The following is a 69,344-nucleotide window of genomic DNA, read 5'->3' on the forward strand; positions in this document are numbered from 1 at the left end:
TTGAGATCTGGGATTGTTTCTGGTTATGTTAAACTAGCAATACGTAGTGAGCTGCCTGTTAAAGGTATAGCGCTCATTCTCGGAAATGACTTGGCGGGGAACACAGTTTTTTGTTTGCCGGAAGTTATTGACGTCCCTGATGCACCGTATCAAGATGAATTACAAGAGCAGTTTCCTGAGGTGTTTAAAACTTGTGTCGTAACTCGTGCTCAGGCTCAAAAATCTGGAGTGACAGTTGATTTGTCAAAAACTTTTCTGAGTAATGATGATTCCGCAGTGGCAGATGATAAAGTAGATTTAGTTGAAATTAAGATTGATGGAATTCCTAGTGATGTCTTGCCTTTTGAAAGATCTGTGTTGATTGAGGCACAAGCTGCTGATCAAACTCTGAATCCCTGTTTTGCGGCTGCGGTCGAACCTAACGTTTTGTCAGAGCATTCAGTCGCATATTTTGTTGACGATGAGAGTGCTTATGCGTAAGTGGTCTCCTCGTTATACCATTGATGATTTGAGAACAATTTTTCAGGTAGTCATTCCTAAAACTTTTCGAGAAGAAGTGTTGAGTTTAGCTCATGACCATGAACTTTCTGGTCATATTGGTGTTCGGAAAACATACGATAACTTATTGAAACATTTCTTCTGGCCAGCGATGAAATCTGACGTTTCAAAGTTCTGTAAGTCATGTCATGCCTGTCAACTAGCGGGCAAACCGAATCAAGTTGTTCCTGTAGCTCCTTTAAAACCTATCCCAGTTCTAGGAGAACCATTCGAACGGTTGTTGATTGATTGTGTGGGTCCGCTACCTAAAACCAAATCTGAAAATTCTTATCTACTTACACTGATGTGTGCTTCAACTAGATATCCTGAAGCTATACCTCTTCGTTCAATTAAGGCTCATGCTATAGTCAAAGCGATTGTCAAGTTCTGTACTATTTTCGGTGTGCCAAGATTTATTCAATCAGATCGCGCGACAAATTTCATGTCAAAGGTATTCGCTAAGGTAATCAGAAAATTGAATGTAAAACATCAAATGTCTAGTGCTTATCACCCTCAGTCTCAAGGTGCCATCGAACGTTTCCACCAAACTCTAAAATCGATGCTCCGAACCTTCTGTGTAGAGCAAGAAAAGGAATGGGATGAGGAAATTCCTTTATTGTTGTTCGCTATTCGAACCACGACTCAAGCTTCACTCGGCTTTAGTCCTTCCGAATTAATCTTCGGACACAATGTGCGTGGTCCGTTAAAGATTTTACAAGAACAGATTCTTTCATCTGACCGCCCCTCTTTGACTAAGAATGTCTTAGATCATGTTAGTGAATTTCGTGAACGTTTGCATCAATTGTTGGTACTGGCCAAATGTTTACTTAGTTCGGCACAAAACCAAATGAAGGATCGATATGATAGAAAGGCTATTCAGCGTTCCTTTCAACCTGGTGACAAAGTTCTCATATTACTTCCTGTGGTTGGTTCAGTCCTACATGCAAAATTTGCAGGTCCGTATGAAGTGAAAGAGAAGGTTAGTGATACTTACTATGTCGTAAACACACCTGATCGTAGGCGTAAGACACGCCTTTGTCATGTCAATATGCTTAAGGCATACGTGACTCGCTCTAGTTCTGAGATTAAGTCTTCTGTTTTGACCGTCACTCCTGTTGTGGTCTCCCCTTCTGATTATTCGCCGGAGTTGGATGAAGTAAAAATGAAAAATGCCGCATTTACCTCTGCTCGCTTGTTGAATTCAGAGACTTTGTCTAATCTTTCATCTAAGCTGTCTCACTTACCCTTATCGGCTCAGGCTGATATCCGAAGTGTGATTGAGAAATATACTAGTTTGTTTAGTGATTTACCGACTACGACTCACGTCTTATCTCATGACATTGATGTCGGTTCATATTCGCCTGTTACACAACGGTCTTATCGTGTAAATCCAGTTAAAAGAGACTTGATGAAACAAGAGACCCAATACTTATTAGAACATGGTTTCGCGGTCCCAAGTTCTAGCCCATGGTGGTCCCCATGTCTCCTTGTTCCCAAACAAGATGGAACTTCTAGATTCTGTACAGATTATAGGAAAGTTAATGCTCTAACTAAGGCTGATTCTTATCCCATGCCACGCATGGAGGATTGTGTAGATCGGGTAGGAAATGCTAAGTTTGTGATCAAACTTGATTTATTAAAGGGTTATTGGCAGGTGCCCCTCACAGAGCGTGCATCTGAGATTTCAGCTTTTGCCACCCCTGATGTATTTTTAGAGTATAAGGTAATGCCATTCGGACTTAGAAATGCTGGGGATACGTTTCAAAGACTGATGTCTCGTGTCTTATCCGACATTTCAAATTGCGAAGCGTATTTGGACGATGTTGTTTGTTATGATGATTCTTTTGAAGATCATCTTAGAAGCATAGATAAAGTGTTCAAATGCTTATCTGATGCTAATCTCACTTTGAATTTGGCTAAGTGTGAATTCGGTTGTGCTACCGTTACATACCTTGGTAAGGAAGTCGGAAATGGTCAAGTTCGTCCTCTGAATTCAAAAATTCAAGCTATCCTTGATTTTCCAGTCCCTAAGACCAGAAGGGAACTGAGGCGATTCCTCGGTATGACTGGTTATTACAAATGTTTCTGTAGAAATTTCTCTATTGTGGCTAGTCCTCTCACAGGATTACTTCGAAAGGCTGTATCGTTTAAGTGGTCTCCAGAATGTCATTCTGCATTTGAAGCGTTGAAAACTCTACTTTGTAGTGCCCCTGTACTGGTTGCCCCTCATTTTGGGAAACCATTCATGTTGGAAGTGGACGCTAGTGGTACAGGCGTTGGCGCTGTTTTGTTACAGAGTGGAGAAGACCAATTGAATCATCCCATCGGTTTCTTCTCCAAGAAATTTCTGAAGCATCAGATGAATTATAGCACGATAGAAAAAGAAGCTTTAGCTTTGATTTTCAGTTTGCAACATTTTGAAGTGTACCTTGATTCTTGTGAACATCCTATTACTGTGTTTACTGACCAAAACCCTTTTTACTTTCATTCAGCAAATGTCAAATGCAAATCATCGTTTGATGCGATGGTCCTTGATTTGTCAAGGTTACAATTTAAAGGTATGTTACAAGAAAGGTGTGGATAATGTTATTGCTGATTCACTGTCAAGGGTAAATTGGTAAAACATTGTATGTTTTATTTTTATGGGTGGGGGTGTTATGACCTGGAGAACTTTCTGCATAATACTATATTGTTGCCTGTGTTTTGCTTTGTCCATGGTTCATGTGTGCAGACACGTCACTACTCCAGATGGGCGTGGTCTCTTCTAATCACTTGGAGATGGTCATTGGTCCGACGCCAGGTGCCATGTGGTTATAAGGACAGCCCCAAACACTCATCGTGGCCTTGGGTTCCTTGTGTGCCATTGAACTCTCGTGCCTTGTGTAGATGGTTCAGCTGAGGGATGTTGTTTGATGTTACTGGATGAAGTATTTTAATTCTTGAGAATGAGTAGTGTTAGACTTTGTGTTATATTTAAGTATACTCTCACACTGTACATATCTTTTTACATTTATTCACCAAGTTCGGGAGGTAGGGGGGGTAAGGCGCCATTTTGATTTACATACCGGTTTTTACTTTGTTTATCCTCAGGGAGTCAGGGAAGATACTCTGTTTTTGTTTTCTATTGTTTATCCTCACAGGTTAGTTAGCACTCTAAAATAAGACGGTTTTGTTTATTATGTTGGCCTTGTCTGCTCCCCTGAAGAGATTCCCATATGTTAATAAACTTGGTTTATTGAGTTACTTGTTTTTACGAGTGTGGTTTTCTTTGCCTGTTTCGGCCGACCCCTAGAGGTCGTAACAGTATACTGTAAAATGGTTTGTTGCTGCACTAAATGAAGTATAATCCAAATGGCTGGTACAGTCATTTCAAATGTTTGTGAAAGTGAAAACTTCTAAACTTTTAGTTCCCATTTGTTTAGTTACCATTAGTTAATGGTAATGGCATTATTTCCCCCCTCTTTTGTGCAGTTTTAGATAATACACCAACACTTTTACCTGTCCAACACTTTGTACCCATTTATTTCCATTGCACGTCCTGTGAAGAAATCCTCTCAGATGACTGTCCTTTGGAGGAAGAACCTGTAAGTGCATACATAACTTTACCCTAATTTGTATATACTTGTGTATCTATTCTTTCTGTCTGCAACATGAGTTGCAGGAGTCCACACCTAGAGAAAGGCCTACAGAAAAGCTCACAGAACAGTCTGCACAAAGAACTGATACAGAGGTGGGCAGTGTTTTACTTTTACTTTACTTTTTTCCACAAAATTACACAGGGTGACATCCATTCCCTATATAAGCGGCATCTTAAACAAAAAAAATTTGAGGTGAAAAAAGAGAAATTAAGAGGAGAAATTTAACTTGAAAAAGAGAAAAATTGCACTGGGGATAGAATTGTTTCAAAAGGACCTTCAGAGTAAGTGCTAATACACTTTCACACATCGTATTGCTGACTTTACATAACTATCTCTTATTGCAGGCAAAAGATGACTTGCTGGCTATTCTTTATAAATAATCTTTTAAATAAAACTCGAGAAACTAAGCATATTTGTCTTGTCCTTTATTCAATTCAAAAATGGTGTTCCACAATTCTGTCCCGTACAGCTCTGCCACTAGGTTGGTCCAAGTGCACTGGCTGGAGGTCATCATCAGGCTGCACCCCACCACAGGGGTCCTCTCCTTTCTGATGGTGGCCATGTTATGCAATATGGCACATGCTAAAATTATGTCACAGATCCTGTCAGGTGAAACCCTCAGACTATTCGGACACTGAAATCTTCCCTTTAGTTGTCCAAAGGTCATTTCAATGCGTGCCCTTGTCCTGGCTAGAGCTGCATTGTAACGGGTTTGTGGTCCAGGGTTTGGCTCAGGGAAGGGCGTCATAAAATACTGCCTGCAGGCATAGCCCCTGTCTCCAGGCAGGATCCCGTCAAAATCCCCTGTATAATGGAAAAATGCAGTTCTGTTAGGCTAAGCATAATACTGTATATAATAATGTGAGCTTGAAATGTATATTCCCTTACCAGGTTCAAATAATGTGCATAAATGTGACTCTGAAAATTCTTGAGTCATGCACTGATCCTGGCCATTTTGCTTCCATCATTGGTTATATGGAGCATAGAGTCACACACCATCTAAGAGATTTTAGTCAGTCAACTGCATACTTTTTGATTTCATTCCATTTTTTTCAAAGTAATATATTACTAATCTGGAATATTATAAATTGTATTCGTAATTTACCTGCACATTTACACTGTGAACTCCCTTTCGGTTCACAAACTCCCCCTCATTGGGGCCTCGGGGGGCCTTGATGGGGACGTGTGTGCAGTCTATGGCACCAATAACGTTAGGGAAGCCTGAAGGACACATACTGTTAGTCATTCTTATCGGCATGGTCATGATTGCATGTCATTATCAATTATAAATGTACCTGCAATAACAAAAAAATCCTGCTTTACAACCTGTGGTCTTTAGTGGCTTGGAAATAACAAAAAAAAACGCTTGAGCGCCAGGTAAAGTTTGCGAATGGCACAACAGACAGCACTTTTCACAAAGTTCTCTGCATCTCCAATAGTTTAAAGAAAAGTGCCACTCGCAAAGAATCTCAGGCCAATGCACACAGTCTTGTGCTGTTGTTAAAGCCCGGCTCCTCCGTGTTAAACACGTAATGTGTGGTTCCAACTAATTAATGATGTAAATAACACCCTCACGAGAAAAACAGTATCTCTCAAAAATGACGCTGCGCTAAAGGATCCTGTCTATCACGCAATACGCGATAAATTCGAAAAGCTCTGCGAACTATTCTTGCACCTTACGCAACATGTTGCTGTCGAAGAACGTCAACGTATGACGAACGGGTCCCAGATGTTCACTACATCTCGTGTTTTTTGTTTGGAAAGAGCCAATCCAAAAGAAGATATTGTTTAACTTATTGATTGTGCAGAGCTGGACTGTGATAGATGTTAATTACAGAGGAGGGGTTCTCGTTATCACTAATCAATCTACAGAGTACAAAAAAGACAAGAAACAGTGTCTTAGACTATCAGTGAGTGTATTCTTCTGTTGAAGAGAAATGGCTGGAAACAGAAATTTACTGAGTCACTTACTTTTTCTTTTCCTGAGCTCTGTTTGCAGAGCGGTTCCACAGAGAGGGATCCCAGTTAATAGTCCACAAGCTCTTGGGTTCCAGCAAAATGAACAGAGATTTGGTCTCGATCAGCAAACTGAACAACAGTTTTCTCAGAGGTTTCCACTTCAGAAGCCGGTGGTGCAGTCAGAACCTCTTGACAAGTGTGCTGTAGCTGATTATGAGCAGATCCAGTGTGGAGAACCTGGTATCAGTGGTGCTGAGTGTGAAGCTATCAACTGCTGCTTCAATGGACAGCAGTGTTATTATGGGATGTCAGGTAAGGCTGTTTGACCATTTAAATATTTCTTGCCAAGCTGATCCTATGATAACTTCCTCTGTTTCTCATTACAGTGACTGTCCAGTGTATAAGAGATGGTCAGTTTGTGTTAGTGGTGGCTAGAGATGTCACGCTGCCTCGTCTGAGTCTGGACACGGTTCGTCTGCTGGGTGGAAATGAAGCACCTTGTGGTCCTGTTGGTTCCACACCTTCCTTTGCCATATACCAGTTTCCAGTCACTGCCTGTGGCACAAGCATGATTGTGAGTTTACTGTTTGTGATTTGGCTGTCTAGAACAGATTTGATGTCAATCGTGTTTCTGCTTGCAGGAGGAAAATGGTTATGTGGTGTATGAGAACAGAATGACATCATCCTATGAAGTGGGGATTGGACCTCTTGGCTCCATCACAAGGGACAGTCATTTTGAGTAGGTTATCTGTGCTTTCTCATGAGAGTGAATCTTGAACCGATGTCAGAAGCTCACTGTTTGTTTGTGTAGACTTCTCTTCCAGTGTAGATATTCTGCGACTGCAGTGGAAGCTCTGGTTGTGGAGGTCAACACTGTTCCACCACCTCCACCTGTAGCTGCTCCTGGACCCCTCCGGGTGGAACTTAGACTGGCGAATGGCCAATGTTTCACTAAAGGCTGTGCAGAAGGTAGTGATATACTAGTCTTCAAAAAATACCTCTCCAAAGGAGTCGTACTTGTAGCGCTGGTATAAAACTCTAGATTGCCGATCGTAACGCAAGTGTTAATCCTCAGGAGATGAGGCGTACACGTCTTACTACGGTGAGGATGAGTATCCAGTCACAAAAGTCCTGCGAGAGCCTGTGTATGTTGAGGTGCGCATTTTGGAGAGAACTGACCCCAATCTTGTCCTGATGTTGGGGCGCTGTTGGGCGACATCAGCCCCTAGTCCTCTCAGTCTACCTCAGTGGGATCTTCTAGTTGATGGGTGAGTAGAATATAAATTTGTCTTGATCGTGCGCTATGAACGAGTCCTGACTGTCACTTCTGTTTTAGATGCCCTTACCAGGATGATCGTTACCTGACTGCACTGGTTCCTACAGTTGGCTCGCCTGGTCTTCAGTTCCCAACCCACTACAAGCGCTTTGTTGTGAAGATGTTCACGTTTGTGGATCCAGCGTCACTGGCCCCTCTGCAGGAGACCGTATGATTTCCTTACACCCTTCTGTATCTATATGTCCTTGTATTTGTTGCTAAAGCTGATTTTTGTTTGTCAGATCTACATTCATTGTAGTACAGCGGTGTGCCACCCCGCTTCTGCCACCTGTGAACCGAGCTGTGCCAGGAAAAGCAGTATGTGTTTCACTTTGGTTTGCTTCGCTGTTTTAGTGTCGTCCTGACACTTTCTTGTGTTGCAGGGAGAGATGTTGCTGACAAGAGGCGTGAAGAAACCATGGTTTCCAGTGAAGGGATTGTCTTTACAATGTAAACTGAATTACCCTTTTTAATAAAGTCATTGGACTAAGCATTTTTATAGGTGTGGTTTTCTCCCCAATGTGTTGCGGTATAAATGGCAACAGTGGTGTAAGGTTAAATCAGAACTTTATAAACAAGCATTTCAAAAGTCATTTGGAAGAGCCTTTCCTAGGCTCAAGGGACACAAATTCACTCAAGTCACTAAAAAGGATGCAATTGCATTTTGCTATCATAGAGACTAAAAATTAGGCAAAACAAATCCATGACTAGGTGAGCCAAAATGAGACTATTACACTATGCAAATGATAGTCAATACGTTTAAGTGATATGCAGGTTAGAAAGACTGCCAAAGAACTGAATGAGTGTTTTGTGCTTAAATTCACTTAAAGTGGTCCTTTGAATGCTAAGGGGAGTGAGTTCCAAAGTTTGGATGCTTTGAACGAAGACCTTCCGCCAATTGAAGCTAAACTGAACCTATGCACACGAAGTTCAGAACTGGAAGATCGGAGCGACTAAGTGACCATACAGATAGTGTAGGTCTGAAAATTAGCAAGGCCATTGGCTAAATCCGAAATGTCATACTTTTTGCTTTGTGTATAAAAGCAGTAGGTGACTAATAGTTAGTCCGAAACCTCAGCCTTTATAAAACAGGAGCTGAGAAATTATTGGATGGTGTAATGGTTACACCCAGATTCTGAAGCACTCATCTTTATGCTTTCTATTTCCTAAGAGCCTAGGGGACAGAATTCCACACACAGCTTGCAAAACGGTCTCAACTGACTCCTGTACAATGAAACATGTTAATGTAACATTGACCTTCCTTTGTTAAATTTACAGCGCTTTATATTGTGCATAAATATAATTTTCAGCAGTTTATTTACGATTGTTTTATATTTATATTTGCCCTTTACAATACATATATATATATTGCTGAAATGTTTTTTAACTCTGACATAACAAAATACTTTATAATTATTCACAAAATTTTAATCAGGTTGTTTAAAAGAGACACTGTTACACTGTACTTGTATATGAAAATAAAGTTGAATTCTAATCTAAAACTTTGGTGCAATTCGACTTTCTGGTCACCTTTCATAAACAAATACTTACAAAACATCAATAAGTGTAATGGGTTGGACTCGGTCCTTGTATATTCGGGTGACGTCACTGCAAAGTGTGCCCTATGTAAGTTCTGCCCAAATGGGATAAATGGTGTAAGCTCCTACTCCGTGGGAGCAGCGCGTCCCGAGTCAGGACTTTTGGACACTCCAAAGCGGCTGGAGAGGCGGAAACATCTATTGGCGATTCGCTTCGTGGCGTGGTTGGTGTTGGAAAAACGAGGGTTGCAGGAAGTGGAATGTCCGCAAGTGATCTAGACATAGAGGATGTGTATGATGGTGGGGGAAATGTAGTAAATAATAATAGTAAATGGACTATTAGAAAAGAAGGAAAGATTGGAGACAAACATCAGGAACAGAAAGCGAGAGAGAAGATAGTCAATCTAGAAGTAAGGAGGAGGAGTAAAAGGTAATGGTAAAGTTTATGTTAAAGGAAGTAAATGTCTGAAATCTGTTCAAACTTACAAAAGCATTGAGGGAGACTGTCGGAGTCATTGAGAATGCAAAAATGCTACGAGAAGGTATACTGATTGTCTTTTGTAAGGATAGTAAGCAACAGAAGGAATTAAAACTTTACTTGGACAAAAAGTGACGTCTAGTATTGTGGAGAGAAGGAAATGGTTGGGTAATGCCTACCTACCAAAAAAATAGTAGCCTAGGCTGCTTGTCTGCAAGCTATCTGTCTTATTATTTAGGCTAAACGTGGCAAACTCAGCCTAGATTTATGAAGATTTTAATTCATTTCATAAAACTTGATGATGATGATCGTTCGTTTGTCATACATCACAAACTCACCTTTTCTGACAACGACAACGTTGAGTCGTATCACCCGACAACCGCGACAATCTCCTTCTAGGGCCGCTGATGCAGGCTCAGCTCAGGTGCCGGTCGCGTGCAGCGCTGCACCCATGTCAACAGAGTTTGTCCTTCCCCTTCTGACTTTCACTTTAGTTGTCCTTATTTTAACATGCAGCTAAAACCGCTACAGTATGTTCTTCTCAATACGGGACAAGGACGCACCACTCAGCATGGATGCACCATCCCAACCATGGCCTTTAGTGCTGCTCTGTGCATTCTCTCCTCTCTGCCTGATAACGCCTACTCTCGCAAGAGTACGAGATTACAACCTCACTCTGATTCTAATAGCACCCAGATGCCAGTGTTTATTCCTCTGCTGTATGCTCAGCTTTCGTCCTCCAGTATGCACGGACCCCCCCAGTCAGGGTGGCTCACTGGGTCTGGCCTGTGCGAGGGTGATCTGACACACATTTGGGCTCCCCCCTACGTGTTATTGCCGCGATTCAGAATGCGAGAGCTTCGTCTACACAGACTCTGTGAAATGATTGTGAAAGGCGTGTATTCAAGCGTGTATTCATCTGTTCTCAGTCTCGTATATCTTATCTCTTTGCACAACCTAATAGAAAATATAAAATTAAAATATAATTTAATTAATCCCCATTAATTCGTCAGATACCACCTTCTGGATGTTACCAGGACTCCGGTAGCTCAATCAGTAGCGGGGTTGGCTCTTCATAGCCTTACTCTATATCCCTCTTTTAGTCAGGGCCGCAAGCCCAGCTTATACACAATGTTATTTATGTTATTTAGCTGTTTAGTCAGCTGTGGCCTGGTGGTTAGAGCGTTGGGCTTGTGATCAGAAGGTTGCCGGTTCAAATCTCAGTGACAGCAGGTCATGACTGAAGTGCCCTTGAGCAAGGCACCTTACCCCTGATTGCTCTGCAGTAATGTGCCACTGTAGAAAACTACATGTAAGTCGCTTTGGATAAAACTGCTGCCAAATGAATAAATGTAAATGTTTATGTATGCATGTTGCCACATGTCATCCATCCATTTACTGGGATATCTCACTGCCCATGTGAGTTGTTATATTTTGACGTGTCATGCATCACCTATTCAGGTGACCGTCTCTGGCTTTCAAATCCAATCAAAATCAAATCCCTTTACTGTCACACAACCATATACAAAGCCAGACTTGGTGCAATTGGATGCTTCTGCAGAGGTCAGGTACAGATGCCCTTCCCATAGGTGGATCTCTCCACTTGATGTTTCAGAGAACCTGGGTTACGATAGTAATCTATTGTTTTGTATTTCACACGAGAAGATACAGGCAACCAGTGGAGATTTAACAAAAAAGGGGAGATATGAGCAGATATTTGTGAAAGTTAGCATTCTGGCAGCAGAACTTTGAATGTACTGCAAACCGGAGATAGAGTGAGCTGGTTAACCAGAAAAAAGCGGGCGAGACGTAATCAGTGCATGAACTAATGATTCTGCATCTTTTCTACTGATAAAAGCGTGAAGTTGCACAATTCGAAATTGCTAATAAAAAACAGCTTTGAAGAGTTTGTGGATGTAGGCATCCAAGGTCAGTGAAGGGGCTAAAGTGATACCAACATTCCAACAGTGGCAGATGGAAAAACAGAGGTAGTGTCAAGAATAAACCTAAGTTATATTTGTTATTAGAGATGGAGGTCCATGGAGGCGAGTACTCTTTTAAAGGTCCAGTCAGTACAATCTAGTAGAAAGGATGCGAATTGAAACCACCCGCTAAGTCCACCCCTCCCTTTCCAATTAATACGACAGCTGACAGAACATGTCGACTAACATGCAAGACGACTCGTGGTGTATGTAGATGGAAATAGCTTATTCTAAGGTAATAAAACATAATGCTTCATTGTATGAGCTCTTTATACACCTCTGAAGACATAGCTATGCATATTGTATTTGCATTTTTATTAATAGATCATTCCAAAAATTTCACACTGGACCTTTAAACAGCAGTGCTATACTGAACAGGTCAAGGGGTGTGTTACCAATAGAGTAAAACCACATCAGATGTGCTTGTTAAAGTGGAAACCACCATGTCTACCATACGGAAGGGCTGTTCACAACTGAAGTGCTCAAATCTGATCATCTCAAAGGCTGTTTAAGATGATGGATTTTGAAGTGTACAACTGATGGACCATTCACTCATGAGTCTGCGTGGTGACATTGCGGACGTTTTACAGGTCTCATACTGTAGGTCTGATGGTTTTTGCTGTCTCATAGACACATTGATAAGTTGTTTTTAATTTGGTGTCTTCTCTATTTTTTATATTATGTCACAACAATAGACTGGCATGTCAAATCACCTATTAGCAAAAAAAATTGTAAAACCTTGTGTCTTGTATTAGAAAGAAGCAAACTTTGCTATCCACCATTGGAAAAAATGTTACAGCTGAACTTGGCTTTACACATTTAACTACATAGCTAAAGAGAAAACAATTTAAAAAGTTTACTTATTTATAGGTTTGTGTTTAGACACAATGATACATTTAGTTATTTCTAACAATACTACTATTTGCGTTTATTTGCAGAAAATGTGAACTGGAGAAACAGGTCAAAATAACAGAAAAGATGCTCTGTATTTTTTCAGACCTAAAATACTGCAGAGGAAACAAGTTCATATTCACTTTTATGTAACAACAGTAATATTTCTACATGTATTTGGGAAAAGTTCAAAAATGATTTTTATGTGATAACCTCAATTTTCATGAGTCTTGTCATGCTGTCAGTCTTTCACATTTCTGTTGGATGACTTTATATCACTCCTGAGGTTTGATTTAGTTGAAATTCAACAGACACAGGACTGAAATGACCACAATACATCTAGAAATAGTGATTAAATTGAGATTTGGAATGGTCTGTTTGTCTTTCTATAGTTTTGTATATAGGTAACTTAAACACTGAAATGGTAACCATCACACATATTTCACATTCTTTCTGTTTGCACTCAACATGCAGGATAACATTCACATTTAAGTGTGTCTGCTATCTAAATTGACTTTTAAATAACTTTTGAAGAATGCTTGTTTAACAATGGCTAAGTAGATTATTATTGTTAATACATCACAGGTGAATTTAGGTCAAATAACAATAAAGACAGAGCAGATTTTGTATATATTCATACCGCACCCACACAAACAACATGGAACATATTAGTTAATAGGTGTGTTCTTCATCTAATTCAGTATGTACTATCACAGTATTATATTTAAGACGCCGCCCTGCATTTTGCTTTTATGTGCAGGAATTAATCTGTGGAGAAGACCCAGTGTAGGAAAATATTTTCAGATGTTCACTATATTTCGTGTTTTTTGTTTGGAAAGAGCCAATCCAAAAGAAGATATTGTTTAACTTATTGATTGTGCAGAGCTGGACTGTGATAGATGTTAACTACAGAGGAGGGGTTCTCGTTATCACTAATGAATCTACAGAGTACAAAAAAGACAAGAAACAGTGTCTCAGACTATCAGTGAGTGTATTCTTCTGTTGTAGAGAAATGGCTGGAAACAGACATTTACTGAGTCACTTACTTTTTCTTATCCTGAGCTCTGTTTGCAGAGCGGTTCCACAGAGAGGGATTCCAGTTAATAGTCCACAAGCTCTTGGGTTCCAGCAAAATGAACAGAGATTTGGACTCGATCAGCAAACTGAACAACAGTTTTCTCAGAAGTTTCCACTTCAGAAGCCGGTGGTGCAGTCAGAACCTCTTGACAAGTGTGCTGTAGCTGATTATGAGCAGATCCAGTGTGGAGAACCTGGTATCAGTGGTGCTGAGTGTGAAGCTATAAACTGCTGCTTCAATGGACAGCAGTGTTATTATGGGATGTCAGGTAAGGCTGTTTGACCATTTAAATATTTCTTGCCAAGCTGATCCTATGATAACTTCTTCTGTTTCTCATTACAGTGACTGTCCAGTGTATAAGAGATGGTCAGTTTGTGTTAGTGGTGGCTAGAGATGTCACGCTACCTCGTCTGAGTATGGACACGGTCCGTCTGCTGGGTGGAAATGAAGCACCTTGTGGTCCTGTTGGTTCCACACCTTCCTTTGCCATATATCAGTTTCCAGTCACTGCCTGTGGCACCAGCATGATGGTGAGTTTACTGTTTGTGATTTGGCTGTCTAGAACAGATTTGATGTCAATCGTGTTTCTGCTTGCAGGAGGAAAATGGTTATGTGGTGTATGAGAACAGAATGACTTCATCCTATGAAGTGGGGATTGGACCTCTTGGCTCCATCACAAGGGACAGTCATTTTGAGTAGGTTATATTTGTTCTCATGAGTGACTCTTGAACCGATGTCAGATGCTCACTGTTTGTGTAGACTGCTCTTCCAGTGTAGATATTCTGCGACTGCAGTGGAAGCTCTGGTTGTGGAGATCAACACTGTTCCACCACCTCCACCTGTTGCTGCCCCTGGACCCCTCCGGGTGGAACTTAGACTGGGGAATGGCCAATGTGTCACTAAAGGCTGTGCAGAAGGTAGTGATTTACTAGTCTTCAAAAAAGTCGTCGTACTCATAGTTCTGGTCTAAAACTCTAGGTTGAGACCGTAATGCAAGTGTTAATCTTCAGGAGATGAGGCGTACACCTCCTACTACGGTGAGGATGAGTATCCAGTCACAAAAGTCCTGCGAGAGCCTGTGTATGTTGAGGTGCGCATTTTGGAGAGAACTGACCCCAATCTTGTCCTGATGTTGGGGCGCTGTTGGGCGACATCAGCCCCTAGTCCTCTCAGTCTACCCCAGTGGGATCTTCTAGTTGATGGGTGAGTAGAATATAAATAATTTGTCTTGATCGTGCGCTATGAACGAGTCCTGACTGTCACTTCTGTTTTAGATGCCCTTACCAGGATGATCGTTACCTGACCACACTGGTTCCTACTGTTGGCTGGTCTGGTCTTCAGTTCCCAACCCACTACAAGCGCTTTGTTGTGAAGATGTTCACGTTTGTGGATCCAGCGTCACTGGCCCCTCTGCAGGAGACTGTATGATTTCCTTACACCCTTCTGTATCATCTATATTGCCTTTTGTCATTGTTGCTAAAGCTGATATTTGTTTCAGATCTACATTCACTGTAGTACAGCAGTGTGCCACCCTGCTTCTGGCACCTGTGAACCGAGCTGTGCCAGGAAAAGCCGTATGTGTTTCACTTTGGTTTGATTTGCTGTTTACAGTGTCGTCCTGACGCACTTTATTGTGTTCCAGGGAGAGATGTTGCTGACAAGAGGCTTGAAGAATCTGTGGTTTCCAGTGAAGGGATTGTCTTTACAACGTAAACTGAATTGCCCTTTTTAATAAAGTCATTGGACTAAGCGTTTGTGTGTTCAGTGGTTTCTCCCCAATGAGCATTGGGGTTATGGCATAAACTGCAACTAAAAGTGATGTAAGGTAACAAGCACTGCTTGTTTTCAAATGATTGTTTAATACATCTCCCAGGCTCAAGGACTCTTTACAAGGGACACATTCAACAATCATTGCAAAATAACAAACAAATTTGCATTTGGACATTCAAGAAGTCCCAAAAAATAATGCAATTTCATATCAATGACATGAAAAGGTAGTGAAGCGACGTGTAGTTTTATTGAAAAAGCTAAATGTGTTTTACAAAAAGAACATACCATTGGCATAATCATGCTGTACAATGAGAAGTGTGACTGCGCCTGTTATTGCCGAAATTAAATTGAGACCGCATGGCTAAACTGATCTATTTTTGTTTACTTTTATCAAAAGCATAGATACAAATGAAAATAAGCTCTGAATGTGCTGTACTTTTGTTTTGAGGGCACGTCCCCTCACCAAATGCAAAAAGGCACCTGCAAACGCTACCTTTTTTCAGTTGAAATTCGCTTCTCGCGACCTGTGGTTTACTTAAAGCTTGTTTGTTGGATTTCTGTTGACATATCTGTGAATAAGCCTCAGTCACGCATTGATTGTCTTTTGTCAGGTTAGCTGTCTGTTTTCAGCGAGTTGGGGTTTTCTATCTCTGATGGGAAAACGGCAATGCTAATGCGTACCGGGGACCTCCCGCGATTCAACCTCCCTCAGTTGGGCCGACTGTAGCGGCTCCGGGGTCGAGAATGGTGCAGGCCTCCTCGGTTCGGATTACCAGGACATCCCATCAACCGTAACATCTAAGGTTACTGCCTCCGCTGCCTTGTCACAGTCGATCCTTTATGAGATTTGTGCGTGAGCTGCTGCTCGCCTTAACATCGAATGGATGGCTTTAAGTTCCTCTGACAAGGAGAGGGACCACCATAATGCCGCCAAGCACTCTCGGTGGTCAGAGAGCAAGCACTGTGGCTTTATTACTCGCACGGATTTGCAAAAGGCTTCGGCTCACGTGTACGCCATAATGCAATTACAGCAATGCAATACATTCGTTTATGAAAGAGAATTTCTCTCCAGTGAGAAAAAGGGTACAAGCTGTGTAACTACACAGCTCCTTACACTAGTCACACACAGATTTAATAAAGGCTTCGGCCTATGAGTCCCCAAAAATACAAGAAACCAAAAAATCAAACGAAGGCAACAAGTCCGTTTACAAGAGACAACGTCTCTCCGCAATCCCTAAGTGTTTCACTAGATGGCGCCATAGTATAGCATATGAACAAAATGGCAGCAGCTTGAGGCGATCCACCAGTTAGGTGGTGACTCACGCCACAAAGGGGTATTCATCAGAACGACTGGTTGACATTAATCGATCTGAAGGGTGCTTTTATCCACATAAGCATCTATAGTTCGCACAGGAAATTCCTTTGTTGCGCCTAACAAGGCATATGTTATGAATTCACAGTTCCTTCTTTCGATCTCCGTGTATCTCCGTGGAGGCTGTGCTATCACCGCTCAGAATAGCGTGGGTGCAATATCGCACCTGTCTCAGATTACGTGGTCTTTTATTCAAGTTTTGCCCCTGGGCTTTCTGAGAATGAGAGGGTTCATGAAGTAGTTCTTATCTCTTCATCTCAGCCCTTTCCGCGATCTCGGTCGCTCTGACATGGGGCGCTCGCGCACAGCAGAGCTGAGCCACTGGAGGAGTTTTACGCTCATGGTTCCCCTCTAGGGGCGAGAATGTTGCATAAAGTGGTGATGACAGACGCATCCTTAACAGGATGGTGAGCCACACAGGAAGGCAAAGAAGTGAATGGTGTTTGGCCAAGCTTACTTTGCTCAGCCCATATAATTATTTTGAGCCTGCAATGGCATCATGTGTTGGTATGCTGCAACAATACCACAGCTGCTGAACATTTTAAATGCTAGGGGGAATGAGCTCCTCCAAGCTCCACACTCACAAGCTCGCAAGATGTTAGTATGGAGCAGGCTGCCTTTTCTGTCTTTACAAGCCTCACGTGACAATCCCCTATGTACTATGTCCTATGTTCTTCTCACTACGGGATGAGGACGTACCACTCAGCATGGGTGCACTAGCCCAACCATGGCCTTTTGTGCTGAAAAACCTCACATTTGCCTTTTCATGAGGGATGCTTGCTCTTTCCTTCCTACTTAAGCTGTGCCAGAGTAAGACCTCTTCATGGTGCTGGAGGATTTGCCACCAGAGCCTATTGAGGAGAAATAGAACTTAGGAAGAAATTTCTCTCAACATCTGTTTTTCAAGATAGCATTGGAAAGGTGTCAGTGTTTTTTATGCAATTTTTCCTCCTGCAATAATTTTATTGAGCTATCCGCTTTTCACCCACCTCCTTTTTCCTCTGTGGAAGATGAGAGGATGAGAAGTTAAATGTGTTCTGTGTTCTGTGCGTACCCTGTGGGTTTACATTGTCAGGTCAAATTCTTTTAAAAGAGCGATCAGCTCTTCATTTCATGGACTTCAACACACATGGGGAACCCCATTTCCAAACAACACCTCTCTCGTTGGCTTGTGGAAGCAATATCCATGGCATATGAACTTTAGCCCCACAGGATCTTAGAGCTTTAGCCCAATTTTTACATGCAACCCAGTATGCCACGCCTAGTTACATGTCAGTTCCACCTCCTTTTATACCTGTGGAATGTACCATCTCTTCACCAATGACTAAAGGGGTCGATGGCATCATCACATTTTACCCCCCCCTTTGTTATTGTAGTCCCGACAATGAACCACTCTACCCCAATGTCTAAACCAAGCCACTGCAGGGTTAGGCCCCACAGTAGACCTGGCAGAAATCTGATTAGCCTCGCTCCCTATAGCCCTGTGTAAATGGTACACATTTGAATGCTGCCCCGCCCGGCACGTTTGGGCCAAACGACTCTTCCAGAAAAATTATGTTGCCGATTACACTCCAGAGCAAAATGACCAGGGTGCTGATAGCGTCGGCAAATCACAGAACCAGAACGTGGTGGAGGGCCGCGAAACTGGGGACTTTGGCTATGGGCTAAAACTTTAGTAAGCTGATCAATCTGCTGTTGCTGTCGATTCAGCATGTGCCATAACTCACCCAATTCTTGTGAAGGATACCCCTGTTCAGAACTTTTCCCAGTATCGCCTTGAACCCCATATTGATGTCCCTGCACCAGAGGAACAGATTGACTTCACCACCTGCCATTCCCAGCGGATGGCTTTCCCTCGCACTTCTAACAGTGTTGCAGCAGGTTGACGCCTGACTAGTTGTTTGAGTTCTCTGCGTAATGCATTATCTAACACACCTTCAATAAATTGATCCCTCACTACGACATCTGCATTTGAAATGGCATGCGGTGAATGCTGTCTAAGTCTATCAAATAGACCCAACAAAGCTAGGAAATTAAAACAAAAAGCTTGTTCACCAGCTGTCATTTTCCATATGCGCATACACGCCTGAGCTTATTCAACCTACTCTTCAATGCCTACTCATGACCTACTATTGAATTTAGGACAGCAGCGTTCAAGAGGAACGAAAACAAAACACTCAATGGTACCAACATTTGATTTACCGGAAGAAGGCGCTACCGGCCGTGGCGCACTACTAGAGGCTGCGCCAGGATCAAGCAGCTCCATCGGCGCCTATTCCTGTCGCAGTCTCTCATTATCAGCCATCAACTGGGCCACAAGATCTCTCATTTCCTGCAATTCAGCATCCATCGCTTACTACTATAAAGGGGTACTCACCAGACGAATCTCCACTGTATTGTCACTAAAACAAAAAAACACAAATACATTAAAAAAAGAGAAAAAATATATATCCCCGTCGGGGGGATAGAGTGGTGCCGGGGACCCACCGGTACCCCAAATACCGAAAGCACACAGATACGTAGTGGCAGGTATCAGACAACGAGAGAAATCTAATATAATTTATTCCAAAAACACATTCAATATAAAATACAACTAGTCTTTAATATATATATATATATATATATATATATATAAATATAAAAGAATAAATCAGACATAGAACAATATGCACAAATGGGAGGCAAAATGTTAAGTATTGAACATTTATTAAACAGCTGGTAAACAGAATATATGTTTATGGTAAATATGGATATTGAGTTTCTTTCGTGGCTCGCATCCACAGGGCCAAGAAGTCCCCCACTTCCCGCCTTAAGATGAAGGCGGGGGCATAGCCAGTGGCAGTTCTACATTGAATTGCACCTTTGAGCGCCCCCCCCCCTCCCCGAAAAAATTATAAATAAAAATAAAAACACACACACAAAATTATGACAAACCTTCATATTTTATTATAACAACATAAGTGAAAGAGAAAATTATATTTCTCAATTGCACACATTTTTTTTGTGCACCTGATGGCTTTGACCTTTTCCTGTCCATCTCTGTTTATTTGACACTCGACAATCAACAGATTTCCCATCCCCCCCAACACTGTTAGTCACATCACGAAACGAGTCACGGCCAAAAGGACTAAACCAATTCACCTTGGAGAGGTGACACATAATTAATTTCTATTACTTATTTTTTATTAGCCATTTCACACAATTCAGAAAAACAAAAATGTGCAGGAACTATCGACCTGTATTCATTACATTATGAATAAAATGTGCGATATTTGGAAGAAAGTCGAGGTGGTTCAGATTTTTCAATTCGCTCGAATCACGCGAACGCTCAATTCGCGTATCGCACCGCAAGTAGGTCATCGCGTCTTTGCAATGACTTAACATTCGTGTTCGGTGTGAACACACTATTACCCAGAGGTGAATAACTATCCCCTTGCCCATTCTCACACACACGGCACCTTCTCAGCTTGAGTAGATTTCTACTCCCCCGCTGGTTAAAGTCTCTAATGGTTCCTGTAGAACAAGATTTAGAATGCAAATGTTAAATGATATGACCGAATGACGGTCACCAAGCCGTAAGCTACGCTGAGACGGGGCCCAGATAGGTCTTAACGCTGACCAGGCCCTGATAGGCCCCAGTGACAGAAGGCCCCGATAGGCAGCAACATTAATGAGGCCCCGATGGGCCAAGACACTGAGACAAGGACCCGACAGGCCACGACACTGAGACAAGGCCCCGATATGCCACGACACTGAGACAGGGCCCCGATGGGCCTCGGTGACTGAGGAAACGAAACACCACCACCATGAATGCATGAATTACCTGAATCTTGGCCGGATAGGGCTCGTTGAGCTGCCGTGAAGGTAGAGGAGTCCAGTCTTATGTAGGACTCGTAAGCAGACGACGACCATCTAACCATCCGTTTAATGGTTTCCGTTGAAATTCCAAGTTCAGCGGCGGTAGTGGCTGCTCCAATCCTGAAGGAGTGTCCGGTGTACAGGAGGGGCGAGAGATTGCAAGCTTTCGAGGCAGCGGCTAGATTGCGGCTAGAGTGACTGGCGCGCCGTTAGGTAGAGTAAAAAGTGGAAAGTGGGGAGGGGTTTTGGGACGGACTTTCAGATAGAGCGTCATAGAAGTGAACGGACAGAAATCTGGTGTTGATCTTCGGAAAATTTATCGTAGCGCCGGTTCGCTTCGTGTCAGTTTTTGTGTGTTTAAGGGTGATTGAGAAGGCTTCTGAGGAAAACTGGATGTCAGAAAACGAAAGGCCTTGCATTGGGTCGAAATGTTTCATTGAGTCTGGGATGAATTCCCCCGGGCGCATGAAGCCATAGAAAGCTGAGAGGAACATGGCCTCCAGCAGTGCATTTACGTAAGGAGTAAAAAGCCTGCTGCGAAGAGAATAAATAAGTCTGTGCAATATAGATAAGGTGATTGGCTTGCGTCTATCTGGGTGACTGCACAACGAATGGGTCATGCCTTTGAGCAACAAACTCACTGAGGGGCGGTGTCGGTAAACAATTTCAGGTCGAGCGGTGATTCTGAAGCGTCGTTATAAAAAGAAGTTTGTCCGTTCCAGTTATTAAGTAGGTAGGACCAAAATCTGAGGGCGGAACGGCTTCCTTCGTCTAGCGAAATCATATCGCTTTGTTCCGCTTTGCTTGTGGCAAAGTTTAAGTGGCCTAGGAGGGAAAGCATATCGCGTTTAGAAGCTGCGCTGCATGACGAAAACTCTTGATTCTAATGAGTTTATTGCGAGGAAGGGAAGCTTGCATCTTGACCGAATCGAGTTTAATGCCTTAAAATGTTAAAGCCGTAGATTGGCCCTATGTTTTCTCAGCGGACAGGGGAACGCCGACATCGTCGAAGATCTGTCTGAGTATGTCGAGGGGGGACAGTAAGTAAAAAATCGTCGAGCAGGTGTACGACGAAGGGCAGTTTATTAACATTCAGCAGGATCCAACACAGGGCTTCGGAGAGACAATTAAAGATGTGAGGGCTGCTTCTGCAACCGAATGTGAGTCTCGCAGCGAAATAAAATTTAGACTCCCATTTTATACCAAACAGGTGGCGGTCCACGGGGTGTAGAGGTATAATTTTGAAGGGGTCTTTGATGTCGGCTTTGGCTAGCGAAGCCCCGGGTCCAGCTAGCTTTATGAGCTTGATAGCGTTATCGACTGATGCGTAATGCAGTGTAAAGGGTTCTAAGGGGATGCATTTGTTAATGCTTGCGGTTTTGCTGCAGTGGGGAGAAGACATGTCGAAGATGAGGTGTTTTTTACCTGAATATTTTCTAGTGGCAATGCCGATCGAGATCGAACAAGGAATAAGGAGGGGAGTTGAACGGGCCGGTTACATAACCTTTATTGACTTCGCTCTCCAACATAGATGAGACTATTGCAGGTTCTGGCTGATTGTAGATTTTCCGCCACAAAGGAAGCTGTGAGTTGTGACGTGATACCGACCCGGAACCCTTGAGAGAGGCCGGTTAACAAATAATCTACGAAACATCTATTGGGATGCGTCGAGAGGTAGTTTGAGAGGATTGGGACATTAATGGGAGTAGATACAAGGTTGATCAGAACTTTCTCTTCCGATCGGCGTCTTTCTCTCGGATAGCCGGCCTGGATTTGCAAAAGCTACATACGTGAGCGAATTTGCATTTGGGAAAAGAACAGACAGATTCATTAAAATTATTGCAAAGAGAAGTGCCGTTAAAAGTTATGATGTCCCAACCCCTAGCATTTGAACACTTCCTTACATTTCCAGCGCCGAGAACAACGGGCGAATCTGGACTAGCGGTTGTTTTAGGGCAAAACTGTGCCAAATGTCCGTGAGAGCTGCAAATAGAGCATGCGAGTGTCATGTGGCCACCAAAGTGGCGAACGAGCAGTTCTGTATCTACAATGGACCAGTGTATCCTAGAATTGAAATGGGAAATGAAGTATGCAGATTTAGTATTCTTAGAACAGTGTACCCCCGTAGCGTTGGCTGAAATCTGCCATCGTTCCTAAATAAATATCCACCTCCTATCCGGATAAATTTGGCAGAGTATGTTGCGGTAAATTCCAAAAGCAATCACGAATTCGCCGAACGACAGGTTACGTTGGAGTCTGGGATCAGACGTCCGGAGAAAGACTGCCACGTCACCGCAATCGACCATTTTCCTGTTGGCCGCAAGCGAGGGGAGTAGGAGTAAAGCCAAGTTAATGTCCTTACCTTGGATGATGTTATTCCGTAATACGGGAGATACCGTGGCCGCAGCCGGAGGGACGAAACGCCTGCTGAAAGCTTTGGCTGGGGTGGCGTTGGCGAGGGTAAAATGTGCTGTCGCCGGCGGAGCAGTTGCGTCGTGGAAGGGTGTCTGGATGATAGTTGGAGTGTGTACGGGGGTAGACGTTGATGGCGTGCTTAGTTGATAGTCGCTTCCTACCGGCTTGTTTGGGCTGGGTTGGTAGCGCAGATGTTGTTGGAGGTAAATCGGCCGTTGCAGGAGGGGCGCCCAGGATGTTGAAGGCCAGCGCGAGCAGATCATCCCTGGAAAGATCGGGGTCGGCTGGAATGCCTGCTGCCTCTAGTTTGCTGGAGATCAGTTCTGACGGCCACTGAGCCCATGGAGAAACACGACATTGGATTCTTGAGCTACGCCTCATGTTGACAGTAGTCGTAGGGATGAATTCCTCATCGGAATCGGTATATTCACAGAAGGCATTCTGTGACATTGCGAAGTCTGCGAGTCGTAGCTGCTGGATTACGGCAAATCGTAATCGGACATAGAAAGGGGTAAGTGGCAATCTTTTAACGTCCATGTTGGGAGAGGATTGGTTTGATTGGTAGTGGATTATGCGAGATTGAGTCTTCCCGGCAGAACTTGCGCTGAAGCTATATCTCATCCCAAACACAAGGGATACTGGCAGACACTGATTCCCCCAATTCTGGAAACAAACAAAAAGAAACAAAAGCACAAGCATATAAACATATGTACATTCACATTAAGGCTGTCGAATACACTTATCAAGTATGAATAAAGAAAACCAATTGGTCATCCCGTAAGGCAGCCTACAATAACTACTGGCCATTAAATATTGGCATCAACGAGTCTCCCTTTCGGGGACCATCCAGGGGTCTATATCGCCAGCCAATTAAACGAAATTACATTTAAATTTAGGCATTTGGCAGACGCTTTTATCCAAAGCGACTTACATAGCATTATCCTAAACATTTTACATAGGTATCTGCAATCCCCTGGGATCCAACCCACAACCTTGCGTTGGTGACGCAATGCTCTTACCACTGAGGCAAAAATAGTGACGTTTGTCACAGTAATTACCCCACTGCAATCCTCCGATCCATGGGCATTAGGTACTTTGAGTTTCACATGCGTCACCAGCGGATGAAGATGGGCTACGGTTCCGATCATAAAACGAGTCAGAGTACATTGAGAAGAGATAGTCAACAGACTCGATTGGTGGTATACTCAAGTCTAGATCAAACGCCCCAGCCAGGATACGACAGAAGAGTGGTCGAACAGGTCAGCGTGAAGAGAATAAAACCATACGATCCATCCGGAAGCACTCAAGTTCAAACGCCCATAGTAGAAGTTGATATTATCCAAAAGAGAAAGCCACAAAACCCAAAGTGTGCATATAAAGCCTGCTAAAACACCTCCAAGGCACCCCTTCGAGTCACTGTAGGCAATGACTCACACCACCCAACACGCTTGATGCGTTTAAAAAAGTAGACAGTCGTTCCATGTGTTTGCAGTACTCCTCAGCCACGCTCCTAAACAAACAACATGACTCACCGGAAATCACTTCATTTCCGCACCGGAAGTTACTTCCCTTCCGTGGTCAAGTATACCATGCCTAGTTACGTGTCAGTTCCACCTTCTTTTATATCCCCGTGAAATGTTACATCTCTTCACCAATGACTAAACGTGTCAATCGCATCACCAAAGTACAATTGGATGTTTCTGCAGAGGTCAGGCACGGATGCCCTTCCCATAGGTGTGTCTCTCCATGTGATGTTTCATAGAACCCTGGGTTATGATAGTAATTTATTGTTTTGTATTTCACACGAGAAGGCAACCTATGGAGATTTAACAAAATAGGAGATATATGAGCAGATGTTTTTTGTGAAAGTTAGCATTCTGGCAGCAGAACTTTGAATGTACTGCAAATGGGAGATGGAGTGAGGTGGTAAACCATGGAGAAATAGAGATAGTGTCAAGGATAAACCTAAGTTATAATTTTTATTAGAGATGGAGGTCCGGTCCCAAACTGAAGTGCTCAAATCTGATCACCTCAAAGGCTGTTTAGGATGATGGATTTTGAAGTGTACAACTGATGGTGTGGTGACAGTGCCTTAAACACACCTGCCTGGAGGTTTGTAGGGGTCTTACCCCAATCTTGTCCTGATGTGTCATTCACACATTGGTTCATTTCTCATTATTTCACATTTGTGCTCTAAGGTGCCACCTGGTGGCGACATCATGAAACTCACCTCCCACTACACAGTTATTATCTGACTGGTCGAAAAAAACTATTATGTGTCACCTGATATTTTACAGGTCTCATAATGTAGGTCTGATGGTTTTTGCTGTCTCGTGGACAAATTGATAAGATGTTTTAATTTAATGTCTTTTTAGAGCTGGTTTATTAAAAAATATCTATTTTGTGACAATAATAGACTGGCATGTAAAATAAAAATCCATTGACTCACCTAATAGCAACAAAAGGTACAAAAAAGGTGGAAAATAGAAGAAATTGTAAAAACTTGTGTCTTGTATTTAAGTATTATAAAAAAGCTAACTTTGCTATCCACCATTGGAAAACCTGTAACAGCTAAACTTGGCTTTACATATTTAACTACAAAGCTGCATAAAAAATTAAGAGACCATTTCAAATTAATTTTCAGGTTTTTGTTTAAATACAATGATAATTACATCGGTCTTGCTGCCACCTCTGGAAGTAAACTAATAATTCAAATACCCTTTAGGATTTCACAATGTGATTGGGTGCATAGCTGTCTTACAAACAGGATTTAGAAAAACCAGTCATGATTTTCTTGGGGGAGCAGTCCGTTCTTCGTACGTCGCTTATTACATCCGAGATCAAATGACATATCCAAGATAATATCATTGTGCTAATCATAATAATTCTTTGAACACACCTGTTGTTTATGATTAGTATTGCTGGATTGAGATCATTGCGCGTTCTTGCGTTTGATTAAAAGGGGATATGAATCGATAGCAGAAACAATGATCCTCAACGCTGTTATTGGCTGTTCAGCATGGCTAAAGAACGCGCCGTTTTTCTCTCAAGCAGAACAAGAGCTTTTAATGGAAGGTTATGCCCAATTTGAACATTTAATTCAAACAAATTAAATGCGTAAGTGGTGTCCATGTTAGATGTTTCTATCACTTTCTACAGTATGTATTTTTTTTATTTCATATTTACTTATGTCAGAGCCACCACGGGACCCACTAGAACATGGGAACAAGTAAAAGTGAAGTACAAGAATATTCTACAAAATGGTAGCCTTTACTTCTTATAAAGTCCTTATTTTAAAAGCCACTGTTAAATGATGTGTCTATTTATGACAGCCACCAAGAAAAAGGCTGAAAAATTACAGGTGGTGGTCCTGCACCCCCACAATATAACCCATCAGAAGAGCTGGCCCTTGGGTTGAATTCAAACCGACTCATTGTGGAGGGCATCCCTGGGGGCAGCTCTTCCTTAGACCCAAAGCCAGGGACCAGTAGCAGCAACACCTTCATTACTGTTAGGCTAAATGAGCTTTCAATTCTCTTAGTATACTGTAAAATGGTTTGTTGCTGCACTAAATGAAGTATAATCCAAATGGCTGGTACAGTCACTTCAAATGTTTGTGAAAGTGAAAACTTCTAAACTTTTAGTTCCCATTTGTTTAGTTACCATTAGTTAATGGTAATGGCATTATTTCCCCCCTCTTTTGTGCAGTTTTAGATAATACACCAACACTTTTACCTGTCCAACACTTTGTACCCATTTATTTCCATTGCACGTCCTGTGAAGAAATCCTCTCAGATGACTGTGGAAGAACCTGTAAGTGCATAAATAACTTTACCCTAATTTGTATATACTTGTGTATCTATTCTTTCTGTCTGCAACATGAGTTGCAGGAGTCCACACCTAGAGAAAGGCCTACAGAAAAGCTCACAGAACAGTCTGCACAAAGAACTGATACAGAGGTGGGCAGTGTTTTACTTTTAATTTTGACTTTTGTTGCATGAGGCATGTTTTGACCCCTTTTTTCCACAAAATTACACAGGGTGACATCCATTCCCTATATAAGCGGCATCTTAAACAAAAAAAATTTTTGGTGAAAAAAGAGAAATTAAGAGAAATTTAACTTGAAAAAGAGAAAAATTGCACTGGGGATAGAATTGCTTCAAAAGGACCTTCAGAGTAAGTGCTAATACACTTTCACACATCGTATTGCTGACTTTACATAACTATCTCTTATTGCAGGCAAAAGATGACTTGCTGGCTATTCTTTATAAATAATCTTTTAAATAAAACTCGAGAAACTAAGCATATTTGTCTTGTCCTTTATTCAATTCAAAAATGGTGTTCCACAATTCTGTCCCGTACAGCTCTGCCACTAGGTTGGTCCAAGTGCACTGGCTGGAGGTCATCATCAGGCTGCACCCCACCACAGGGGTCCTCTCCTTTCTGATGGTGGCAATGTTATGCAATATGGCACATGCAAAAATTATGTCACAGATCCTGTCAGGTGAAACCCTCAGACTATTCAGACACTGAAATCTTCCCTTTAGTTGCCCAAACATTTCAATGCGTGCCCATTTTTTTCAAAGTAATATATTACTAATCTGGAATATTATAAATTGTATTCGTAATTTACCTGCACATTTACACTGTGAACTCCCTTTCGGTTCACAAAATCCCCCTCATTGGGGCCTGGGGGGGCCTTGATGGGGACGTGTGTGCCGTCTATGGCACCAATAACGTTAGGGAAGCCTGAAGGACACATACTGTTAGTCATACTTATTGGCATGGTCATGATTGCATGTCATTATCAATTATAAATGTACCTTCAATAACAAAAAAATCCTGCTTTACAACCTGTGGTCTTTAGTGGCTTGGAAATAACACAAAAAAAACGCTTGAGCGCCAGGTAAAGTTTGCGAATGGCACAACAGACAGCACTTTTCACAAAGTTCTCTGCATCTCCAATAGTTTAAAGAAAAGTGCCACTCGCAAAGAATCTCAGGCCAATGCACACAGTCTTGTGCTGTTGTTAAAGCCCGCCTCCTCCGTGTTAAACACGTAATGTGTGGTTCCAACAAATTAATGATGTAAATAACACCCTCACGAGAAAAACAGTATCTCTCAAAAATGACGCTATCGCGCTGCGCTTAAGGATCCTGTCTATCACGCAATACTCGATAAATTCGAAAAGCTCTGCGAACTATTCTTGCACCTTACGCAACATGTTGCTGTCGAAGAACGTCAACGTATGACGAACGGGTCCCAGATGTTCACTACATTTCGTGTTTTTTGTTTGGAAAGAGCCAATCCAAAAGAAGATATTGTTTAACTTATTGATTGTGCAGAGCTGGACTGTGATAGATGTTAATTACAGAGGAGGGGTTCTCGTTATCACTAATCAATCTACAGAGTACAAAAAAGACAAGAAACAGTGTCTCAGACTATCAGTGAGTGTATTCTTCTGTTGAAGAGAAATGGCTGGAAACAGAAATTTACTGAGTCACTTACTTTTTCTTTTCCTGAGCTCTGTTTGCAGAGCGGTTCCACAGAGAGGGATCCCAGTTAATAGTCCACAAGCTCTTGGGTTCCAGCAAAATGAACAGAGATTTGGACTCGATCAGCAAACTGAACAACAGTTTTCTCAGAAGTTTCCACTTCAGAAGCCGGTGGTGCAGTCAGAACCTCTTGACAAGTGTGCTGTAGCTGATTATGAGCAGGTCCAGTGTGGAGAACCTGCTATCAGTGGTGCTGAGTGTGAAGCTATAAACTGCTGCTTTAATGGACAGCAGTGTTATTATGGGATGTCAGGTAAGGCTGTTTGACCATTTAAATATTTCTTGCCAAGCTGACCCTATGATAACTTCCTCTGTTTCTCATTACAGTGACTGTCCAGTGTATAAGAGATGGTCAGTTTGTGTTAGTGGTGGCTAGAGATGTCACGCTGCCTCATCTGAGTCTGGACACGGTCCGTCTGCTGGGTGGAAATGAAGCACCTTGTGGTCCTGTTGGTTCCACACCTTCCTTTGCCATATACCAGTTTCCAGTCACTGCCTGTGGCACAAGCATGATTGTGAGTTTACTGTTTGTGATTTGGCTGTCTAGAACAGATTTGATGTCAATCGTGTTTCTGCTTGCAGGAGGAAAATGGTTATGTGGTGTATGAGAACAGAATGACATCATCCTATGAAGTGGGGATTGGACCTCTTGGCTCCATCACAAGGGACAGTCATTTTGAGTAGGTTATCTGTGCTTTCTCATGAGAGTGAATCTTGAACCGATGTCAGAAGCTCACTGTTTGTTTTTGTAGACTTCTCTTCCAGTGTAGATATTCTGCGACTGCAGTGGAAGCTCTGGTTGTGGAGGTCAACACTGTTCCACCACCTCCACCTGTAGCTGCTCCTGGACCCCTCCGGGTGGAACTTAGACTGGCGAATGGCCAATGTGTCACTAAAGGCTGTGCAGAAGGTAGTGATATACTAGTCTTCAAAAAATACCTCTCCAAAGCAGTCGTACAGGTAGCGCTGGAATAAAACTCTAGATTGCCAATCGTAACGCAAGTGTTAATCCTCAGGAGATGAGGCGTACACGTCTTACTACGGTGAGGATGAGTATCCAGTCACAAAAGTCCTGCGAGAGCCTGTGTATGTTGAGGTGCGCATTTTGGAGAGAACTGACCCCAATCTTGTCCTGATGTTGGGGCACTGTTGGGCGACATCAGCCCCTAGTCCTCTCAGTCTACCCCAGTGGGATCTTCTAGTTGATGGGTGAGTAGAATATAAATTTGTCTTGATCGTGCGCTATGAACGAGTCCTGACTGTCACTTCTGTTTTAGATGCCCTTACCAGGATGATCGTTACCTGACTGCACTGGTTCCTACAGTTGGCTCGCCTGGTCTTCAGTTCCCAACCCACTACAAGCGCTTTGTTGTGAAGATGTTCACGTTTGTGGATCCAGCGTCACTGGCCCCTCTGCAGGAGACCGTATGATTTCCTTACACCCTTCTGTATCTATATGTCCTTGTATTTGTTGGTAAAGCTGATTTTGTTTGTCAGATCTACATTCACTGTAGTACAGCGGTGTGCCACCCCTCTTCTGGCACCTGTGAACCAAGCTGTGCCAGGAAAAGCAGTATGTGTTTCACTTTGGTTTGCTTTGCTGTTTTAGTGTCGTCCTGACACTTTCTTGTGTTGCAGGGAGAGCTCTTGCTGACAAGAGGCGTGAAGAAACCATGGTTTCCAGTGAAGGGATTGTCTTTACAATGTAAACTGAATTAACCTTTTTAATAAAGTCATTGGACTAAGCATTTTTATAGTGGTTTTCTCCCCGATGTGTTGCGGTATAAATGGCAACAGTGGTGTAAGGTTAAATGAGAACTTTATAAACAAGCATTTCAAAAGTCATTTGGAAGTGCCTTTCCTAGGCTCAAGGGACACAAATTCACTCAAGTCACTAAAAAGGATGCAATTGCATTTTGCTATCATAGAGACTGAAAATTAGGCAAAACAAATCCATGACTAGGTGAGCCAAAATGAGACTTTTACACTATCCAAATGATAGTGGTCAATACGTTTACGTGATATGCAGGTTAGAAAGACTGCCAAAGAACTGAACGAGTGTTTTGTGCTTAAATTCACTTAAAGTGGTCCTTTGAATGCTAAGGGGAGTGAGTTCCAAAGTTTGGATGCTTTGAACGAAGACCTGCCGCCAATTGAAGCTAAACTGCACCTATGTACACGAAGTTCAAAACTGGAAGATCGGAGCGACTAAGTGACAATCCAGAGAGTGTAGGTCTGAAAAGTAGCAAGGCCATTGGCTAAATCCAACAGCTTGCAAAACAGTCTCAACTGACTCCTGTACAATGAAACATAATGTAACATTGACCTTCCTTTGTTAAATTTACAGCGCTTTATATTGTGCATAGATTTAATTCAAAGAATTTAAATATAATTTTCATCAGTTTATTTACGATTGTTTTATATTTGCCCTTTACAATATATATATTGCTGAAATGTTTTTTAACTCTGACATAACAAAATACTTTATAATTATTCACACAATTTTAATCGGGTGGTTTAAAAGATACACTTTGTTACACTGTACTTGTATCTGTGTAATGACAATAAAGTTGAATCTAATCTAAAACTTTGGTGCAATTTGACTTTCTGGTCACCTTTCATAAACAAATACTTACAAAACATCAATAAGTGTAATGGGTTGGACTCGGTCCTTGTATATTCGGGTGACGTCACTGCAAAGTGTGCCCTATGTAAGTTCTGCCCAAATGGGATAAATGGTGTAAGCTCCTACTCTGTGGGAGCAGCGCGTCCCGAGTCAGGACTTTTGGACACTCCAAAGCGGCTGGAGAGGCGGAAACATCTATTGGCGATTCGCTTGGTGGCGTGGTTGGTGTTGGAAAAACGAGAGTTGCAGGAAGTGGAATGTCCGCAAGTGATCTAGACATAGAGGATGTGTATGATGGTGGGGGAAATGTAGTAAATAAGAATTGTAAATGGACTATTAGGAAAGATTGGAGACAAACATCAGGAACAGAAAGCGAGAGAGAAGATAGTCAATCTAGAAGTTAGGAGGAGGAGTAAAAGGTAATGGTAAAGTTATGTTAAAGGAAGTAAATGTCTGAAATCTGTTAAAACTTACAAAAGCATTGAGGGAGACTATCGGAGTCATTGAGAATGCAAAAATGCCACGAGAAGGTATACTGATTGTCTTTTGTAAGGATAGTAAGCAACAGAAGGAATTAAAACTTTACTTGGACAAAAAGTGATTGTGATCTAGTATTGTGGAGAGAAGGAAATGGTTGGGTAATGCCTACCTACCAAAAAAACAGTAGCCTAGGCTGCTTGTCTGCAAGCTATCTGTCTTATTATTTAGGCTAAACGTGGCAAACTCAGCCTAGATTTATGAAGATTTTAATTCATTTCATAAAACTTGATGATGATGATCGTTCGTTTGTCATACATCACAAACTCACCTTTTCTGACAACGACAACGTTGAGTCGTATCACCCGACAACCACGACAATCTCCTTCTAGGGCTGCTGATGCAGGCTCAGCTCAGGTGCCAGTCGCGTGCAGTGCTGCACCCATGTCAACAGAGTTTGTCCTTCCCCTTCTGACTTTCACTTTAGTTGTCCTTATTTTAACATGCAGCTAAAACCGCTACAGTATGTTCTTCTCAATACTGGACAAGGACGCACCACTCAGCATGGATGCACCATCCCAACCATGGCCTTTAGTGCTGCTCTATGCATTCTCTCCTCTCTGCCTGATAACGCCTACTCTCGCAAGAGTACGAGATTACAACCTCACTCTGATTCTAATAGCACCCAGATGCCAGTGTTTATTCCTCTGCTGTATGCTCAGCTTTCGTCCTCCAGTATGCACGGACCCGTCAGGGTGGCTCACTGGGTCTGGCCTGTGTGAGGGTGATCTGACACACATTTGGGCTCCCCCCTACGTGTTATTGCCGCGATTCAGAATTCGAGAGCTTCGTCTACACAGACTCTGTGAAATGATTGTGAAAGGCGTGTATTCAAGCGTGTATTCATACTGTATCTGTGCTCAGTCTCTTATATCTTATCTTTTTGCACAACCTAATAGAAAATATAAAATAAAAATATAATTTAATTAATCCCCATTAATTCGTCAGATACCACCTTCTGGATGTTACCAGGACTCCGGTAGCTCGATCAGTAGCGGGGTTGGCTCTTCATAGCCTTACTCTATATCCCTCTTTTAGTCAGGGCCGCAAGCCCAGCTTATACACCATGTTATTTATGTTATTTAGCTGTCTAGTCAGCTGTGGCCTGGTGGTTAGAGCGTTGGGCTTGTGATCAGAAGGTTGCCGGTTCAAATCTCAGTGACAGCAGGTCATGACTGAAGTGCCCTTGAGCAAGGCACCTTACCCCTGATTGCTCTGCAGTAATGTGCCACTGTAGAAAACTACTTGTAAGTCGCTTTGGATAAAACTGCTGCCAAATGAATAAATGTAAATGTTTATGTATGCATGTTGCCACATGTCATCCATCCATTTACTGGGATATCTCACTGCCCATGTGGGTTGTTATATTTTTACGTGTCATGCATCACCTATTCAGGTGACCGTCTCTGGCTTTCAAATCCAATCAAAATCAAATCCCTTTACTGTCACACAACCATATACAAAGCCAGACTTGGTGCAATTGGATGCTTCTGCAGAGGTCAGGTACAGATGCCCTTCCCATAGGTGGATCTCTCCACTTGATGTTTCAGAGAACCTGGGTTACGATAGTAAGCTATTGTTTTGTATTTCACACGAGAAGATACAGGCAACCTGTGGAGATTTAGCAAAAAAGGGGAGATATGAGCAGATATTTGTGAAAGTTAGCATTCTGGCAGCAGAACTTTGAATGTACTGCAAACGGGAGATAGAGTGAGCTGGTTAACCAGAAAAAAGCGGGCGAGACGTAATCAGTGCATGAACTAATGATTTTGTATCTTTTCTACTGATAAAAGCGTGAAGTTGCAAAATAAAAAATAGCTAATAAAAAACAGCTTTGAAGAGTTTGTGGATGTAGGCATCCAAGGTCAGTGAAGGGGCTAAAGTGATACCAAAATTCCAACAGTGGCAGATGGAAAAACAGAGGTAGTGTCAAGAATAAACCTAAGTTATATTTGTTATTAGAAGTGCTATACTGAACAGGTCAAGGGGTGTGTTACCAATAGAGTAAAACCACATCAGATGTGCTTGTTAAAGTGGAAACCACCATGTCTACCATACGGAAGGGCTGTTCACAACTGAAGTGCTCAAATCTGATCATCTCAAAGGCTGTTTAAGATGATGGATTTTGAAGTGTACAACTGATGGACCATTCACTCATGAGTCTGCGTGGTGACATTGCGGACGTTTTACAGGTCTCATACTGTAGGTCTGATGGTTTTTGCTGTCTCATAGACACATTGATAAGTTGTTTTAATTTGGTGTCTTCTCTATTTTTTTATATTATGTCACAATAATAGACTGGCATGTCAAATCACCTATTAGCAAAAAAAATGTAAAACCTTGTGTCTTGTATTAGAAAGAAGCAAACTTTGCTATCCACCATTGGAAAAACTGTTACAGCTCAACTTGGCTTTACACATTTAACTACATAGCTAAAGAGAAAACAATTTAAAAAGTTTACTTATTTATAGGTTTGTGTTTAGACACAATGATACATTTAGTTATTTCTAACAATACTACTATTTGCGTTTATTTGCAGAAAATGTGAACTGGAGAAATAGGTCAAAATGACAGAAAAGATGCTCTGTATTTTTTCAGACCTTAAATACTGCAGAGGAAACAAGTTCATATTCACTTTTATGTAACAACAGTAATATTTCTACATGTATTTGGGAAAAGTTCAAAAATGATTTTTATGTGATAACCTCAATTTTCATGAGTCTTATCATGCTGTCAGTCTTTCACATTTCTGTTGGATGACTTTATATCACTCCTGAGGTTTGATTTAGTTGAAATTCAACAGACACGGGACTGAAATTACCACAATACATCTAGAAATAGTGATTACATGAACATTTGGAATGTTCTGTTTGTCTTTCTATAGTTTTGTATATAGGTAACTTAAACACTGAAATGTTAACCATCACACATATTTCACATTCTTTCTGTTTGCACTTATCTTCCACATATCATGCACATGCAGGATAACATTCACATTTAAGTGTGTCTGCTATCTAAATTGACTTTTAAATAACTTTTGAAGAATGCTTGTTTAACAATGGCTAAGTAGATTATTATTGTTAATACATCACAGGTGAATTTAGGTCAAATAACAATAAAGACAGAGCAGATTTTGTATATATTCATACCGCACCCACACAAACAACATGGAACATATTAGTTAATAGGTGTGTTCTTCATCTAATTCAGTATGTACTATCACAGTATTATATTTCAGACGCCGCCCTGCATTTTGCTTTTATGTGCAGGAATTAGTCTGTGGAGAAGCCCCAGTGTAGGAAAATATTTACAGATGTTCACTACATTTCGTGTTTTTTGTTTGGAAAGAGCCAATCCAAAAGAAGATATTGTTTAACTTATTGATTGTGCAGAGCTGAACTGTGATAGATGTTAATTACAGAGGAGGGGTTCTCGTTATCACTAATGAATCTACAGAGTACAAAAAAGACAAGAAACAGTGTCTCAGACTATCAGTGAGTGTATTCTTCTGTTGTAGAGAAATGGCTGGAAACAGACATTTACTGAGTCACTTACTTTTTCTTTTCCTGAGCTCTGTTTGCGGAGCGGTTCCACAGAGAGGGATTCCAGTTAATAGTCCGCAAGCTCTTGGGTTCCAGCAAAATGAACAGAGATTTGGACTCGATCAGCAAACTGAACAACAGTTTTCTCAGAAGTTTTCACTTCAGAAGCCGGTTGTGCAGTCAGAACCTCTTGACAAGTGTGCTGTAGCTGATTGAGCAGATCCAGTGTGGAGAACCTGGTATCAGTGGTGCTGAGTGTGAAGCTATAAACTGCTGCTTCAATGGACAGCAGTGTTATTATGGGATGTCAGGTAAGGCTGTTTGACCAGTTAAATGTTTCTTGCCAAGCTGATCCTATGATAACTTCCTCTGTTTCTAATTACAGTGACTGTCCAGTGTATAAGAGATGGTCAGTTTGTGTTAGTGGTGGCTAGAGATGTCACGCTGCCTCATCTGAGTCTGGATACTGTCCGTCTGCTGGGTGGAAATGAAGCACCTTGTGGTCCTGTTGGTTCCACACCTTCCTTTGCCATATATCAGTTTCCAGTCACTGCCTGTGGCACCAGCATGATGGTGAGTGTGCTGTTTGTGATTTGGCTGTCTAGAACAGACTTTGTCAATCGTGTTTCTGCTTGCAGGAGGAAAATGGTTATGTGGTGTATGAGAACAGAATGACTTCATCCTATGAAGTGGGGATTGGACCTCTTGGCTCCATCACAAGGGACAGTCATTTTGAGTAGGTTATCTGTGTTCTCATGAGTGACTCTTGAACCGATGTCAGATGCTCACTGTTTGTGTAGACTGCTCTTCCAGTGTAGATATTCTGCGACTGCAGTGGAAGCTCTGGTTGTGGAGATCAACACTGTACCACCACCTCCACCTGTTGCTGCCCCTGGACCCCTCCGGGTGGAACTTAGACTGGGGAATGGCCAATGTGTCACTAAAGGCTGTGCAGAAGGTAGTGATTTACTAGTCTTCAAAAAAGTCGTTGTACTCATAGTTCTGGTCTAAAACTCTAGATTGAGACCGTAATGCAAGTGTTAATCCTCAGGAGATGAGGCGTACTCCTCCTACTACGGTGAGGATGAGTATCCAGTCACAAAAGTCCTGCGAGAGCCTGTGTATATTGAGGTGCGCATTTTGGAGAGAACTGACCCCAATCTTGTCCTGATGTTGGGCGACATCAGCCCCTAGTCCTCTCAGTCTACCCCAGTGGGATCTTCTAGTTGATGGGTGAGTAGAATATAAATTTGTCTTGATCGTGCGCTATGAACAAGTCCTGACTGTCACTTCTGTTTTAGATGCCCTTACCAGGATGATCGTTACCTGACCACACTGGTTCCTACTGTTGGCTGGGCTGGTCTTCAGTTCCCAACCCACTACAAGCGCTTTGTTGTGAAGATGTTCACGTTTGTGGATCCAGCGTCACTGGCCCCTGTGCAGGAGACCGTATGATTTCCTTACACCCTTCTGTATCATCTATATTGTCTTTGTTGCTAAAGCTGATCTTTGTTTCAGATCTACATTCACTGTAGTACAGCGGTGTGCCACCCTGCTTCTGGCACCTGTGAACCGAGCTGTGCCAGGAAAAGCCGTATGTGTTTCACTTTGGTTTGATTTGCTGTTTAGTGTCGTCCTGACGCACTGTGTTCCAGGGAGAGATGTTCCTGACAAGAGGCGAGAAGAATCTGTGGTTTCCAGTGAAGGGATTGTCTTTACAATGTAAACTGAATTGCCCTTTTTAATAAAGTCATTGGACTAAGCGTTTCTGTGTTCAGTGGTTTCTCCCCAATGAGCATTGGGGTTATGGCATAAACTGCAACTAAAAGTGATGTAAGGTAACAAGCACTGCTTGTTTTCGAATGATTGTTTAATACATCTCCCAGGCTCAAGGACTCTTTAAAAGGGACACATTCAACAATCATTGCAAAATAACAAACAAATTTGCATTTGGACATTCAAGAAGTCCCAAAAAATAATGCAATTTCATATCAATGACATGAAAAGGTAGTGAAGCGACGTGTAGTTCTATTGAAAAAACTAAATGTGTTTTACAAAAAGAACATACCATTGGCATAATCATGCTGTACAATGAGAACTGTGACTGCGCCTGTTATTGCTGGAATTAAATTGAGACCGCATGGCTAAACTGATCTATTTTTGTTTACTTTTATCAAAAGCATAGATACAAATGAAAATAAGCTCTGAATGTGCTGTACTTCTGTTTTGAGGGCATGTCCCCTCACCAAATGCAAAAAGGCACCTGCAAACGCCACCTTTTTTCAATTGACATTCGCTTCTCGCGACCTCTGGTTTACTTAAAGCTTGTTTGTTGGATTTCTGTTGACATATCTGTGAATAAGCATCAGTCACACGTTGATTGTCTTTTGTCAGGTTAGCTGTCTGTTTTCAGCGAGTTGGGATTTTCCATCTCTGATGGGAAAATGGCAATGCTAATGCGTACCCGGGGACCTCCCGCGATTCGACCTCCCTCAGTTGGGCCGACTGTAGCGGCTCCGGGGGTCGAGAATGGTGCAGGCCGCCTCGGTTCGGATTACCAGGACATCCCATCAACCGTAACATCTAAGGTTACTGCTTCGGCTGGCTTGTCACAGTCGATCCTTTATGAGATTTGTGCGTGATCTGCTGCTCGCCTTAACATCTAATGGATGGCTTTACAAAGCTCCTCTGACAAGGAGAGGCACCACCATAATGCCGCCAAGCAGTCCAAGTTAGTGGGCTATCTAACGCTCTCTCGGTGGTCAGAGAGCAAGCACTGTGGCTTTATTACTCGCACAGATTTGCAAAAGGCTTCGGCTCACGTGTACGCCATAATGCAATTACAGCAATGCAATACATTCGTTTATGAAAGAGAATTTCTCTCCAGTGAGAAAAAGTGTACAAGCTGTGTCACTACACAGCTCCTTACACTAGTCACACACAGATTTAATAAAGGCTTCGGCCTATGAGTCCCCAAAAACACAAGAAACCAAAAAATCAAACGAAGGCAACAAGTCCGTTTACAAGAGACAACTTCTCTCTGCAATCCCTAAGTGTTTCACTAGATGGCGCCATAGTATAGCATATGAACAAAATGGCAGCAGCTTGAGGCGATCCACCAGTTAGGTGGTGACTCACGCCACAAAGGGGTATTCATCAGAACGACTGGTTGACATTAATCGATCTGAAGGGTGCTTTTATCCACATAAGCATCTATCGTTCGCACAGGAAATTCCTTTGTTGCGCCTAACAAGGCATATGTTATGAATTCACAGTTCCTTCTTTCGATCTCCGTGTATCTCCGTGGAGGCTGTGCTATCACCGCTCAGAATAGCGTGGGTGCAATATCGCACCTGTCTCAGATTACATGGTCTTTTATTCAAGTTTTGCCCCTGGGCTTTCTGAGAATGAGAGGGTTCATGAAGTAGTTCTTATCTCTTCATCTCAGCCCTTTCCGCGATCTCGGTCGCTCTGACATGGGGCGCTCGCGCACAGCAGAGCTGAGCCACTGGATGAGTTTTACGCTCATGGTTCCCCTCTAGGGGCGAGAATGTTGCATAAAGTGGTGATGACAGACGCATCCTTAACAGGATGGTGAGCCACACAGGAAGGCAAAGAAGTGAATGGTGTTTGGCCAAGCTTACTTTGCTCAGCCCATATAATTATTTTGAGCCTGCAATGGCATCATGTGTTGGTATGCTGCAACAATACCACAGCTGTTGAACATTTTAAATGCCAGGGGGAATGAGCTCCTCCAAGATCCACACTCACAAGCTCGCAAGCTGTTAGTATGGAGCAGGCTGCCTTTTCTGTCTTTACAAGCCTCACGTGACAATCCCCTATGTACTATGTCCTATGTTCTTCTCACTACGGGATGAGGACGTACCACTCAGCATGGGTGCACTAGCCCAACCATGGCCTTTTGTGCTGATCTATGCGTTCACTCCTCTCTGCCTGATAAACCTACTCTGGCCAGAATAAGAGAAAAGAACCTGACTCTGATTCTAATAGCACCCAGATAACGCCATGGTTGCCGGAGTGTATTCCTCTACTATATGCTCAGCCGGGCTGCCCCATTACGCATGGAACCCCTGTCCCAGGCAAATGGGAAATTTACCACACCCACCCAGTCAGGGTGGATCTCTGGGCCTAGCCTGTGAGAGGGTAATCTGACACACATTGTGGCTCCCCCGATATGTTATTGCCACTATTCGGAACACAAGAGCTTCTTCTACACAGTCTCTGTGAGATGATTGTGAGAGGCATGTGTTAAAGGAGAGGTGTGTATCATATCAGTGCTCGGTCTCTGATATTTTATCTTTTTGCAGGACCTAATAGAAAAATATATATATAATAATATTAAGGTCTATTAAGCAGCTATCCCTGTGTGTCATTTCAAGTTCAATGGCACATTGGTGGGACAAAAACCTCACATTTGCCTTTTCATGAGGGATGCTTGCTCTTTCCTTCCTATTTAAGCTGTGCCAGAGTAAGACCTCTTCATGGTGCTGGATGATTTCCCACCAGAGCCTATTGAGCCTTTGGGAGAAATTTCTCTCAACATCTGTTTTTCAAGATAGCATTGGAAAGGTGTCAGTGTTTTTTATGCAATTTTTCCTCCTGCAATAATTTTATTGAGCTATCCGCTTTTCACCCACCTCCTTTTTCCTCTGTGGAAGATGAGAGGATGAGAAGTTAAATTCTCTGTGTTCTGTGCGTACCCTGTGGGTTTACATTGTCAGGTCAAATTCTTTTAAAAGAGCGATCAGCTCTTCATTTCATGGACTTCACCACACATGGGGAACCCCATTGCCAAACAACACCTCTCTTGTTGGCTTGTGGAAGCAATATCCATGGCATATAAACTTTAGCCCCACAGGATCTTAGAGCTTTAGCCCAATTTTTACATGCAACCCAGTATGCCACGCCTAGTTACATGTCAGTTCCACCTCCATTTATACCTGTGGAATGTACCATCTCTTCACCAATGAGTAAAGGGGTCGATGTCATCATCACATTTTACCCCCCCCTTTGTTATTGTAGTCCCGACAATGAACCACTCTACCCCAATGTCTAAACCAAGCCACTGCAGGGTTAGGCCCCACAGTAGACCTGGCAGAAATCTGATTAGCCTCGCTCCCTATAGCCCTGTGTAAATGGTACACATTTGAATGCTGCCCCGCCCGGCACGTTTGGGCCAAACGACTCTTCCAGAAAAACTATGTTGCCGATTACACTCCAGAGCAAAATGACCAGGGTGCTGATAGCGTCGGCAAATCACAGAACCAGAACGTGGTGGAGGGCCGCGAAACTGGGGACTTTGGCTATCTGCTGTTGCTGTTGATTCAACATGTGCCGTAACTCACCCAATTCTCGTGAACGATACCCCTGTTCAGAACTTTTCCCAGTATCGCCTTGAACCCCATATTGATGTCCCTGCACCAGAGGAACAGATTGACTTCACCACCTGGCATTCCCAGCGGATGGCTTTCCCTCGCACTTCTAACAGTGTTGCAGCAGGTTGACGCCTGACCAGTTGTTTGAGTTCTCTGCGTAATGCATTATCTAACACACCTTCAATAAATTGATCCCTCACTACGACATCTGCATTTGAAATGGCATGCGGTGAATGCTGTCTAAGTCTATCAAATAGACCCGACAAAGCTAGGAAAAATGAAACAAAAAGCTTGTTCACCAGCTGTCATTTTCCACATGCGCATACACGCCTGAGCTTATTCAACCTACTCTTCAATGCCTACTCATGACCTACTATTGAATTTAGGACAGCAGCGTTCAAGAGGAACGAAAACAAAACACTCAATGGTACCAACATTTGATTTACCGGAAGAAGGCGCTACCGGCCGTGGCGCACTACTAGAGGCTGCGCCAGGATCAAGCAGCTCCACCGGCGCCTATTCCTGTCGCAGTCTCTCATTATCAGCCATCAACTGGGCCACAAGATCTCTCATTTCCTGCAATTCAGCATCCATCGCTTAATACTATAAAGGGGTACTCAGCAGACGAATCTCCACTGTATTGTCACTAAAACAAAAAAACACAAATACATAAAAAAAAGAGAAAAAAGATATATCCCTGTCGGGGGGATAGAGTGGTGCCGGGGATTCACCGGTACCCCAAATACCGAAAGCACACAGATACGTAGTGGCAGGTATCAGACAACGAGAGAAATCTAATATAATTTATTCCAAAAACACATTCAATATAAAATACAACTAGTCTTTAATATATATATATATATATATTTATATATATATATATAAAAGAATAAACCAGACGTAGAACACTATGCACAAATGGGAGGCAAAATGTTGAGTATTGAACATTTATTAAACAGCTGGTAAACAGAATATATGGTTATGGTAAATATGGATATTGAGTTTCTTTCGTGGCTCGCATCCACAGGGCCAAGAAGTCCCCCACTTCCCGCCTTAAGATGAAGGCGGGGGCATAGCCAGTGGCAGTTCTACATTGAATTGCACCTTTGAGCGCCCCCCCCTTCCCGAAAAATTTATAAATAAAAATAAAACACACACACAAAATTATGACAAACCTTCATATTTTATTATAACAACATAAGTGAAAGAGAAAATTATATTACTCAATTGCACACATTTTTTTTGTGCACCTGATGGCTTTGACCTTTTCCTGTCCATCTCTGTTTATTTGACACTCGACAATCAACAGATTTCCCATCCCCCCAACACTGTTAGTCAGGTCACGAAACGAGTCACGGCCAAAAGGACTAAACCAATTCACCTTGGAGAGGTGACACATAATTCATTTCTATTACTTATTTTTTATTAGCCATTTCACACAATTCAGAAAAACAAAAATGTGCAGGAACTATAGACCTGTATTCATTACATTATGAATAAAATGTGCGATATTTGGAAGAAAGTCGAGGTGGTTCAGATTTTTCAATTCGCTCGAATCACGCGAACGCTCAATTCACACCATTTGCACGAATCGCACCGCAAGTAGGTAATCGCGTCTTTGCAATGACTTAACATTCACGTTCGGTGTGAACACACTAATACCCAGAGGTGAATAACTATCCCCTTGCCCATTCTCACACACACTGCACCTTCTCAGCTTGAGTAGATTTCTACTCCCCCGCTGGTTAAAGTCTCTAACGGTTCCTGTAGAACAAGATTTAGAATGCAAATGTTAAATAATATGACCGAATGACGGTCACCAAGCCGTAAGCTACGCTGAGACGGGGCCCAGATAGGTCTTAACGCTGACCAGGCCCTGATAGGCCCCAGTGACAGAAGGCCCCGATAGGCCGCAACATTAATGAGGCCCCCATGGGCCACGACACTGAGACAAGGCCCCGACAGGCCACGACACTGAGACAAGGCCCCGATATGCCACGACACTGAGACAGGGCCCTGATAGGCAAACGACACTGAAACAGGGACCCCATGGGCCTCGGTGACTGAGGAAACGAAACACCACCACCATGAATGCATGAATTACCTGAACCTGAATTTTCGAGGCAGCGGCTAGATTGCGGCTAGAGTGACTGGCGCGCCGTTAGGTAGAGTAAAAAGTGGAAAGTGGGGAGGGGTTTTGGGACGGACTTTCAGATAGAGCGTTATAGAAGTGAACGGACAGAAGCTGGTGTTGATCTTCGGAAAATTTATCGTAGTGCCGGTTCGCTTCGTGTCAGTTTTTGTGTGTTTAAGGGTGATTGAGAAGGCTTCTGAGGAAAACTGGATGTCAGAAAACGAAAGGCCTTGCATTGGGTCGAAATGTTTCATTGAGTCTGGCATGAATTCCCCCGGGCGCATGAAGCCATAGAAAGCTGAGAGGAACATGGCCTCCAGCAGTGCATTTACGTAAGGAGTAAAAAGCCTGCTGCGAAGAGAATCAATAAGTCTGTGCAATATAGATAAGGTGATTGGCTTGCGTCTATCTGGGTGACTGCACAACGAATGGGTCAAGCCTTTGAGCAACAAACGCACTGAGGGGCGGTGTCGGTAAACAATTTCAGGTCAAGCTGTGATTCTGAAGCGTCGTTATAAAAAGAAGTTTGTCCGTTCCAGTTATTAAGTAAGTAGGACCAAAATCTGAGGTCAGAACGGCTTCCTCCGTCTAGCGAAATCATATCGCTTTGTTCCGCTTTGCTTGTGGCAAAGTTTAAGTGGCCTAGGAGGGAAAGCATATCGCGTTTAGAAGCTGCGCTGCATGACGAAAACTCTTGATTCTAATGAGTTTATTGCGAGGAAGGGAAGCTTGCATCTTGACCGAATCGAGTTTAATGCCTTAAAATGTAAAAGCCGTAGATAGGCCCTATGTTTTCTCAGCGGACAGGGGAACGCCGACATCGTCGAAGATCTGTCTGAGTATGTCGAGGGGGGACAGTAAGTAAAAAATCGTCGAGCAGGTGTACGACGAAGGGCAGTTTATTAACATTCAGCAGGATCCAACACAGGGCTTCGGAGAGACAATTAAAGATGTGAGGGCTGCTTCTGCAACCGAATGTGAGTCTTGCTGCGAAATAAAATAAAATTAAGACTCCCATTTTATACCAAACAGGTGGCGGTCCACGGGGTGTAGAGGTTTAATTTTGAAAGGGTCTTTGATGTCGGCTTTGGCTAGCGAAGCCCCGGGTCCAGCTAGCTTTATGAACTTGATAGCGTTATCGACTGATGCGTAATGCAGTGTAAAGGGTTCTAAGGGGATGCATTTGTTAATGCTTGCGGTCTTGCTGGAGTGGGGAGAAGACATGTCGAAGATGAGGTGTTTTTTACCAGAATATTTTCTAGTGGCAATGCCGATCGAGATCGAACAAGGAATAAGGAGGGGAGTCGAACGGGCCGGTTACATAACCTTTATTGACTTCGCTCTCCAACATAGATGAGACGATTGCAGGTTCTGGCTGATTGTAGATTTTTCGCCACAAAGGAAGCTGTGAGTTGTGACGTGATACCGACCCGGAACCCTTGAGATAGGCCGGTTAACAAATAATCTACGAAACATCTATTGGGGTGCGTCGAGAGGTAGTTTGAGAGGATTGGGACATTAATGGGAGTAGATACAAGGTTGATCAGAACTTTCTCTTCCGATCGGCGTTTTGGGAAAAGAACAGACAGATTCATTAAAATTATAGCAAAGAGAAGTGCCGTTAAAAGTTATGATGTCCCAACCCCTAGCATTTGAACACTTCCTTACATTTCCAGCGCCGAGAACAACGGGCGAATCTGGACTAGCGGTTGTTTTAGGGCAAAACTGTGCCGAATGTCCGTGAGAGCTGCAAATAGAGCATGCGAGTGTCATGTGGCCACCAAAGTGGCGAACGAGCAGTTCTGTATCTACAATGGACCAGTCGATCCTAGAATTGAAATGGGAAATGAAGTATGCGGATTTAGTATTCTTAGAACAGTGTACCCCCGTAGCGTTGGCTGAAATCTGCCATCGTTCCTAAATAAATATACAGCTCCTCCTTCCTATCCGGATAAATTTGGCAGAGTATGTTCCAAAAGCAATCACGAATTCGCCGAACGACAGGTTACGTTGGAGTCTGGGATCAGACGTCCGGAAAAAAATTGCCACGTCGCCGCAATCGACCATTTTCCTGTCGGCCGCAAGCGAGGGGAGTAGGAGTAAAGCCAAGTTAATGTCGTTACCTTGGATGATGTTATTCCGTAATACGGGAGATACCGTGGCCGCAGCCGGAGGGACGAATCGCCTGCTGAAAGCTTTGGCTGGGGTGGCGTTGGCGAGGGTAAAATGTGCTGTCGCCGGCGGAGCAGTTGCGTCCTGGAAGGGTGTCTGGATGATAGTTGGAGTGTGTACGGGGTAGACGTTGATGGCGTGCTTAGTTGATAGTCGCTTCCTACCGGCTTGTTTGGGCTGGGTTGGTAGCGCAGATGTTGTCGGAGGTAAATTGGCCGTTGCGGGAGGGGCGCCCAGGATGTTGAAGGCCAGCGCGAGCAGATCATCCCTGGAAAGATCGGGGTCGGCTGGAATGCCTGCTGCCTCTAGTTTGCTGGAGATCAGTTCTGACGGCCACTGAGCCCATGGAGAAACACGACATTGGATTCTTGAGCTACGCCTCATGTTGACAGGAGTCTTAGGGATGAATTCCTCATCGGAATCTGTATATTCACAGAAGGCATTCTGTGACATTACGAAGTCTGCGAGTCGTAGCTGCTGGATTACGGCAAATCGTAATCGGACGTAGAAAGGGGTAAGTGGCAATCTTTTATGTTCCATGTTGGGAGAGGATTGGTTTGATTGGTAGTGGATTATGCGAGATTGAGTCTTCCCGGCAGAACTTGCGCTGAAGCTATATTTCATCCCAAACACAAGGGATACTGGCAGACACTGATTCCCCCAATTCTGCAAACAAACAAAAAGAAACAAAAGCACAAGCATATAAACATATGTACATTCACATTAAGGCTGTCGAATACACTTATCAAGTATGAATAAAGAAAACCAATTGGTCCGGTAAGGCAGCCTATAATAACTACTGCCCATTAAATATTGACATCAACGAGTCTCCCTTTCGGGGACCATCCAGGGGTCTATATCGCCAGCCAAAAACGAAATTACATTTACATTTAGGCATTTGGCAGACGCTTTTATCCAAAGCGACTTACATAGCATTATCCTATACATTTTACATAGGTATCTGCAATCCCCTGGGATCCAACCCACAACCTTGCATTGGTGACGCAATGCTCTTACCACTGAGGCAAAAATAGTGACGTTTGTCACAATAATTACCCCACTGCAATCCTCCGATCCATGGGCATTAGGTACTTTGAGTTTCACATGCGTCACCAGCGGGTGAAGATGGGCTACGGTTCCGATCATAAAACGAGTCAGAGTACATTGAGAAGAGATAGTCAACAGACTCGATTGGTGGTATACTCAAGTCTGGATCAAACGCCCCAGCCAGGATACGACAGAAGAGTGGTCGAACAGGTCAGCGTGAAGAGAATAAAACCATGCGATCTATCCGGAAGCACTCAAGTTCAAACGGCCTTTATCAAATGCAGATAGTAGAAGTTGATATTATCCAAAAGAGAAAGCCACAAAACCCAAAGTGCGCATATAAAGCCTGCTGCAACACCTCCAAGGCACCCCTTCGAGTCACTGTAGGCAATGACTCACACCACCCAACACGCTTGATGCGTTTAAAAAAGTAGACAGTCGTTCCACGTGTCTGCAGTACTCCTCAGCCACGCTCCTAAACAAACAACATGACTCACCGGAAATCACTTCATTTCCGCACCGGAAGTTACTTCCCTTACGTGGTCAAGTATTCCACGCCTAGTTACGTGTCAGTTCCACCTTCTTTTATATCCCCGTGAAATGTTACATCTCTTCACCAATGACTAAATGTGTCAATCGCATCACCACAGTACAATTGGATGTTTCTGCAGAGGTCAGGTAAGTGCATAAATAACTTTACCCTAATTTGTATATACTTGTGTATCTATTCTTTCTGTCTGCAACATGAGTTGCAGGAGTCCACACCTAGAGAAAGGCCTACAGAAAAGCTCACAGAACAGTCTGCACAAAGAACTGCTTGAGAGGTGGGCAGTGTTTACTTTTACTTTTGACTTTTGTTGCATGAGGCATGTTTTGGCCCCTTTTTTCCACAAAATTACACAGGGTGACATCCATTCCCTATATAAGCGGCATCTTAAACAAAAAAAATTTGAGGTGAAAAAATAGAAATTAAGAGGAGAAATTGAACTTGAAAAAGAGAAAAATTGCACTGGGGATAGAGTTGCTTCAAAAGGACCTTCAGAGTAAGTGCTAATACACTTTCACACATCGTATTGCTGACTTTACATAACTATCTCTTATTGCAGGCAAAAGATGACTTGCTGGCTATTCTTTATAAATAATCTTTTAAATAAAACTCGAGAAACTAAGCATATTTGTCTTGTCCTTTATTCAATTCAAAAATGGTGTTCCACAATTCTGTCCAGTACAGCTCTGCCACTAGGTTGGTCCAAGTGCACTGGCTGGAGGTCATCATCAGGCTGCACCCCCACCACAGGGGTCCTCTCCTTTCTGATGGTGGCAATGTTATGCAATATGGCACATGCAAAAATTATGTCACAGATCCTGTCAGGTGAAACCCTCAGACTATTCAGACACTGAAATCTTCCCTTTAGTTGCCCAAAGGTCATTTCAATGCGTGCCCTTGTCCTGGCTAGAGCTGCATTGTAACGGGTTTGTGGTCCAGGGTTTGGCTCAGGGAAGGGCGTCATAAAATACTGCCTGCAGGCATAGCCCCTGTCTCCAAGCAGGATCCCGTCAAAATCCCCTGTATAATGGAAAAATTCAGTTCTGTTAGGCTCAGCATAATACTGTATATAATAATGTGATCTTTAAATGTATATTCCCTTACCAGGTTCAAATAATGTGCATAAATGTGACTCTGAAAATTCTTGAGTCATGCACTGATCCTGGCCATTTTGCTTCCACATTGGTTATATGGAGCATAGAGTCACACACCATCTAAGATATTTTAGTCATTTAACTGCATACTTTTTGATTTCATTCCATTTTTTTCAAAGTAATATATTACTAATCTGGAATATTATAAATTGTATTCGTAATTTACTTGCACATTTACACTGTGAACTCCCTTTCGGTTCACAAAATCCCCCTCATTGGGGCCTGGGGGGCCTTGATGGGGACGTGTGTGCAGTCTATGGCACCAATAACGTTAGGGAAGCCTGAAGGACACATACTGTTAGTCATACTTATTGGCATGGTCATGATTGCATGTCATTATCAATTATAAATGTACCTGCAATAACAAAAAAATCCTGCTTTACAACCTGTGGTCTTTAGTGGCTTGGAAATAACAAAAAAAAACGCTTGAGCGCCAGGTAAAGTTTGCGAATGGCACAACAGACAGCACTTTTCACAAAGTTCTCTGCATCTCCAATAGTTTAAAGAAAAGTGCCACTCGCAAAGAATCTCAGGCCAATGCACACAGTCTTGTGCTGTTGTTAAAGCCCGCCTCCTCCGTGTTAAACACGTAATGTGTGGTTCCAACAAATTAATGATGTAAATAACACCCTCACGAGAAAAACAGTATCTCTCAAAAATGACGCTATCGCGCTGCGCTAAAGGATCCTGTCTATCACGCAATACGCAAAAAAATTCGAAAAGCTCTGCGAACTATTCTTGCACCTTACGCAACATGTTGCTGTCGAAGACCGTCAACGTATGACGAACGGGTCCCAGATGTTCACTACATTTCGTGTTTTTTGTTTTGAAAGAGCCAATCCAAAAGAAGATATTGTTTAACTTATTGATTGTGCAGAGCTGGACTGTGATAGAAGTTAATTACAGAGGAGGGGTTCTCGTTATCACTAATGAATCTACAGAGTACAAAAAAGACAAGAAACAGTGTCTCAGACTATCAGTGAGTGTATTCTTCTGTTGAAGAGAAATGGCTGGAAACAGAAATTTACTGAGTCACTTACTGTTTCTTTTCCTGAGCTCTTTTTGCGGAGCGGTTCCACAGAGAGGGATCCCAGTTAATAGTCCACAAGCTCTTGGGTTCCAGCAAAATGAACAGATATTTGGACTCGATCAGCAAACTGAACAACAGTTTTCTCAGAAGTTTCCACTTCAGAAGCCGGTGGTGCAGTCAGAACCTCTTGACAAGTGTGCTGTAACTGATTATGAGCAGATCCAGTGTGGAGAACCTGGTATCAGTGGTGCTGAGTGTGAAGCTATAAACTGCTGCTTTAATGGACAGCAGTGTTATTATGGGATGTCAGGTAAGGCTGTTTGACCATTTAAATATTTCTTGCCAAGCTGATCCTATGATAACTTCCTCTGTTTCTCATTACAGTGACTGTCCAGTGTATAAGAGATGGTCAGTTTGTGTTAGTGGTGGCTAGAGATGTCACGCTGCCTCGTCTGAGTCTGGACACTGTCCGTCTTTTGGGTGGAAATGAAGCACCTTGTGGTCCTGTTGGTTCCACACCTTCCTTTGCCATATACCAGTTTCCAGTCACTGCCTGTGGCACAAGCATGATTGTGAGTTTACTGTTTGTGATTTGGGTGTCTAGAACAGATTTGATGTCAATTGTGTTTCTGCTTGCAGGAGGAAAATGGTTATGTGGTGTATGAGAACAGAATGACATCATCCTATGAAGTGGGGATTGGACCTCTTGGCTCCATCACAAGGGACAGTCATTTTGAGTAGGTTATCTGTGCTTTCTCATGAGAGTGAATCTTGAACCGCTGTCAGAAGCTCACTGTTTGTTTGTGTAGACTTCTCTTCCAGTGTAGATATTCTGCGACTGCAGTGGAAGCTCTGGTTGTGGAGGTCAACACTGTTCCACCACCTCCACCTGTAGCTGCTCCTGGACCCCTCCGGGTGGAACTTAGACTGGCGAATGGCCAATGTGTCACTAAAGGCTGTGCAGAAGGTAGTGATATACTAGTCTTCAAAAAATACCTCTCCAAATGAGTCGTACTTGTAGCGCTGGTATAAAACTCTAGATTGCCGATCGTAACGCAAGTGTTAATCCTCAGGAGATGAGGCGTACACCTCTTACTACGCTGAGGATGAGTATCCAGTCACAAAAGTCCTGCGAGAGCCTGTGTATGTTGAGGTGCGCATTTTGGAGAGAACTGACCCCAATCTTGTCCTGATGTTGGGGCGCTGTTGGGCGACATCAGCCCCTAGTCCTCTCAGTCTACCTCAGTGGGATCTTCTAGTTGATGGGTGAGTAGAATATAAATAATTTGTCTTGATTGTGCCCTATGAACGAGTCCTGACTGTCACTTCTGTTTTAGATGCCCTTACCAGGATGATCGTTACCTGACTGCACTGGTTCCTACAGTTGGCTCGCCTGGTCTTCAGTTCCCAACCCACTACAAGCGCTTTGTTGTGAAGATGTTCACTTTTGTGGATCCAGCGTCACTGGCCCCTCTGCAGGAGACCGTATGATTTCCTTACACCCTTCTGTATCTATATGTCCTTGTATTTGATGCTAAAGCTGATTTTTGTTTGTCAGATCTACATTCACTGTAGTACAGCGGTGTGCCACCCTGCTTCTGGCACCTGTGAACCGAGCTGTGCCAGGAAAAGCCGTATGTGTTTAACTTTGGTTTGATTTGCTGTTTTAGTGTCGTCCTGACACTTTCTTGTGTTCCAGGGAGAGCTCTTGCTGACAAGAGGCGTGAAGAAACCATGGTTTCCAGTGAAGGGATTGTCTTTACAATGTAAACTGAATTGCCCTTTTTAATAAAGTCATTGGACTAAGCATTTTGATAGCTGTGGTTTTCTCCCCGATGTGTTGCGGTATAAATGGCAACAGTGGTGTAAGGTTAAATGAGAACTTTGTAAACAAGCATTTCAAAAGTCATTTTGAAGCGCCTTTCCTAGGCTCAAGGGACACAAATTCACTCAAGTCACTAAAAAGGATGCAATTGCATTTTGATATCAAAGACTGAAAATTAGGCAAAACAAATCTATGACTAGGTGAGCCAAAATGAGACTATTACACTATGCAAATGATAGTAGTCAATACGTTTAAGTGATATGCAGGTTAGAAAGACTGCCAAAGAACTGAACGAGTGTTTTGTGCTTAAATTCACTTAAAGTGGTCCTTTGAATGCTAAGGGGAGTGAGTTCCAAAGTTTGGATGCTTTGAACGAAGACCTTCCGCCAATTGAAGCTAAACTGAACCTATGCACACGAAGTTCAGAACTGGAAGATCGGAGCGACTAAGTGACCATACAGAGAGTGTAGGTCTGAAAAGTAGCATGGCCATTGGCTAAATCCGAAATCTCATACTTTTTGATTTGTGTGTATAAAAGCAGTAGGTGACTAATAGTATGTCTGAAACCTCAGCCTTTATAAAACAGAAGGTGAGAAATTATTGGATGGTGTACTGGTTACACCCAGATTCTGAAGCACTCACCTTTATGCTTTCTATTTCCCAAGAGCCTAGGGGACAGAATTCCACGCACAGCTTGCAAAACGGTCTCAACTGACTCATGTACAATGAAACATGTTAATGCAACATTGACCTTCCTTTGTTAAATTTACAGCGCTTTATATTGTGCATAGATTTAATTCAAAGAATTTAAATATAATTTTCAGCAGTTTATTTACGATTGATTTATATTTGCCCTTTACAATATATATATATTGCTGAAATGTTTTTTAACTCTAACATAAAATACTTGATAATTATTCACAAAATTTTTATCCGGTGGTTTAAAAGATACACTTTGTTACACTGTACTTGTATATGTGTAATGACAATGAAGTTGAATCTAATCTAAAACTTTGGTGCAATTCGACTTTCTGGTCACATTTCATAAACAAATACTTACAAAACATCAATAAGTGTAATGGGTTGGACTCGGTCCTTGTATATTCGGGTGACGTCACTGCAAAGTGTGCCCTATGTAAGTTCTGCCCAAATGGGATAAATGGTGTAAGCTCCTACTCCGTGGGAGCAGCGCGTCCCGAGTCAGGACTTTTGGACACTCCAAAGCGGCTGGAGAGGCGGAAACATCTGTTGGCGATTCGCTTGGTGGCGTGGTTGGTGTTGGAAAAACGAGGGTTGCAGGAAGTGGAATGTCCGCAAGTGATCTAGACATAGAGGATGTGTATGATGGTGGGGGAAATGTAGTAAATAATAATAGTAAATGGACTATTAGAAAAGAAGGAAAGATTGGAGACAAACATCAGGAACAGAAAGCGAGAGAGAAGATAGTCAATCTAGAAGTAAGGAGGAGGAGTAAAAGGTAATGGTAAAGTTTATGTTAAAGGAAGTAAATGTCTGAAATCTGTTAAAACTTACAAAAGCATTGAGGGAGACTGTCGGAGTCATTGAGGATGCAAAAATGCTACGAGAAGGTATACTGATTGTCTTTTGTAAGGATAGTAAGCAACAGAAGGAATTAAAACTTAACTTGGACAAAAAGTGACGTCTAGTATTGTGGAGAGAAGGAAATGGTTGGGTAATGCCTACCTACCAAAAAAACAGTAGCCTAGGCTGCTTGTCTGCAAGCTATCTGTCTTATTATTTAGGCTAAACGTGGCAAACTCAGCCTAGATTTATGAAGATTTTAATTCATTTCATAAAACTTGATGATGATGATCGTTCGTTTGTCATACATCACAAACTCACCTTTTCTGACAACGACAACGTTGAGTCGAATCACCCGACAACCACGACAATCTCCTTCTAGGGCTGCTGATGCAGGCTCAGCTCAGGTGCCGGTCGCGTGCAGTGCTGCACCCATGTCAACAGAGTTTGTCCTTCCCCTTCTGACTTTCACTTTAGTTGTCCTTATTTTAACATGCAGCTAAAACCGCTACAGTATGTTCTTCTCAATACGGGACAAGGACGCACCACTCAGCATGGATGCACCATCCCAACCATGGCCTTTAGTGCTGCTCTATGCATTCTCTCCTCTCTGCCTGATAACGCCTACTCTCGCAAGAGTACGAGATTACAACCTCACTCTGATTCTAATAGCACCCAGATGCCAGTGTTTATTCCTCTGCTGTATGCTCAGCTTTCGTCCTCCAGTATGCACGGACCCGTCAGGGTGGCTCACTGGGTCTGGCCTGTGCGAGGGTGATTTGACACACATTTGGGCTCCCCCCTACGTGTTATTGCCGCGATTCAGAATGCGAGAGCTTCGTCTACACAGACTCTGTGAAATGATTGTGAAAGGCGTGTATTCAAGCGTGTATTCATCTGTTCTCAGTCTCGTATATCTTATCTCTTTGCACAACCTAATAGAAAATATAAAATTAAAATATAATTTAATTAATCCCCATTAATTCGTCAGATACCACCTTCTGGATGTTACCAGGACTCCGGTAGCTCAATCAGTAGCGGGGTTGGCTCTTCATAGCCTTACTCTATATCCCTCTTTTAGTCAGGGCCGCAAGCCCAGCTTATACACAATGTTATTTATGTTATTTAGCTGTTTAGTCAGCTGTGGCCTGGTGGTTAGAGCGTTGGGCTTGTGATCAGAAGGTTGCCGGTTCAAATCTCAGTGACAGCAGGTCATGACTGAAGTGCCCTTGAGCAAGGCACCTTACCCCTGATTGCTCTGCAGTAATGTGCCACTGTAGAAAACTACATGTAAGTCGCTTTGGATAAAACTGCTGCCAAATGAATAAATGTAAATGTTTATGTATGCATGTTGCCACATGTCATCCATCCATTTACTGGGATATCTCACTGCCCATGTGAGTTGTTATATTTTGACGTGTCATGCATCACCTATTCAGGTGACCGTCTCTGGCTTTCAAATCCAATCAAAATCAAATCCCTTTACTGTCACACAACCATATACAAAGCCAGACTTGGTGCAATTGGATGCTTCTGCAGAGGTCAGGTACAGATGCCCTTCCCATAGGTGGATCTCTCCACTTGATGTTTCAGAGAACCTGGGTTACGATAGTAATCTATTGTTTTGTATTTCACACGAGAAGATACAGGCAACCAGTGGAGATTTAACAAATAAGGGGAGATATGAGCAGATATTTGTGAAAGTTAGCATTCTGGCAGCAGAACTTTGAATGTACTGCAAACGGGAGATAGAGTGAGCTGGTTAACCAGAAAAAAGCGGGCGAGACGTAATCAGTGCATGAACTAATGATTCTGCATCTTTTCTACTGATAAAAGCGTGAAGTTGCAAAATAAAAAATAGCTAATAAAAAACAGCTTTGAAGAGTTTGTGGATGTAGGCATCCAAGGTCAGTGAAGGGGCTAAAGTGATACCAAAATTCCAACAGTCGCAGATGGAAAAACAGAGGTAGTGTCAAGAATAAACCTAAGTTATATTTGTTATTAGAAGTGCTATACTGAACAGGTCAAGGGGTGTGTTACCAATAGAGTAAAACCACATCAGATGTGCTTGTTAAAGTGGAAACCACCATGTCTACCATACGGAAGGCCTGTTCACAACTGAAGTGCTCAAATCTGATTATCTCAAAGGCTGTTTAAGATGATGGATTTTGAAGTGTACAACTGATGGACCATTCACTCATGAGTCTGCGTGGTGACATTGCGGAAGTTTTACAGGTCTCATACTGTAGGTCTGATGGTTTTTGCTGTCTCATAGACACATTGATAAGTTGTTTTAATTTGGTGTCTTCTCTATTTTTTATATTATGTCACAATAATAGACTGGCATGTCAAATCACCTATTAGCAAAAAAAATGTAAAACCTTGTGTCTTGTATTAGAAAGAAGCAAACTTTGCTATCCACCATTGGAAAAACTGTTACAGCTCAACTTGGCTTTACACATTTAACTACATAGCTAAAGAGAAAACAATTTCAAAAGTTTACTTATTTATAGGTTTGTGTTTAGACACAATGATACATTTAGTTATTTCTAACAATACTACTATTTGCGTTTTTCACAGGTCAAAATGACAGAAAAGATGCTCTGTATTTTTTCAGACCTTAAATACTGCAGAGGAAACAAGTTCATATTCACTTTTATGTAACAACAGTAATATTTCTACATGTATTTGGGAAAAGTTCAAAAATGATTTTTATGTGATAACCTCAATTTTCATGAGTCTTATCATGCTGTCAGTCTTTCACATTTCTGTTGGATGACTTTATATCACTCCTGAGGTTTGATTTAGTTGAAATTCAACAGACACGGGACTGAAATTACCACAATACATCTAGAAATAGTGATTACATGAACATTTGGAATGGTCTGTTTGTCTTTCTATAGTTTTGTATATAGGTAACTTAAACACTGAAATGTTAACCATCACACATATTTCACATTCTTTCTGTTTGCACTTATCTTCCACATATCATGCACATGCAGGATAACATTCACATTTAAGTGTGTCTGCTATCTAAATTGACTTTTAAATAACTTTTGAAGAATGCTTGTTTAACAATGGCTAAGTAGATTATTATTGTTAATACATCACAGGTGAATTTAGGTCAAATAACAATAAAGACAGAGCAGATTTTGTATATATTCATACCGTACCCACACAAACAACATGGAACATATTAGTTTATAGGTGTGTTCTTCATCTAATTCAGTATGTACTATCACAGTATTATATTTCAGACGCCGCCCTGCATTTTGCTTTTATGTGCTGGAATTAGTCTGTGGAGAAGCCCCAGTGTTGGAAAATATTTACAGATGTTCACTATATTTCCTGTTTTTAGTTTGGAAAGAGCCAATCCAAAAGAAGATATTGTTTAACTTATTGATTGTGCAGAGCTGGACTGTGATAGATTTTAATTACAGAAGAGGGGTTCTCGTTATCACTAATGAATCTACAGAGTACAAAAAAGACAAGAAACAGTGTCTCAGACTATCAGTGAGTGTATTCTTCTGTTGAAGAGAAATGGCTGGGAACAGAAATTTACTGAGTCACTTACTTTTTCTTTTCCTGAGCTCTGTTTGCAGAGCGGTTCCACAGAGAGGGATTCCAGTTAATAGTCCACAAGCTCTTGGGTTCCAGCAAAATGAACAGAGATTTGGACTTGATCAGCAAACTGAAAAACAGTTTTCTCAGCAGTTTCCACTTCAGAAGCCGGTGGTGCAGTCAGAACCTCTTGACAAGTGTGCTGTAGCTGATTATGAGCAGATCCAGTGTGGAGAACCTGGTATCAGTGGTGCTGAGTGTGAAGCTATAAACTGCTGCTTCAATGGACAGCAGTGTTATTATGGGTTGTCAGGTAAGGCTGTTTGACCAGTTAAATGTTTCTTGCCAAGCTGATCCTCTGATAACTTACTTTTTTTCATTACAGTGACTGTCCAGTGTATAAGAGATGGTCAGTTTGTGTTAGTGGTGGCTAGAGATGTCACGCTACCTCGTCTGAGTCTGGACACGGTCCGTCTGCTGGGTGGAAATGAAGCACCTTGTGGTCCTGTTGGTTCCACACCTTCCTTTGCCATATACCAGTTTCCAGTCACTGCATGTGGCACAAGCATGATGGTGAGTTTGCTGTTTGTTATTTGGCTATCTAGAACAGACTTTGTCAATCGTGTTTCTGCTTGCAGGAGGAAAATGGTTATGTGGTGTATGAGAACAGAATGACTTCATCCTATGAAGTGGGGATTGGACCTCTTGGTTCCATCACAAGGGACAGTCATTTTGAGTAGGTTATCTTTGTTCTCATGAGTGACTCTTGAACCGATGTCAGATGCTCACTGTTTGTGTAGACTTCTCTTCCAGTGTAGATATTCTGCCACTGCAGTGGAAGCTCTGGTTGTGGAGATCAACACTGTTCCACCACCTCCACCTGTTGCTGCCTCTGGACCCCTCCGGGTAGAACTTAGACTGGGGAATGGCCAATGTGTCACTAAAGGCTGTGCAGAAGGTAGTGATTTACTAGTCTTCAAAAAAGTCGTCGTACTCATAGTTCTGGTCTAAAACTCTAGATTGAGACCGTAATGCAAGTGTTAATCTTCAGGAGATGAGGCGTACATGTCCTACTACGGTGAGGATGAGTATCCAGTCACAAAAGTCCTGCGAGAGCCTGTGTATGTTGAGGTGCGCATTTTGGAGAGAACTGACCCCAATCTTGTCCTGATGTTGGGGCGCTGTTGGGCGACATCAGCCCCTAGTCCTCTCAGTCTACCTCAGTGGGATCTTCTAGTTGATGGGTGAGTAGAATATAAATAATTTGTCTTGATTGTGCCCTATGAACGAGTCCTGACTGTCACTTCTGTTTTAGATGCCCTTACCAGGATGATCGTTACCTGACTGCACTGGTTCCTACAGTTGGCTCGCCTGGTCTTCAGTTCCCAACCCACTACAAGCGCTTTGTTGTGAAGATGTTCACTTTTGTGGATCCAGCGTCACTGGCCCCTCTGCAGGAGACCGTATGATTTCCTTACACCCTTCTGTATCTATATGTCCTTGTATTTGTTGCTAAAGCTGATTTTTGTTTGTCAGATCTACATTCACTGTAGTACAGCGGTGTGCCACCCTGCTTCTGGCACCTGTGAACCGAGCTGTGCCAGGAAAAGCCGTATGTGTTTAACTTTGGTTTGATTTGCTGTTTTAGTGTCGTCCTGACACTTTCTTGTGTTCCAGGGAGAGCTCTTGCTGACAAGAGGCGTGAAGAAACCATGGTTTCCAGTGAAGGGATTGTCTTTACAATGTAAACTGAATTGCCCTTTTTAATAAAGTCATTGGACTAAGCATTTTGATAGCTGTGGTTTTCTCCCCGATGTGTTGCGGTATAAATGGCAACAGTGGTGTAAGGTTAAATGAGAACTTTATAAACAAGCATTTTGAAGCGCCTTTCCTAGGCTCAAGGGACACAAATTCACTCAAGTCACTAAAAAGGATGCAATTGCATTTTGATATCAAAGACTGAAAATTAGGCAAAACAAATCTATGACTAGGTGAGCCAAAATGAGACTATTACACTATGCAAATGATAGTAGTCAATACGTTTAAGTGATATGCAGGTTAGAGAGACTGCCAAAGAACTGAACGAGTGTTTTGTGCTTAAATTCACTTAAAGTGGTCAGCTGTGGCCTAATGGTTAGAGCGTTGGGCTTGTGATCAGAAGGTCGGCGGTTCTAATCTCAGTGCCAGCAGGTCATGACTGAAGGGCCCTTGAGCAAGGCACCTCACCCCTGATTGCTCTGCAGTAATGTGCCACTGTATAAAACTACTTGTAAGTCGCTTTGGATAAAAGCGTCTGCCAAATGAATAAATGTAAAATGTAAAGTGGTCCTTTGAATGCTAAGGGGAGTGAGTTCCAAAGTTTGGATGCTTTGAACGAAGACCTTCCGCCAATTGAAGCTAAACTGAACCTATGCACACGAAGTTCAGAACGGTGGGGGAAATGTAGTAAATAAGAATAGTAAATGGACTTCTAGAAAAGGAAAGATTGGAGACAAACATCAGGAACAAAGCGAGAGAGAAGATGGTCAATCTAGAAGGAGTAAAAGGTAATGGTAAAGTTTATGTAAAAGGAGGTAAATGTCTGAAATCTGTTAAAACGTACAAAAGCATTGAGGGAGACTGTCGGAATCATTGAGAATGCAAAAATGCCACGAGAAGGTATACTGATTGTCTTTTGTAAGGATAGTAAGCAACAGAAGGAATTAAAACTTTACTTGGACAAAAAGTGACGTCTAGTATTGTGGAGAGAAGGAAATGGTTGGGTAATGCCTACCTACCAAAAACAGTAGCCTAGGCTGCTTGTCTGCAAGCTTTGTCTTATTTAGGCTAATCGTGGCAAACTTAGCCTAGATTTATGAAGATTTTAATTCATATCATAAAACTTGATGGTGATCGTTCGTTTGTTATACATCACAAACTCACCTTTTCTGACAACGACAACGTTGAGTCGTATCACCCGACAACCGCGACAATCTCCTTCTAGGGCCGCTGATGCAGGCTCAGCTCAGGTGCCGGTCGCGTGCAGCGCTGCACCCATGTCAACAGAGTTTGTCCTTCCCCTTCTGACTTTCACTTTAGTTGCCTGAATATGGAAGTGAATGAGGCTTTGCGTTTTTTTATCTACACCTATGTGAAATTCTGCATCCATTGTATGATTTATTTATTTTCGACCCAGGAAGGGCCACGTGAGTCGACGAGGGCATATGGGCAGTTGCCCGGGCAACCTGAGCAAACCCCCTGTGCACGTCCCTGATCCCCAGGGAAAGACGATATCTGTTATGAAATGATAAAAAACCTTTCAGAGGTTTCCCTGAATGTTATTTCAATAAGGTATGGGAACTAGGTGAACTTCCCCCTACATGGAAACATGGAGTGATCATTCCTATCGCTAAGTCTGGTAAAAATCGTTCTTTAGCCACTAGTTATTGGCCAATTGCATTGACATCAAACTTATGTAAGTTAATGGAAAGAATGGTGGTAGCCAGGCTAAATTATACAATAGAAAAGGAGAGCATTCTATGCCCTCATCAAAGCGTTTTCAGAAAAGGATGAAATACTATGGACTCAGTTATATGTTTACAATCAGATATCCGAAAGGCAATGGTGAATAAAGAGGTACTAGTTGGAGTGTTCTTTGATATGGAGAAGGCTTATGACATGCTATGGAGAGAGGGGCTTCTGATTAAGTTAGATAATTGGATAATGGATTTTTTACTCAATAGGACTTTTCAAGTGAGGGTTGGGACAAGTTATTCCAGGACTTATACTATTGATAATGGAACACCACAAGGTAGTGTGTTGTAGAGTCTGGTATTCCTTAGAGTTAATATACGATCTCCTGATCACCCGCTGGACGAGTGTATTTAGTTGTCGCTATCATTGATTCTGCCGCATCAGATAAAGTGTAGAAGATAGGTATGGTAAATCACCGTTAATTATGCATATCTTACTGTGGTAAACTTCATAGTTTCCCGAGATGCACTACAGTGTGTAGCCCACTATGGCTACACATGTGGTAAGCTTTCCTGTGACTCAGTGGTTAAAGTATGGCGCTAGCAACGGCAAGATCAAGATCGGGTTCGATCCCAGGCTATTGCACATAGTCAGAAACAAAATGTATAGTACAATGCAATGTCAGTCGCTTTGGATCAAATTGTCTGCCAAATGCGTAAATGTTAGCTGTATGCAGAAATAAATCAGAGAAGTGGGCTAACAAATGGAGCTTTAGGTTGTCTATAGAGAAACCAAAGATATTGTGTTTTTGGTTATGCAAAGATAAAGATGAAAAGAAGAAGAATTATTTGAACCAGAAGTATAATGATAGTGACTAGATATACACAGACGGTCCAAAAATCCAGAATCAGGAAATACAGCAGCAGCTATATATATATATATATATATATATATATATATATATATATACCTCATATGGGTCATAGCATTGTTAAAAGGCTTTCGAATGATGTTTCAGTATTTACAACATAACTAGTGGCAATATTAATGGCAATGGTGTGGGTGGAAGAATCAAATATAAAAAAATGTCATATGTTCTGATTCTTTTTCAGCATTGTGCAGTTTAAAAAGTGGTAAATCAGAAGCTAGACAAGACATCCTATATGACATATTACAGATCCTACACAGAATTAATCCGCTAGATACATATATTACATTTATATGGGTACCAGTTCATGTAGAGTGGAAGGAAACGAGACGGTGGAAAAAATGGCAAGGGAGGGATTGAAGAAGAATGAAGTTGATATCAAGATACTGTTTAGCAAAGCTGAAGCGATGTGTATAAGAAAGCTGTTTTAAGAATATGGCAAGAGTTAAAAGGAAGACACCTTTTTAGTTTCCAAGACAAGGTAGGGAGTGAAAGGAGTAAATATGGAACCAGAAAAGACGACACTATTATATCTAGGCTATGAATTGGGCACACTAGACTAAACCAACATTTTCACCTGATAGGGAAAAGTATGACAAGTGGGTGTGACAGAAACAGTGGAGCATGAGTTACTACATTGTAAGGCATATAGTAATGAGAGAGCTCAACTTGTTGAAGATCTTAAAGAATTGAAAGTCCAACTAAAATTTAAAGAATTATTTCAGAGTGCACAGAAAGAATCTAAAATATACCCTATTGTATTAAGGTTTCTGAGAGAGTCACGTTTGCCACACATAATTTAAGGTTGTTAAATATACATATGTATAAAGGTTTATAAGGAAATTAAATGTTTTTTTTTAATTAAGTCTGGTAGTACTTTCCACTTTCACCTCCTTAGTCTTCACACTCCATCCCAGAAGATGGTGGATATGCACCACAAGCTGGTTTGCCAACCGACATTAAACAAAAGAAAAGAAAGAAAGACTCATGCGAGTGAATGGTCCATCAGTTGTACACTTCAAAATAGCATTTGAGGTGATCAGATTTGAGCACTTCAGTTTGGAACAGCCAAGGAACAGTTGACTTGGCAGTTTCCACTTTAACAAGCAACTCTGATGTGGTTGTACTCCATTGGGAATACACCCCTTGACCTGTTCAGTACAGCACTGCTGTTTAAAGGTCCAAGGTCCGCTTGTCTGCTGAATGCAAGGTTCTTGATGGGGTGTACGAGTGTAGGAGGGTGTGAAAGTATGCCAGTGCAGATCCAGTGATAGTCCTGTAGGCAAGCATCAGTGACTTGAATCTGATACGGGCTTCAACCAGTAGCCAGTGGAGAGAGATGAAAAGGGGTGTCATACGAGTCTTTTTGGGATGTTGGAAGATGAGCCCTGCTGCTGTGTTTTGATAGCCTTTGCAGGAAGACCAGCAAGGAGAGCATTGCAGTAGTCCAACCTTGAGATTACCAGGGCCTGGACAAGGAGTTGTGCCGCATGCTCAGTGAGATAGGGTCTAACTTTTCAAATGTTGTATAAGGCATATCAGCAGGATTGCGTTGTCTCTGCTGTGTGATAATTGAAGGACAGCTGTTGATCAAATATGACTCCGAGGTTCCTGGCTGATTCAGAGGGAGTGATTGTGGAATTGCCAAGTTGGATGGTGAGTTTGTGTTGCACTGGAGGGTGTGCCGGAAACTCGAGAAGTTCCGTCTTGCCCGGAATCAGCAGGAGCATCCAAGCCAATGAATAATCATGTATTTTGTTATGTCTGCGAGTTAAAAACCATTTAAGCAATATAGAATATTGTAAATGGCAATTTTAAATATAAAAGTTAAAAACTGCTGAATACAAGCTCAATATTAATGCTTCGTATTTAAATTCTATGAATTAAATCTATGCACCATGTGAAGCACGGTCAATTTACGAACAATGCAAGGTCAATGTTAATGGTACACATGTCAATTGTTCTAAAACTAGTTTAATTTGTACATGACAGTCGGCTGAGGTGGTTTGCATGTTGTTCTGTCCCCTTGACTCATGGGACAGTATGTCAAGAGCCATCGCTGAGTGATTCAGAATCTGGGCGTAACCAGTATGCCATCCGGGAATTTCTCACCTACTTTAATACTGATGATTCAGACATACTACAGTGTTTTCTCTTACTACATAGTAAGTAGGCATATTTGGTCACATCAGTATACGCATGTCCAAATCTCACGAGAAATCCTATTTCTCACTTACTGTTTTGAAGACTGAGGTTTCGGACATACTAATTGTTCACATACATGCAATTTTGGAGATCTACCCTCCCTGTATAGTCTCTCGGTCGCTCCGGTCTTCCAGTTCTGAACTGGGTTGCATAGGTTCGGATTAGCTTCAATTGGCACCATCTTTAGTCACAGCAACCAAACTTTGGAACTCACTACCTTAGCACTCAGAACAAATTACCACAAAATGAATTTAAAACAAAGCACACTTGTTCATATATAATATACAGTCATGCTTTCTAACCTGGATATCACTTGAACATTATAATTTGCAGTGTAATTCTCATTTTAGCTCACCTAGTTATGTGTTGTTTGTTTAGCTACCTTTTATGTTGTAACAGTAATCTGCAATTGCATTGAGACTTCTTGATTAGGCAAATGCCAATTTATGTTATCTTGCAGTGATTGTTGAGTTGGTGTCCCTTGTAAAGCGTTCTTGAGCCTGGGAAAGGCACTATACATAACTTCAATACAAGCAGTTCTTAGTTAACCTTTCACCACTTTTAGTTGCCATTTATACCAGATCACCAATCCTCATTGGGAGAAAACATAGCTAAACAAATGCTTCGCTTCCAATTACTTTATTCAGTTTACATTGTAAAGACGATCCCTTCACTGGAAACCACTGTTTCTTCACGCTTCTTGTCAGCAACATCTCTCCCTGGAAAACAAGAACGTGTCAGGACGACATAACTAAAACAGCAATTCAAGCCAAAGTGAAACACATACGGCTTTTCCTGGCACAGCTCGGTTCACAAGAGCCAGAAGCAGGGTGGCACACTGCTGTACTACAGTGAATGTAGATCTGACAAACAAAGATCAGCTTTAGCAAAAAATACAAAAGGCAAGATGATACGGAAGGCTGTAAGGAAATCATACGGTCTCCTGCAGAGGGGCCAGTGACGCTGGATCCACAAAAGTGAACATCTTCATAACAAAGCGCTTGTAGTGGGTTGGGAACTGAAGACCAGACAAGCCATCTGCAGGAACCAGTACAGTGAGGTAACGATCATCCTGGTAAGGGCATCTAAAACAAGTGACAGTCAGGACTTGACAGTACACCAGCTGGACAAATGCGTTAGAGTCTACTCACCCATCAACTAGAAGATCCCACTGGGGTAGACTGAGAGGACTAGGGGCTGATGTCGCCCAACAGCGCCCCAACATCAGGACAAGATTGGGGTCAGTTCTCTCCAAAATGCGCACCTCAACATACACAGGCTCGCGCAGGACTTTTGTGACTGGATACTCATCCTCACCGTAGTAGGAGGTGTACGCCTCATCTCCTGAGGAATAACCCTTGCTGTCTCAATCTAGAGTTTTAGACCAGTGCTACGAGTGACTTCTTTGGAGAGGCATTTTTTTAAAGACTAGCAAATCACTACCTTCTGCACAGCCTTTAGTGACACATTGGCCATTCGCCAGTCTAAGTTCCACCCGGAGGGGTCCAGAGGCAGCAACAGGTGGAGGTGGTAGAACAGTGTTGACCTCCACAACAAGAGCTTCCACAGCAGTGGCAGAATATCTACACTGGAAGAGCAGTCTACACAAACAAACAGTGAGCTTCTGACATCGGTTCAAGATTCACTCTCGAGAAAGCACAGATAACCTACTCAAAATGACTGTCCCTTGTGATGGAACCAAGAGGTCCAATCCCCACTTCAAAGGATGAAGTCATTCTGTTCTCATACACCACATAACCATTTTCCTCCTGCAAGCAGAAACACGATTGACATCAAGTCTGCTCTAGATAGCCAAATCACCAACAGCAAACTCACCATCATGCTGGTGCCACAGGCAGTTACTGGAAACTGGTATATGGCAAAGGAAGGTGTGGAACCAACAGGACCACAAGGTGCTTCATTTCCACCCAGCAGACGGACCGTGTCCAGACTCAGACGAGGCAACGTGACATCCCTAGCCACCACTAAGACAAACTGACCATCTCGTATACACTGGACAGTCACTGTAATGAGAAACAGGACGTAATCCGAGGATCAACTTGGGAAGAAATATTTAACTGGTCAGACAGCCTTACCTGACATCCCATAATAACACTGCTGTCCATTAAAGCAGCAGTTTATAGCTTCACACTCAGCACCACTGATACCAGGTTCTCCACACTGGATCTGCTCATAATCAGCTACAGCACACTTGTCAAGAGGTTCTGACTGCACCACCGGCTTCTGAAGTGGAAACCTCTGAGAAAACTGTTGTTCAGTTTGCTGATCGAGTCCAAATCTCTGTTCATTTTGCTGGAACCCAAGAGCTTGTGGACTATTAACTGGAATCCCTCTCTGTGGAACCGCTCTGCAAACAGAGCTCAGGAAAAGAAAAAGTAAGTGACTCAGTAAATTTCTGTTTCCAGCCATTTCTCTACAACAGAAGAATACACTCACTGATAGTCTGAGACACTGTTTCTTGTCTATTTGTACTCTGTAGATTGATTAGTGATAACGAGAACCCCTCCTCTGTAATTAACATCTATCACAGTCCAGCTCTGCACAATCAATAAGTTAAACAATATCTTCTTTTGGATTGGCCCTTTCCAAACAAAAAACACGAAATGTTGTGATCATCTGTAAATATTTTCCAACACCGGAGGCCTATTGCACAAAACTAGGATAAGGGATTAAGCCGGGATATCTTGGTGATCCTGGCTCAATTTATCCGCGATCCGGTTGCACTAAAGCTAGATAGGGGGCAGCAGGATATGTTATTGTATAAATTACCATGGAGATTTATTATGTGGAGCTAACCTGGGGCCTGTACCATGAAGCTGGTTTAGGTGGCTAGCCAGCTATGTTTCAGTTTAGTTTGTGCCAACCTTGGGTTTTAGGTACCATGAGAGTAGCTCGGCTTTATTCAGTGTTCGTTGCCATGGTGTCTTACGCTGCACGGCTAACCTGCTCCGGGGCAGGCTATGTTCTGGATTCGAGATCTCAGACTGAAGTTTGACCAATCAGCTGTGAGCAAAGAAACATATAGGTGACGTAACTGACTCACAGTGCGTGTTAGAATGGCTAGTTATTTTTTATACGGTTTAATCAAATAAAAATACTAATATAAAAATATATATTACAAATATAAAATCAAATATTGTTTACTATCTAGGTCAAATCTGATTTTACAGATTTGCTGGCTTTCCCTTATACTCGCATGAAATTCAATTTACTTACTTATATTCCACTTTTATTGTATCACATGTATTTGCATTGCATTTTTTACATTCTGTCTGTGGTGCAGAACATCTAGGAACACTTTCAGTTTCACTGTATTAGGACATTTTTCTTTGTCCTGAACCGTAGTTTTTATTAAGGCTTCAATGAAATGACTGACCCTGGTTAATGGCGCAAAGACTAGTCTATTAAAGGTAGAGGCTTATGCATTCTGTTGTAAAAGCAGGCCATTTTATTAAGTGTAATTCTTATATTTTCTTCCGCTTCTCTGTGTTGCAGAACACAACGCTATTTTATAATTCTGAGCTCCGTCTTTTTTCTGCAAAAAAAACTAGTTTTTATCATATCAGACTAAAAGGAGACCAACATGCAACCAGTCCGCGTTATTTTTTGGGCAACTTGTTTGACATGAACCATGAGTACACGGTGCATTTATTGATTTTAAACACGTAAGATGTCAGAGTTTACAATGCAGAAGCGGTGTGGTGTCATTTGCCTGTGAAATTAGCCGTTTACAGCTTTAAACAATTTTGTACAGAAGTTCAGAAATATATGAGAAGAACTTTATTTGCACGCAACTCCTCTCATGTGTACTCGGAAGGGAAATGATGAAGCAGATGTAAGGTTAACTTTCTTGCTTCTGCTGCCTGAATGGATGTTTTTTGTCCGCGTGCAGGTTAAAGTTGCAATAGAACATTCAATGAACATTTGTTGTAATATTTCTGTACCCATGCCTTACATAAAAAAGTTGCCCGCAAGGGTACGGACCCCTTGTAGTTCCACCGAGGACCCCGCGGATCCTGTTTGCCCTACAGCACTACAGTAAATGTGTGTACTATCTAGTCGTTTAACTTGCGCATTAACGCAATCAGCAGTGTTTCTGAAACACTTCTCTCTTGCGTAGACAGCAGAAACATATCAGTCCATGGCTGAAATTCAACTTTGTGTTCATATTGTGGAAATCGCTTTATCCATTTATAATGCGATTGGTTTAGCCATGCTGATGTCACTCGTTCGTGTGCACGCGTGCGCAAACTAATCTTAGCTTCAGGATCAAAGCTTGAGTTGACAAAGAAACTCCACGAGCTGCTTCATGTTACCAACAAAGCTTGATCAAGTTGGTTTGGTTTTGTCAACCCAAAACTAATCCAACTACCCTGAGTTTGTTCAGCTACATTCATGGTCCAGACCAGGGGCCTGTTGCACAAAAGTAGAATTAAGAAAGCTAGGATAATAGAACAGTCGCGGCTTGACCTAGTTTAATCAGTGCATCCTGGCTTAATCCGTTGCATGTTCGCTGAGCCAGGGTGAGAACGCGCGGATATGTCAAGCCAGGTGTATATAGTTTGGATAAATGCACGTTCACGACATTCTTAAAAAGATCACAAAATCGATCAAAGAATCACTGATGCAGAAATGGACAAAACCCGTGCAGCATACTTTTCGCCTAATGAGCAACAGCTTCTTATGGAAACGTATGAAGAAGTAAAACATAATATGTAAAAAAGGCAATACAGCTGTTGTGATAAAACAAAGAGAGAATGCATGGCAAACAATAGCGGACCAATTGAATGCGTAAGTAGTCCAAATAACCAGTGCTCCACTGAAACCCTCATACTTACAATACAAGGAGTTACTTGTCATTTTCAAAAATAATTGTATACTTTGCCTTAAATGTGACCAGTGGACATGCATTTAACATAAAGAATAATTGCAAACACTTACCCACTATGTGCATCTATTTGATCTATGTAGTTTCTTTTATGTCTATAATCTTTTTACTCTTATCTATTTGTAATCTTTTTTTGCTCTTTTTATCCATCTAATCTATTTATTAATTTGTATCTATCTATTCCTCTTAAAGAACAAACATGTCTGGCCAAATAGACACATTTTTTCATAAGTTCATAATAGATAAAAAGTCAGGGAAGTGGTACTAATAGAAAATATAATTTGTTACAGGATCCTGACATTGGTCAGCCTGATAAGCAGCCTGGTAACATAGTGAGTATTGCCTAAAGTAAATTCACATTATACAAAATTCTGCTATGCTAACTAAAAGGTGTTCACAGAATTCACAATGTCAGATATCTCTACACAACACATCTTAAGAAACAGATCGAGCTGACAGAATCAAGATTGATGTGAACAAAAGAAAGCTGCAGGACATGGGACCCGTTTCAGAAAGCAGGGTAAGTGCAAACTCAGTGTAAGTTAACCCCAGAAAACGGGATACTCTGGGTTTTCAGTTTCAGAACGCGAGGTATATCAAACCCGTGACCGCGGGGTAAGTCAAGCCAGTTTCAGAAATCGAGGTATCTTATACTTAGAGTGAGTAACCATAGTAACCTACTCTGTGAACCTAACCTGGTCGGGAGCAGGTTTTATTCCACTAACCCGAGGTTTGTTACAATCTCCGCCCCTTTAGAAGTACGGGCGGTGTTGAAATTGCCATCGCCGTTTGTTTTTTTCAATCGTTTTCCTTAATCGCGCACAAGTTCATAACACAGACATGAGATGTCCGTTTATTCAGGAACCCGTAGATGAGGAAGCTGCATTCATTCATTCAGAGAGAGTTACATTTACGTTGGGAGAGAATATTTGGTGAAGCCCGTTTGGATGTTTTATCATATCCGGAGGATGTTTTATTTGAGCTTCATCCTTACATCACAAACCTCACCTGTGAACGCGCTCTTACATCTGAGCAGATTCTCTGTATGACTTTACGTTTCTTTGCTAACGGAAGCTTTCTTTATATCACCGGGGATGCAGAACACGTTAGCAAGGCAACTGTATGTAGAGCAGTAAGATTAGTGTGAACTTTACATACATTTTTGTTAAGTTTCCTGTGAGAGCCATCAAAGAGGAGTTTCATAGGATTGCAGGTGAATGGTGAACGTCTTTCTGAATAAGCTGATCAAATAAATGTGGTCTTGCTGCCACCTCTGGAAGAAGATAAAATTCAAATACCCTTTAGGATTTCACAATGTGATTGTGTAGCTGTCTTACAAACAGGATTTAGAAAAACCAGCCATGATTTTCTCGGGGGAGCAGGTGCAAGCATGGCCAGTTTTCTGTCTTCTATAGCCAGGTTCTCGGTTCTCATAACTTTCAAGGCCAGTTTATTAAATATATCAAACATTTCCCAGTCAGGCATCCTACTAGCAAGAGCATTTAAACTCACCGGACTGAAGGATGTTTTTACATTTCATTTTCAGCTGCTGCCATGTTCTTTTTATTGCAGAAGGATTACACCTACATGACAAAAGTAGTATATATATATTCTCTCTCTTTTGCTGCTCTTCTTTCTCTAAATGTGCTCATATTCGCTGTGTTTGTAACAGTGCCTTCAATTCGACTGGCGAGAAATAAACGGAGCGCGTTTTTGTCACGTGGCGTTGCCATGGTGAATCGTGTTATCTTCGCTCAATTGATGTCTTTTTAAAGCCACTGATAGAAACCAGCTGTTCTGAAACAGAAAACTCAGAGTAGCGATTATCTGAGTAAATCAACTCAGTTCATATTTTAACTCCGTGTTGCTTGAACCTCCTTATTGAAACGGGTCAATGGACCTTGAGATGCAAATTAAACGCAAGACACTGAGGAAACTAGAACTGGAAATCCAGAAACTAGAAAGAGAAGTAAGTGACTTCAGTTCATACTGTAACCCTGACTGTAACACAATGTATTAATAATCATACTTTTTTCTCTCCAAAGCTCCAAGCTGACACCAAAATAATAAAAGAAAAATATTCCAAAACCATTGTGGTCTTGTAACTTTTTTATGAATGTAGAGTACACTTTAGTTATTGATCCAGTGAAGTGGAACTAGAATTTGGGAAGATGACCACAGTGTGTGCTACCGATGCCAAATAAAATGCATGTACACATGAAAAAGTTATATAGCCTACATTACCCTTTATTAATGGATGGGCTAAATCAAAACTAAATTAACTGAAATAATTTGCAATGTATTGTTCTCTAACAAGTCTACAATTTCTGTTATCTGGGAATATGGCACC

The 69,344-nt window shown here is 42.1% G+C and overlaps 6 protein-coding genes and 1 pseudogene across 8 annotated transcripts; 6 read left to right on the forward strand and 1 right to left on the reverse strand.

Moving 5' to 3' along the window:
- Positions 1-6,028: 6,028 nt before the first annotated feature.
- LOC306894164 (zona pellucida sperm-binding protein 4-like) lies at positions 6,029-7,940 on the forward strand. 2 transcript variants are annotated; one of them, XM_079456463.1, is made up of 9 exons: positions 6,078-6,446; positions 6,521-6,708; positions 6,776-6,873; positions 6,946-7,103; positions 7,210-7,236; positions 7,357-7,402; positions 7,471-7,618; positions 7,692-7,767; positions 7,833-7,940. In XM_079456463.1, exons 1-9 carry the CDS (start codon positions 6,113-6,115, stop codon positions 7,901-7,903), a joined length of 1,146 nt encoding a protein of 381 aa, XP_079312589.1. In that variant the 5' UTR covers positions 6,078-6,112; the 3' UTR covers positions 7,904-7,940. The 2 variants fall into 2 exon arrangements, with proteins under 2 accessions (XP_079312588.1, XP_079312589.1); XM_079456462.1 differs by having other exon boundaries at positions 6,029-6,446; positions 7,210-7,402.
- A 5,056-nt stretch (positions 7,941-12,996) lies between these two features.
- LOC306894165 (zona pellucida sperm-binding protein 4-like) lies at positions 12,997-15,167 on the forward strand. Its single transcript, XM_079456464.1, has 9 exons — positions 12,997-13,323; positions 13,413-13,684; positions 13,759-13,946; positions 14,014-14,111; positions 14,176-14,333; positions 14,427-14,619; positions 14,691-14,838; positions 14,915-14,990; positions 15,059-15,167. The coding sequence occupies exons 1-9, from the start codon at positions 13,238-13,240 to the stop codon at positions 15,127-15,129; spliced, it is 1,290 nt and encodes a 429-aa protein (XP_079312590.1). The 5' UTR covers positions 12,997-13,237; the 3' UTR covers positions 15,130-15,167.
- A 13,020-nt stretch (positions 15,168-28,187) lies between these two features.
- On the forward strand, positions 28,188-30,252 carry LOC306894166 (zona pellucida sperm-binding protein 4-like). The gene is made up of 8 exons (XM_079456465.1): positions 28,188-28,639; positions 28,714-28,901; positions 28,969-29,066; positions 29,139-29,296; positions 29,403-29,595; positions 29,664-29,811; positions 29,884-29,959; positions 30,025-30,252. The coding sequence occupies exons 1-8, from the start codon at positions 28,306-28,308 to the stop codon at positions 30,093-30,095; spliced, it is 1,266 nt and encodes a 421-aa protein (XP_079312591.1). The 5' UTR covers positions 28,188-28,305; the 3' UTR covers positions 30,096-30,252.
- A 4,818-nt stretch (positions 30,253-35,070) lies between these two features.
- LOC306894015 (zona pellucida sperm-binding protein 4-like) lies at positions 35,071-36,817 on the forward strand (annotated as a pseudogene). Its single transcript has 8 exons — positions 35,071-35,402; positions 35,477-35,664; positions 35,730-35,827; positions 35,892-36,049; positions 36,143-36,324; positions 36,393-36,540; positions 36,610-36,685; positions 36,747-36,817. The product of its transcript is annotated as a zona pellucida sperm-binding protein 4-like (transcript).
- Positions 36,818-48,429: 11,612 nt separating this feature from the next.
- Positions 48,430-50,555, forward strand: LOC306894167 (zona pellucida sperm-binding protein 4-like). Its single transcript, XM_079456466.1, has 8 exons — positions 48,430-48,881; positions 48,956-49,143; positions 49,211-49,308; positions 49,381-49,538; positions 49,645-49,837; positions 49,909-50,056; positions 50,130-50,205; positions 50,271-50,555. The coding sequence occupies exons 1-8, from the start codon at positions 48,548-48,550 to the stop codon at positions 50,339-50,341; spliced, it is 1,266 nt and encodes a 421-aa protein (XP_079312592.1). The 5' UTR covers positions 48,430-48,547; the 3' UTR covers positions 50,342-50,555.
- Positions 50,556-55,403: 4,848 nt separating this feature from the next.
- LOC306894168 (zona pellucida sperm-binding protein 4-like) lies at positions 55,404-57,415 on the forward strand. Its single transcript, XM_079456467.1, has 8 exons — positions 55,404-55,812; positions 55,885-56,072; positions 56,138-56,235; positions 56,300-56,457; positions 56,551-56,743; positions 56,815-56,962; positions 57,036-57,111; positions 57,177-57,415. Exons 1-8 carry the CDS (start codon positions 55,479-55,481, stop codon positions 57,245-57,247), a joined length of 1,266 nt encoding a protein of 421 aa, XP_079312593.1. The 5' UTR covers positions 55,404-55,478; the 3' UTR covers positions 57,248-57,415.
- A 4,891-nt stretch (positions 57,416-62,306) lies between these two features.
- On the reverse strand, positions 62,307-64,544 carry LOC306894367 (zona pellucida sperm-binding protein 4-like). Its single transcript, XM_079456857.1, has 8 exons — positions 64,182-64,544; positions 63,922-64,109; positions 63,757-63,854; positions 63,529-63,686; positions 63,237-63,429; positions 63,023-63,170; positions 62,873-62,948; positions 62,307-62,804 (listed from the first exon to the last, which is right to left on the reverse strand). Exons 1-8 carry the CDS (start codon positions 64,513-64,515, stop codon positions 62,734-62,736), a joined length of 1,266 nt encoding a protein of 421 aa, XP_079312983.1. The 5' UTR covers positions 64,516-64,544; the 3' UTR covers positions 62,307-62,733.
- Between the last annotated feature and the right edge of the window lie 4,800 nt (positions 64,545-69,344).

Source organism: Barbatula barbatula (genome assembly GCF_947034865.1).
Source record: "Barbatula barbatula genome assembly, chromosome: 5".
Classification (NCBI taxonomy): Eukaryota; Metazoa; Chordata; class Actinopteri; order Cypriniformes; family Nemacheilidae; genus Barbatula; species Barbatula barbatula.

What these genes read in the sequence shown, in the direction of transcription:
- LOC306894164 (XM_079456462.1), top strand. Translation starts at nt 6,113, where the DNA reads ATGGCTGGAAACAGAAATTTACTGAGTCACTTACTTTTTCTTTTCCTG. An exon ending in TGGGATCTTCTAGTTGATGG is followed by an intron (nt 7,403 to 7,470) that starts GTGAGTAGAATA and finishes CTTCTGTTTTAG; the next exon opens with ATGCCCTTACCAGGATGATC. An exon ending in TGGCCCCTCTGCAGGAGACC is followed by an intron (nt 7,619 to 7,691) that starts GTATGATTTCCT and finishes TTTGTTTGTCAG; the next exon opens with ATCTACATTCATTGTAGTAC.
- LOC306894165 (XM_079456464.1), top strand. Translation starts at nt 13,238, where the DNA reads ATGTTAACTACAGAGGAGGGGTTCTCGTTATCACTAATGAATCTACAG. An exon ending in AACAGTGTCTCAGACTATCA is followed by an intron (nt 13,324 to 13,412) that starts GTGAGTGTATTC and finishes CTCTGTTTGCAG; the next exon opens with AGCGGTTCCACAGAGAGGGA. An exon ending in CCTGTGGCACCAGCATGATG is followed by an intron (nt 13,947 to 14,013) that starts GTGAGTTTACTG and finishes TTCTGCTTGCAG; the next exon opens with GAGGAAAATGGTTATGTGGT.
- LOC306894166 (XM_079456465.1), top strand. Translation starts at nt 28,306, where the DNA reads ATGGCTGGAAACAGAAATTTACTGAGTCACTTACTTTTTCTTTTCCTG. An exon ending in GTGTTATTATGGGATGTCAG is followed by an intron (nt 28,640 to 28,713) that starts GTAAGGCTGTTT and finishes TTCTCATTACAG; the next exon opens with TGACTGTCCAGTGTATAAGA. An exon ending in AAGCTGTGCCAGGAAAAGCA is followed by an intron (nt 29,960 to 30,024) that starts GTATGTGTTTCA and finishes CTTGTGTTGCAG; the next exon opens with GGAGAGCTCTTGCTGACAAG.
- LOC306894167 (XM_079456466.1), top strand. Translation starts at nt 48,548, where the DNA reads ATGGCTGGAAACAGAAATTTACTGAGTCACTTACTGTTTCTTTTCCTG. An exon ending in ACAAGGGACAGTCATTTTGA is followed by an intron (nt 49,309 to 49,380) that starts GTAGGTTATCTG and finishes TTGTTTGTGTAG; the next exon opens with ACTTCTCTTCCAGTGTAGAT. An exon ending in TGGCCCCTCTGCAGGAGACC is followed by an intron (nt 50,057 to 50,129) that starts GTATGATTTCCT and finishes TTTGTTTGTCAG; the next exon opens with ATCTACATTCACTGTAGTAC.
- LOC306894168 (XM_079456467.1), top strand. Translation starts at nt 55,479, where the DNA reads ATGGCTGGGAACAGAAATTTACTGAGTCACTTACTTTTTCTTTTCCTG. An exon ending in CACTAAAGGCTGTGCAGAAG is followed by an intron (nt 56,458 to 56,550) that starts GTAGTGATTTAC and finishes GTTAATCTTCAG; the next exon opens with GAGATGAGGCGTACATGTCC. An exon ending in GAGCTGTGCCAGGAAAAGCC is followed by an intron (nt 57,112 to 57,176) that starts GTATGTGTTTAA and finishes CTTGTGTTCCAG; the next exon opens with GGAGAGCTCTTGCTGACAAG.
- LOC306894367 (XM_079456857.1), bottom strand. Translation starts at nt 64,515, where the DNA reads ATGGCTGGAAACAGAAATTTACTGAGTCACTTACTTTTTCTTTTCCTG. An exon ending in CCTGTGGCACCAGCATGATG is followed by an intron (nt 63,855 to 63,921) that starts GTGAGTTTGCTG and finishes TTCTGCTTGCAG; the next exon opens with GAGGAAAATGGTTATGTGGT. An exon ending in TGGGATCTTCTAGTTGATGG is followed by an intron (nt 63,171 to 63,236) that starts GTGAGTAGACTC and finishes CACTTGTTTTAG; the next exon opens with ATGCCCTTACCAGGATGATC.